General features: G+C 51.2%; 1 protein-coding gene and 1 pseudogene across 1 annotated transcript; one reads left to right on the top strand and one right to left on the bottom strand.

Annotated features, from left to right (window-relative positions):
* Positions 1-19,414: 19,414 nt before the first annotated feature.
* On the top strand, positions 19,415-33,511 carry LOC131562150 (serine/threonine-protein kinase pim-1-like; annotated as a pseudogene).
* A 520-nt stretch (positions 33,512-34,031) lies between these two features.
* Positions 34,032-64,804, bottom strand: LOC131562149 (hydrocephalus-inducing protein-like). The gene is made up of 15 exons (XM_058811718.1): positions 64,775-64,804; positions 62,849-62,983; positions 61,210-61,409; positions 58,436-58,560; positions 56,969-57,173; positions 55,598-55,787; positions 51,738-51,961; positions 49,780-49,847; positions 47,385-47,617; positions 45,378-45,478; positions 44,068-44,131; positions 43,384-43,446; positions 40,293-40,457; positions 35,780-36,061; positions 34,032-34,073 (listed from the first exon to the last, which is right to left on the bottom strand). Exons 1-15 carry the CDS (start codon positions 64,802-64,804, stop codon positions 34,032-34,034), a joined length of 2,127 nt encoding a protein of 708 aa, XP_058667701.1.
* Between the last annotated feature and the right edge of the window lie 5,608 nt (positions 64,805-70,412).

Below are 70,412 nucleotides of genomic sequence, written 5' to 3'. Positions count from 1 at the left end.
GCTTTTGTGGGCAGAGGGGCAATTGCAATTGCAGCTGTGAGCAGTGTTTGGTATTTCACAGCTCTAACCACAGAGGCCCTGGGAAAACCACGTCTCCTCATGATGCCATTAACTTGGGAAATGAGGAGGGTCCTTGCTGGGGCGTGGAGCACATGGGGGACAATCTGCTGGGTGTGGCACAGCCTGCACAGCAGGTGCAGCTCCTGCCAAAGGAGTCTTGTATGACTGTCCTGGCTTAGAGCTCTACTTTCTATGCAAACTGATGTTTCATGTTAGCCTTGAGAAGATGAATCACTTTACAGGCACCTCCACAGGCTGACAGCCATGGGACAGTTGGAGCAAATGCTGCCTTAAATGTTGGTGCTGGGCCTGATAGTTCCCAAGAGACACTCTCTAGAGCAGGACAGCCTGGCTAAACTGCCTGCCCCCCTTTCCTCAGCTTTGCAATAGGGTAAAACATTCAGATGGATCCATTGCCAAGCCCCACAGCAGAAACAGGCTGCATTGCTGGATATTCTGCAACTTCACAGCCCACCACGTGTTTTCCCTGCATTTGTTGTTTTCCAAAGGTCTGCAGATTTGGGGATAAATGGGTGGAAAGAGCCTCAGTCCTGCTGTAGCTCTGTGTACTGGGTGTCCTCTGATGGGTCAGCATCAATTGTCCTTAATTTCTAAATTATTCATATGTCATCTATTTCTTTAATCTTACTCCGAGCAAATACTGTGAAAGAAACTGAGTATCAGACAGTGCAGGGAGACTGAATTCCTCCCTCTTCCGTGCAGGCAGGCCTAGTGTGCAATGCTACCTTTGTGTTTAGCTGAGGACAGAGCCTTGTGCAGGTGTCTGAAGGCGCAGGGAGAGCCCGGGCTCCTTCCCCCAGCAAGGGCAGGGAGCAGCTCTGGCCAAGGCCGGCGCTGCCGCTGCTCCTTGTCCCTGTGCCCAGGGTTTGCTCTCTCCTCCCCAGCAGCCGCCCCGCCCCGGTGCGCGAGTGTGCGGCCCAACTCCTCCTGTCCCTGGTGGAGAGAATTGGAGTCACCCAGCTCGCAGGCACCCCCAGGGCTGAGAGGCTGCCACACGTGGCAGGGAAGCTTGCTCAGGACTGCCACAAGGACACAAGTAATGATCTTCATTTCACCTCCCAAAACAGGAAAACCGCTTTGTGTCTGGCTGTGAAGGTGAAACCACACAAGAGTGGAAACTAAAGGGAATATGAAGTTACCTCACGGTGTGAATAAGGGTCACAGAACCATGGAATATGCTGAGTTGGAAGGGCCCATCAGGGTCATCGAGCCCATCTCCTGGCCATGTGCAGTGACCCCAAGAGTCACTCCATGTGCTTGAGAGCATTGTCCAAACTCTTCTTGAGCTCTGTCAGCCTTGGCACTGTGACCACTGCTCTGGGCTGCCTGGGCAAATGGCTGTGCTGGGACACCTGAGGTTGGCCAGCAAAAAGGAGCATTGCCACCTTTTTCCTGTGGCTTGAAGGATTCTTTACTGAGATCAAAGGAGCTCAGATCAGCCAGTCCAACACTTTTGTTTGGCCTTAGGTGCACAACACAAAGCCAAAGTGTTTGCTAATGTCCATCACTGAAGGATCCCAAACATCCATTTCCCATTAACTTCAGACTTTGCTAGAAATATTTCAGGGGTCTTTAGCCAACATATTCAGTCTTTCTAAACCTGTTCTGCAGATTTCTAGAATGCTGTTATCTGTGGCTTAGTGAGGTCCACATTTCTTCTTGAAGAAAACTGTGGTTTCCTACTGGCAAAATCAACCCAAACCACCAAAATCCCCTTCCTTTGGTGATGAAATTCCCATGAATAGCTGCCAAGAACACCAGAGCAACTAGCTGTCCCTGTGCATACACATAGTATAGAATAATCAAGAGGATGCATGAGGTGTTTATTCCTGGCTTCCCTGCCAGTTAAAGAAAGGCAAATTATTTTGCAATGGCAGCAAGACACTGCTAACAGGCTCTGACAACAAAGCAGATGTGTTTTGCTTGGTCTCTGGGATGCTTTGATGCCACAGAAGCACACCCCCAGTTTCAGAGTGAAATGGTATTTTTCTGTTGCCCCACATTCTCCTCTTGCCTCTTGTGTTCAGCTGACAGCACTGTGCAGTGTCAAGTGAGGTAAATCTCCCTCTTTGCTAAGTAGGCAATGCCTTCTTATGCAGGGATTGCACCTGATGAGTTTAAGGTATCAGCCTTTTCTTTTAACACTCTTCCTGTGTTTGTTCACTTTTCTTTCACTTCCTTCCTTCCTTCCTTCCTTCCTTCCTTCCTTCCTTCCTTCCTTCCTTCCTTCCTTCCTTCCTTCCTTCCTTCCTTCCTTCCTTCCTTCGGCATTATGGACAGGAGATGGTGAAGATGTTGCTCAATCATCAACAATTTACAACACTTTTGGAACAATCTCTTTCCCCCCGTGACCTGGAAGATATTCTGACAAGAATTAAGAAGAAAGTAAGTGCTGGGCAGGAGAAATGTCTCCTTTGTGCAAGTATTGCCTCTGCTAATATGAGATCAAACATACCCAATCTGTCTTTAGCTCATTCCTCTTCTGCTGAATCATTTTGCTCCTGGGAATGAGCTGTTAATCCTCAGCCTGTTCATCTGCAGACCACAAAGGAACTGATATTTTTAGGGAAAAGTGGGGTTTTGAATATTTTAAATATTGGTCACAAAGAGGAAAGGGAAAGAGGAGAAAATGGGTTTACATTTAAGAGTAACCCCCACCATGCTCTCCCTACTCTGCCCCCTGTAAAGCAATTAAGTGAGAATTGTGCTTCTGAAGATAACAGAGTCTTTGCAAAGGACACTGGAAGTAGTAGTGCCAAGAAAATTCCCAAATTTACAAAAGATGTCCAGGTCAATCCTAGTTACTACAATGACTGTCTGTCTTTTGGGAATACTGCCCTGCTGTCCAGCCATGTGGGGCTGGAAGAAGCTTGGTGAATTCAGCAGCATCCAGGGGAAAATCCTTTGTTTGTTTGGGGGGGAGGGATTTTATTTTTTCTATCGACATTATAGAAGGGAGCCTGCCTTTGTGCAGGCACAGGGAGAGTGAGTGTTGAACCAAAGCAACTTCCAACACACTGGGCCAACCCCCAAAGAGTCCAGTTTGTTCTGCTGCTTCCTTCACGAACACTCATTGCCTGCCAGTTTGCATTATTCCCATTTCTGCTCAAGACTAAGGAATTTGGGATTTTAGACTGCTATCAGTCTGGTAGCACCCATGACCTGCCTTGGGCTGTTGAAAACAAAGAGTTGGCATCACTGAATCTCTGGTCTGTTTCATCTGTAAGTTAGGAAATGTTTCCCTAAGCCTTGGTAGCAGTGATCCTGGTTCTAACTTGTGTTTTAAACAGGGAATTTCCTGTTTTATATTCTAAAGATTGATGGGGTTTCTCTGTGTCTTTGTCGGGGATGGAAAACCAGAAGGCTGAAGGCCCATCTGTCAAGGAGCCGGTGAAGGAGAGGAACGATGGCTCAGAGGAGCCCCAGGCCACATTGTCTGCTGGCAAACGGTACTGAGCACTTTTGTCAGATGTGACAAAGCACATGACAAGCTTTACATGCCTCTTCCTCAGGAAAAACTGTCTGGCAGAGATGACCAATGCCACAGATTGTTTCCTTTCCCTACAAATGCTCTAGGATAAAAAATGTCTACTTGTGCATTGTGCTGAACACAACTTCTCTGGAGGGGTTTCCACAAAAATGGAGAGACAAACAGACACCCATTGGTGGCAGCTCAGACGATCCAGTGCAGTGGCAAGGGCAGTGTTGTGGAGGCTGGGAGAGAGCCAAGTTTCTGCTGCATGACTTGGGACAAGTAAATTCAAAAGGGGCTTTTCTTTCATCTGAGTGGAATCTTTTTCAGATGGGTGTTTTGATGAGAAATCTCAGTTTGGAAGCAAGATGCCATTCCACAAAGATGCAGTTCTCATCCATGTGCTTTGGTCTGGCTGAATCAGGGTTTTCTTACCCTCAAACAGTGCCAAGTTTGAGTAGTAAGGAGCAAAGCAATTCCTGAACAACTTCAGTCAACAGGTATCTGAATGTGGACTTTTTGTCTTGATATTCCTGTCCTTCATGTAATCTGCTTGATGGACAGCATGTTTGGTTTATTTCCCCCTGTGCTGCAATCAGCATTTAAGACAGGAATTTGCTCCTTGCTGTCTCTTCATGGCAGCTGCAGAGCTGCTTGTACCTGTTCTGCTCTGATAGCAGAGGGGATTTATTTAGCTCTGTCCTGCTCAGCAGTGGCAGGAAAGTGACCACATGCCTCAGTAGCACAGCTGGCATCTTCCTGTGGTCATGGAAGAGACAGGTTGATCAGGAGAATTGTTCCTGGTGGGGTTGTGAAGCTGTGCATCTGGTCTCTAGGGAAGCAAATGAAATGTGAGTGTAGTTCTGGGATGTCTGGCTTCTGTTTTTATCTCTGTTACTGATTTTCTGAATCGTTCAAATATGGCCCTGTTTATCTGTTCAGAATGCATCTGAGCTACTTTTCCAGATTGTCATACCTGGTTGCAGAGACAATTCTCCAGAGTGATGAGTTCCCTTATTCTAAGACACACACGTCCCATATGAGGAGGCATTTAAACTTGGCAGTAGTGTCTCTCTTTCTCCACAAAGCAAAGTGACCTGTGTGCCCTGGCAGCCATCTGAAGATAGATCAGATGCATCTCATCCTTGGCTTTCCTGAGTGAGCACTGGTGAGAATGTCACTTGCAGATTGTCTCCTGTAATGATTGTCATGAAGTCCATATTGCTCTTCAGACCATCATGAGTTTCCAGCTTGAAATGACATAATTAGGAAAGCTGCTCAAGATGTTCTGCTCACAATTAACTGCAGGTATTGTCTGTGGCTGCAGATCTCTCCACAGAGAGCAGCAGGCATAACTTTGCCAGGCATTTTTCTGGGGAAGGCTGTGAGAAGATCAGAGAAATGAATGAGAAACAATTCTTATCTTCACTTGCTGCACCTGTTGTTGTGAACACGTGGAATGTGTTATGGAGATTTCTTTACCAAAGGGTAATTTCTTAGTTGACCTCTGGTGATGGTGTTTTGGATTCAGTTGCCCAATCTGGTCTGTCTGTATTGATGCCGAATTTTGCCCCAAAAGGCGAGAATAACTGCTTAAGAGACTCAGCCTAAGTCAGATAAGCAGGAGGTATTTTATTACGACGCGTCGGAGAAATCACGAAGTGGATTTCTGAGTTCACATAGCAAAAGCAAGCCTTATATACAATTTTGGGTATAGGATTACATCAGATCAGATACATAATCATGCATATTCATATGGGGCGTGGTGTAGGCGGAGCGTAGGTGGAGACATCTCTTTTGGGGAATTTTCGGGTGGTCGTTCCTGTTGCCTTCATCATAGACGGGGTCTTTCCGATGACTCTTCCTCTTTAAACTTTTGAACCTCTTCCCTAATTTGGTCAATTCCCGGTGTACTTGGCTTGGTCTCTATGGCTTGGCAAAGTTCTTAGGGTCAGTTTGACATTGTTGGCTCTGAACATGCTTAGCCCATCAGTTCCCCCTATCCCTATCTCCTTCCTGTCATTGTGTTTCATGCTTTAGCTGATTAATTGCTCTATGTGTTTCCTAATACTATGCCTTCTTCAAATGCCTCACATTCTATGTTTTAACTCATTATTTCTTGGAGGCTATCTGCTTTGGGGCTTCATTCCCCCCTTTTCTTATAGCTTACGAATTCTTTCGTCAAGTTCTGGTCCCACAGGACGCTGATAGGCTCGTGCCATTGCCCAAATCATTTGGGTCCTCTTCATTATGCCCCTTAGTCTCCACCACAAACAAATGTTTGTAAGAGTTAGTAATAACAAAGCTATAATTACTACTAGCATTGGGTGCACCAGGTAATGGAAGACCTGTGTAGCTGTTGGGGAGTATCCTGTAAAGATGTCCCACCAGTGATGCTGGCCTACTTGTTCTACTTCGGTCAGGACGTTCTTTATCCTTTCTGAATTGTGTTCTATCTGCCATACCATTCGTTTAGTTGTTTGATTCACCTTTTGCACCAATTTCTTTACTTTAGGGTGTGCAAGCATTGCTTTGAGAATTTTGACGTCCATCCCTATTTGTAATTTCGGTATCTCTTGATATAGGTTGAAATTTGCGTTAATTAGCTGTTGGGTAGTTATTGGGACAGTGTAATGAAAATCACAACCTATGATCTTGGTAAAGTTGCATACACAAAAGTTAGTATTGTTAGTCTCTTCTAGGCAATTATCTATAGTGACGTTGTCACAAGCTGTCCTTACGCAAGCACACCCATTTCCTATATAGTAAACTTGTGATTGTGTTCTATCATGCGGAAGCATTTCTAAGGTACATACACTATTTTCAGCATCTAAGCATAAATCTTCGGCTTCTACCACAGCATTTTCGCAAACATAGCCTAATTGTCCTCTAGGGATGCATGCTTCTGTGCTAACCGATTGCCACTTATTTTTGGTGTAATCATAACTGGCCCAGACGTTATGGTTTATTGGCCTGACAATGACATCTTGATGTATTGTCCCTAAAGTGAGGATGGGAAAGATACCTCTTTCCTCTGCCGCACTAATGGTGAGGACATAAGCTTCAACGTGTTCTTGTTGAGGTTCGTAAGTGAAGTTTACTAATTGCCACCAAGCTTGATGGTCCCTTTCAAATCGTGTAGTATGATTGTCCTTTAATATTGTTTCCCTTATTTCTTGAGGTAATATACCTGCCGTTCCTTCTCTCATTATTCCTGCCGCTACTGACTGTACCCATTGTTGCGTCTGAGAGCATTGGATAGCGAGTGCAATGTCTTTGCCAAGCTCCCCTGTGTAGTTAGCGAGCTTCACAAAATCCTCTGCAGTGTGGTTCGCTACCATGGTTAGTAATTTCACCACTAGCGATTGTGTTTCAGCTAATGTAAGCATGGATGTACTGAGAGGCACCTTAAGCTTTCCTAAGCTCGATGTGACGGTACTTAGATCGTTTACTAATACCTCTTGATCTATTGTGTTTACTATGCCAAATCCGGTGCCAATCCACCCACTTAGATCTCTTTTTGTTTTTCTGTGATGAGACCTTGTCGCTAGCCATGCATTCCATCCCTTAAGGCTTTGCTGTATAAATGGTCGGCAATCCTTTTGCAAATAAGTAATATCGGTGTGAATTTGCACCTTTTTTCAGGGAATAAGTGGGGTCTAACAATAATTTTAGTTCGTTAGATTTTCTTATCACCTGAGGCCCTATAAAGGTTAGGTTGTGTACTGCTTTACACTCCACTGGTAGGGTGGTTTCTTGAGGCAAGTCTAGATCTGGATACAATGGGATCACGTCTTCTGGTAATTGTATCCTATAATCGACAGCACGCCCGAGAGCACGCCCGAGGGAGCTAATATCCTGTCCCAGTGTTTTCAACTCCCTTTCACATGTGAACGTCATTGACTGATCCAATCTAAATGCCATCTCACACAGTGCTTTTCCTCCCTCAGGACCACTAGATATTACAATTTCTCCCGGAGAATGGAGAAGGGGGTGAGGGTCATAGGTTATGTTTTGAGGGCGTAGCTCCCCAAGTGAATCTTCTCTATAAATCACCCCCTTTATCGGTTGTTGTGATCCAGGTGGATCCTCCCTGAAGTCGCTCCACTGACATGAAATTGGGCCTTTTTGCTGGATCCAGACTGTGGGCCTGCCCATTTTCACTGGACTAAAGGTAATTAGGTTATGTTTAAAGGCTGGCATCAAGGGTTTAATTGTTAATACTAGCCGCCTTGTTTTCCCTTCCTCTGGGTCAAGTTCTCGACACCCAATTTGGACTTGGTCTCCCTTGTATGCTACCATGGAGGGCTGATCCCACACTTCACTTGCATATGGCTGATTGTTACGTAAGGCATAAACCTCGAAATAGGGCCCTCTCGTTCCCAACTCTGGGTGGATACACTGGTGCGCATGAGACCATGGGTCTATTGGGGAAGAGTCTTGGGGAAGCACTATACTTATCATTAGTCCAATGATCAGGGTTGTGAAGATCTGAGGTGGAGTCAGGATCATGATGTCTGCTCCTCTTTTTTATTCTCCGGAGCTTTCTTGACTCGTGAGTAATGGATCCACGTGGGTCGCTCCTTGATCCGAACCGCAGTGAAGGTAGTCAGCAGTACTTGGAAAGGTCCCTCCCACTTCTCTTGTAGGGGTTTTCCTAAAAGATTCTTAACATACACCCAATCACCGGGATTAAACGGATGCAATTTGCAGTCGGGTTGTTTAGGTTGGTGCCCTATCACCACAGTAGCATTCTTATCAAACTGTTTCCCCACCGTAATTACATAATCATAAATATACTGATTACCGATTTGGTCTATAGCGTCCCCATTTACAACTTGCATAGCATAAGGTCTACCATACAAAATTTCAAATGGGCTTAACTTTTCTTTTGATCTTGGTTTGACTCTCAGCCTAAGCAGAGCAATAGGCAAAGCCTGATACCACTGCAAATTAGTCTCCTGGCATATTTTGGCAATTTGCTGTTTGATGAGATGATTCATCTTTTCCACTTGCCCACTGGCCTGTGGACGATAAGGTGTGTGTAGTTGCCATTTGATTTGTAATGCTTTGCTTATTGCTCTCACCACTTTTGCACAGAAGTGTGTACCTCTATCCGAAGAAATGCTCTTTGGTACCCCAAACCGTGGAATAATTTCATTCAACAGTACTTTAGTCACTTCTCTTTCCTTATTTGTCCTACAAGGGAATGCTTCAGGCCACCCAGAAAATGTATCAGTTAGTACCAACAAATACCGAAACCCCCCTTTTCTTGGGAGTTCAGAAAAATCAATTTGCCATACTTCACCTGGGAATTTACCTCGATTTATGGCTCCTTGATGTACTTTGGTTCCTGTGTTCGGGTTACTTTTCAGACACCGCTCGCACTGGGATGTGACGTGCTTTACAGTAGTAAATAATTTCGGTCCTGCTATCCTGGCTCGCAAATGTTGATAAAGCGGATCTAGACCCCAATGGGCCTTTTCATGCTCCGCCTTCACAATCTGCCACATTATGTTCCCTGGTATTATCAACTGTCCTGTTTCTAATTGTCCCCATCCACTGTCTAACAGTTTACCTTTATTCTTTTGAATCCATCTATGATCTGATTCTTGGTATTCTGGCTGGATATTGGTATCCAGCTCTCCTGGTATTAGGGCCACTATTTCCACTTCTCTTTTCCTTGTGGCAGCCAATTTAGCTTCTGTATCTGCCTTCCTGTTCCCTATTTCTGGAATAGTGTTACCTTTCAGATGTCCTTTACAATGCATTATGGCCACTTGTGCTGGGAGTTGGACCGCCTCTAGCAATCGCAGAATCTCTTCTGCATGTTTGACTGTTTTTCCTTGTGTAGTCAATAGTCCTCTTTCTTTCCAGATGGCCCCATGAGCATGTACAACAGAGAAGGCATATTTAGAGTCTGTCCATATATTAATTTGTATGTTTTCTGCCAATTCCAGGGCTCGGGTCAGAGCTATCAGCTCTGCCTTTTGGGCTGAGGTCCCTGCAGGCAAGGGGTTTGACTCAATTACCCTTTCTGTAGTGGTGACTGCATAGCCAGCCATTCTTACTCCTTGCTTCACGAAGCTGCTGCCATCTGAGAACCAGTTGTCCGCACCTTCGAGCGGCTCTTCTTTGAGATCTGGGCGACTGGAATAGACGGCTTCAATTGTTTCCAGGCAGTCGTGTTCGATGGGTTCTGCTGGGGCTCTCCCTTCTAGAAATGAAGCTGGGTTCACAATGTTAGTTACCTGAATGGTTACGTCATCTGATTCAGCCAAGATGGCCTGGTATTTTAGGAATCTGGAAGGGGACAACCAATGGTTGCCTTTCTGTTCCAGCACAGCCGACACAGTGTGAGATACTAACACAGTCATCTTTTGGCCCAGTGTGAGCTTTCTGGCCTCTTCTATGTTAATTATCACTGCGGCCACTGCCCTCAGACAGCCTGGCCATCCTTTACTTACTTCATCCAATCACTTGGAGAAGTAGGCCACAGCTCTCTTGTGTGTTCCCAACTGCTGTGCCAGGACTCCTAGGGCCATCCCTTGTCGTTCATGGGAGAACAGCCAGAATGGTTTTGATACATCTGGGAGACCTAAAGCCGGTGCTCTCATTAGCTCCAGCTTCAACTTCTTGAAGGCCCCTTCTGCCTCGGGAGTCCAAACTAGAACATCCTTAGTTTCTTTCAACAAATCGTACAGTGGTTTAGCGAGTATCCCGTACTGGTAGATCCATAGCCGACACCAACCTGTCATCCCTAGAAAGGCGCGCAGATCTCTCACTGTCTCTGGTTTAGGCATTTGACAGATGGCCTCTTTCCTAGCTGCTCCCAGGGATCGCTGTCCTCTGGAGACTTCGTATCCCAGGTACACCACTTCTTTTTGCACCAGCTGTGCTTTCTGTTGAGAGACTCGGTATCCACTTAAACCCAGGAAATTTAACAAGGAAATAGTCCATTCAATGCATTCTTCCTCTGTCACTGTTGCTATTAAGAGGTCATCTACGTATTGCAGAAGGGTGCCATCTCCCAGCGGCCTTTCCCACTGTTCTAATTCTTTGGCTAACTGATTCCCAAAAATCGTAGGGGAGTTCGCCCATCCTTGGGGCAATACCGTCCAGGTAAGTTGGGTCTTTCTTCCTTTATCTACAGATTCCCATTCAAAGGCAAAAATCTTTTGACTCTCGGGAGCTAAGGGAAGGCAGAAGAATGCATCTTTCAAGTCTAATACAGTGAACCAGGCCAAATTATCCTTGAGTCTAGTTAAAAGCGTGTATGGATTAGCAACCAAAGGATGTAATATCTTGGTTATTTCGTTTACTGCTCTCAAGTCCTGAACTAGTCTATAAGCTCCATTAGGTTTTTTTTTTTACTGGCAAGATTGGTGTATTAAAATCCGATTCACATTCTACCAATAACCCCAGTTCCAGAAACCTTTTGATTATGGGCTCAATCCCCTTCCTGTCTTCTATTCTCAAAGGGTATTGTTTTCTTACCACCGGTCTTGCCCCGTCTTTAAGTTCAACAACAATCGGTGCTGCTTGTTTTGATTTTCCAGGTATATCAGTAGCCCATACTAATGGGTATGCCTCGCTCAGGACTCGCTCAAAATTGTGATTCTCAGGTTTAGGTTTCACACAACTGATTGTTAGGCTTAGGGCTGTAATCAGTTGTTCTTCTTTTACTTGAAATTCAAATCTGTCCTTTTTGAACTTTATTATGGCTCCCAAGTTCTCTAGTAAGTCTCTCCCTAGTAGAGGTTTTGGCGAATTTGGCAAATACAAATCTGTATTTGATAGGTTTCAAAAAGTAAGCTTTTTCTGGTTGGCCTGTTGCTCCCACAACTTGTACAAATTCATCACTTTTAGGTACCAATTCTTGATTTAAAACCGAAAAAGTTGCTCCCGCATTAACCAAAAGTACTGTTTGAACTGTGCTTTAACCCACTGAGTTAATTGATCTACTATAATTAACAGATATTTCCACCGACCTACTTTAAGCAAGTCTACAGAATTAACCTGGATCTTTTGAAATAGCCGCTAGGCTGTTTTGCATCCTCCAGAGGGAGGGCTTTTAAACACCTTCTTATTTACCTTTTAACAGGTGAGACACCCCTGGGTAATTTGCCTTTTAATTTCAAATATCCCCATACACCAAAAAATTTTAAAAGGTGATCACAAAAGGCTCTTGTTATCCCAGTATGTCCGTCTATACAAGTTATCTAAGATCTAATGTGCCACTGGTTTTGGCATCATAATTCTATCATCAAGAAAAACTCACTTTTCCTCCTTAAATGTTGCTCCTAATTTCCTTATAGCTACCAATTTTACTAGCAGGAGGGAAAGAGTCTCCTGCTGGATTTCTATTTTTATTTTTGTAAGGTCATGATTTTAGTATCTCCTTTTCTTGAGGTCGCTCTTCTGCTTTTTTTTTTTTTATCAGCCAAATTATTTTTCTGACTCTATTATCCTTAAGTCCCCTTTCCTTCCAAACTTCTTTAAAAGTATGTACTACACTAAAAGCATATTTGGAGTCTGTATAAATAGTCCCTTCTTGCCTTTTTAAAATCCACAGGCTTGCCCCGACCAGGAGGGACTAAAGGGACCAGACTCCTTCACTCTAAACCTTTTTCTACCTCACCTGGATGCCAACCCATGTCATTAATTTCTAGATTGTCTTCTTCAGGTAAAGAATGAATTTCAAGTTTTCCTTCACAGGGTTTTATCTGTAAATTTAGGGCTATTATTAGATCTCTGCCTAACATATCTTCCTCGGCCTCTGGTATCAACAATAAATCATTTACTCCAAATTTGTCATTCGTTTCAACTTTTACTCCTTTTATTACAGGAACAGGGAAAGCTTCTCCTGTAACTCCGATTACTGAGATTTGTTCACAACTGATCTCACATCCCTGGGGTAATTTCATCACTGTTGACCGAGAAACTCCTGTATTTACTAAAAATACAAATTCTTCACTCTGAGGACCTACTCTTAGTTTTATTATCAAGGGCTCTTCTAGGTGTAATTCGATCCTCTTCGTTAAACAAAACTCTTGCCCTTTCTGATTCTCCTGAGAAGTTTTCTCATCTTGCTGTTTCTTCTGTTTCTTTCTGCAATTTTTTTTTGCAGGTGCCCCTTTTTATGACAATAAAAACAGGTAGGTCCCGCACCCTTCAAAGTGGGGCAAGAATTTTTAAAGTTTTTTTTTTTTTTTTTTTTTTTTTTTTTTTTTTTTTTTTTTTTTGCTGCGGGAAAAATGCACAGGTCTTGTGTTCCTAAGAATAGATCCTGGCATCCACTGTTTGTCTTTCCCTGCAAATTTTCTGTATTCAAAACTGTCTGCAATTCTTGAACTGCTGCCACCAAAATTCTGGCATCTGCTTTCTGCTTTTTCTCATTTCTACTACATGCATCACAGCAACGTTCTTTAGGCTTCGAACCTTTCTTATCCTTTTCCAGGGCGAGTACCAGGGGGTCCTGAGGTGCTACGTTTACCCCGCACTCTCTTTGCCACTCCTGTTTATTTCTTAGGGTAAAGAACATGTCAGCATACATCACTTCGTACTCTGTTGACCTCTCATAGTTATTCCCTGTGTTGGTTTAACACTTCACACACAATTTTCAGTCGCTTTGTCCTGGCTTCTCGCGTCGCAGCGATGCTGCGTCTCATTCACTCTCAGCCATACCCACACACCTTTATAAAATAGTTCCTACCTTATGGTCTATATCAGAACAGACTGTTTTACCAGGTTTGGTCACAAGAGGTCGCTTACAGACCATGAGACACCGGTTTGCCAGATTCATACAATCGCAGCCGTAGACAATATAACAATTGCAGGGGGTCACAATTTTCTTCCGGATGTCTATCAACTGATTCTCTTCTAAAAGATTACAAAGAGAGTGACAAGGCGTTTCCTGTAAAATTTTGCAACAGACACATAGAACAGACACAAGAAGATCACCGGCCGACAAACCTCTCAGATAGCAGTCTCAGTTCTTAACCCTTAATTCGCAGTATTATAACATCAAACACAATGTTGAGACAGTTTCCCATACAGTATAAACGAACCAAAGATACCAAGATAAACAAATACTCCTTTCAGCAGGACTTTAACCTGCGTTCTCCCTCTTCTTTGTTTTTTTTTTTTGTTTTTTTTTTTTTTTTTTTTTTTTTTTTTTTTGTTTTTTGTTTTTTGTTTTTTTTTTTTTTTTTTTTTGTTGTTGTTTTTTTTTTTTTACCCCTGTGTTTCTATTACCGGGACTCTAACCCAGTGTGGCAGGACTTTAACCTGCGTTTCTATTACCGGGACTCTCACCCAGTAGCAGGACTTTATCCTTTTCTCTACAAAAACAATGCCGGGAATCTAACCCTGGCAACCCAATGCTAGCAACCCAATGCTAGCAACCCAATGCTAGCAGCCCAATGCTAGCAACCCAATGCTGGGGTTTTAACCCAGCTGGGATTCGTTACCGGGGCGTCCCCCAGCTTTCCCTTCGGGCGGTCACGTCTGACCCCCGTTTCCCTACCAATAAGACCAATAAACAATTAAAATACCTCTTAATTGAAGCAGGAGATGCAGGGAACCCTCCGTCCACCAAGGCGCCGGTCCAGGGGGGTCTCTTCTGACAAAAAATTCGTCAGGGGCGCCCAGAGAATCCCGACCCCGGACCCGGCCCGGGAGGACCTCAGGGCCCGGATCTCCTGTCTGGTCCCATCTGGGTCGCCAGAAAATGATGCCGAATTTTGCCCCAAAAGGCGAGAATAACTGCTTAAGAGACTCAGCCTAAGTCAGATAAGCAGGAGGTATTTTATTACGACGCGTCGGAGAAATCACGAAGTGGATTTCTGAGTTCACATAGCAAAAGCAAGCCTTATATACAATTTTGGGTATAGGATTACATCAGATCAGATACATAATCATGCATATTCATATGGGGCGTGGTGTAGGCGGAGCGTAGGTGGAGACATCTCTTTTGGGGAATTTTCAGGTGGTCGTTCCTGTTGCCTTCATCATAGATGGGGTCTTTCCGATGAGTCTTCCTCTTTAAACTTTTGAACCTCTTCCCTAATTTGGTTAATTCCCGGTGTACTTGGCTTGGTCTCTATAGCTTGGCAGAGTTCTTAGGGTCAGTTTGACATTGTTGGCTCTGAACATGCTTAGCCCATCAGTTCCCCCTATTCCTATCTCCTTCCTGTCCTTGTGTTCCATGCTTTAGCTGATTAATTGCTCTATGTGTTTCCTAATACTATGCCTTCTTCAAATGCCTCACATTCTATGTTTTAACTCATTATTTCTTGGAGGCTATCTGCTTTGGGGCTTCAGTCTTTTGATTCTGTCTTTAAGTTTTTATGAGGTTTTTTTTTTTAATTCTAGCTATTTTATTTTGATGATGAAAAATAGTAAATAAATAAACACAATTGAAAAAACCAAAAGGAGAAAGTGAGACCAGGACCTGCTAGCCTAGAGATTATGGGAGTGCAGCTCACTCAATGTGCCAGTGTCTCACCACATCCTTTCCTCATTGGGCCTCTCCTATTCCTCTTTGGCCATGTTTTCTTTGTGTCATCTGTGCTGCTCTTTGTTACTTGGCATTACAACGGGGCCACACATTGACACGTTTGGGGGACAATGGATCCAAAAGATCCTGTCTAGTCAAAGGTTTTCTACCTAGGTGTGTTCTGTGCTCACCAAAGGCCTGAGCAAAGAAACCAAGAGAAGTGTGCCCAAATCCCAAAGCTTTGCTCCTTTGCAATCTCCCACTGATCTGGCTCACAGGTGTCTTCAATCACAATTCCATAGCTAAGAAAAGGTCATGTATTTCACTGGGAAATGATGCACTGCTTTGGCAAAGTTCACCTGTATGTATATTTACCCGGGACAGCAGTGCAGCTGTGTTGTTTGCACCTTGTTTGCAGAAGATCATTTGGGATCTCCTTTTTGTGTCTCATGCAGAAAGGGAGCTCTTAATTATACCACGCTACCTAAACCACATTGGGATGTAGCTCTGTAGTGGTTCACAATGAAGCAGACGGCCTGCTGTGTCACTGCCAGCCCTGCTGAGCCTGCGAGGGACTGTAGTGTATCCCATGCCTGTTTTGCCTCCAAGCAGAGCTTGGTTTTCCTTATTAGTGTGGAGTAAATACAAGAGTAATAAAATGGGCAATTAAACTGGCCCCTTTGGAGGATACGCTCATGCTTTGGCATGTCAGTCCTGTACCTCATGCACCCAAGGCTTGTTACTCATCATGAAATATTTTAACAAAAAACCTCCGCTCTCATGTTACATCTGAATAAAACTGCATCAGATCATCAAGAATTCTGCTGTCAGGAACAAGACAAGAGCCTTCCGACACTCACTTGCAGCTGTCCCGGATTGCTGCAGCCCTTTGTGCAAAGCTGCTGCAGACAGAGTGTACGGAGTTGGTTTGGGCCTGTATGAAAGATCTGTGGAGCAGTGTGCAGGGCTCTCCTGGCAGGAAACTGTTTGTCCAAGCCCAGGGACACGGTGCTGGCAGGAGCGGAGCGGCCCCGCTCCCAGCCCGAGAGTCTGTGGGCTGAGCCACGCCGGGGAGACAAGGCAGCGAGGGGCTCCAGCCCAGCTGCTTCACTGCCCTGCCCGCTCCATGGAGCTCTGCCGTGGGAGAAAGCCGACACCGGATGAGTCCCCGAGCTTCCATCAGCTGCTGGAACTGCTCCGTGACAGCTCCTGTTCTTCCGAGAGAGACCCCGGCGCCTTCTTGGAACGCGTGTCATGGGGGATTCTGTTTGATAATAAACTGTTGGGGGTTTTCCACTTTCATCTATCAGTAATAATTTCCTATTGCTGGAAAGGGATTGTTGGCACACTTTAGAGGAGACGACTTCTTGCACAATATCCTGTTTGAAGTTGTCTGAAACTGTGTGAGACAGATGGCTTCACACAGGAGCATCCCCAAGGCTGCTGAGGGGAAGGCACAGAGGAAGACAAACCCAGTATTTCTAAGGGAACTCCTTGACACCAAACCAACCTGAGTTGTCAAACAGCAGACCTGATGTTTCGAGACATGGGCCACAGGGGAAACCTTTCAGTGTGTTTGGTCCAGGCTGGGCTATGCTTGAGGAAAAGGTGTGTCAGTGTGTTGGATAATACTCTTTTCTTGACCTAGAGATGGGGCAACTGAGAGGTGTTTTAAAAACTTTTATTCCATTTTCAGTGTCATGAGAAGGGTGAGACAATACAGATGTTATAATTCACGCCATCACAATCAGAAGCCAACTACTTCCTAAATATTTTACATTATAAGTGTTTCTTGGTCTTTCAGCCTTTTGCCATGCCATGTTGTAGATGCGTTAAAGCCAATTATTTAAAAATACCCCTTGTGGGTCCCACTACAATGCATCTTTCATAGCTCTGTTTTTCCAAAGTCTTATTTGCAAGGCCATCTTTAGAAATATTTTTCTAGCTCCATTACTCTATCAACAATATCTGTCCTATTCCATGGAAAATTTTAAGTTAGCATTCCTTGTCTCAAGATTTATATACAGATTCATATTTTGTGGGCCTTCTATTAGGCTCTAAAAACTTTCTACAAACCCATTTCCCACATCAGTGGACTTGGCTCCTTCTCTCCTCATTGTGCCTGGCAAGCACAGGAGCCCAGAGCTCCTGCAGAACCCATCACAGCACTCAGTGGGAGCAAACTTGTGTCCAGTCCTCACCCGGAGCTGCAGTGCCCAGCATTCCACCACTCTGGAATGAGGAACTGTTCCTGCTCTTTCAGAAGGAGCTAAGGAGCTTTGGCCTTCAGATCAATTGTCTGCAGGCTCCTGCAGTGCCTGGTGCTGTTCCCTTGCCAGAGGCACCCCAGGCCAGGGGGGCACATCTGGGCTGCTGTGTCTGGCTCTGGGGCTCCCTGCTCTGGGCAGTGAGGAGGAGCTGCAGAGGCTCTGCAGGACTGACAGGATGGGCTTTGGGGCTGGCAGGAGAAGCTGAGGGACCTGGGCTGCTGGAGCTTCTGAACAGGAGGCCCAGGGCTCCTCCTGCAACTGCTCCAAGGGTGGTTTCAGAGAATCTCAGAATCAGCAAGGGTGGAACAGGCCATGGAGATCATCAAGTCCAACCTGTGCCCTGACACTGCCTTGTCTCCTCTGGGCCTCCTCTCCTCCAGGATAAACAACCCCAGCAGCTCCCTCAGCCGCTCCTCACAGCTCTTGTGCTCCAGATCCCCCCCCCACCCCCCCGCCTTGTTGCCCTTCTCTGGACACGCTCCAGCCCCTCCATGTCCTTCCAAAATTGGGGGGTCCAGAAATGCAAACAGCACTCGAGGTGCTGCCCAAGCAGTGCTGAGCACAGGGGAAGAATCCCAGCCCTGCTCCTGCTGGCCACACCATTCCTGATCCAGGCCAGGAGCCATTGGCCTTCTTGGCCACCTGGGCACACTGCTGGCTCATGTCCAGCCTGCTGTCCATCAGTGCCCCCAGGTCCCTTTCTGCCTGGCTGCTCTCCAGCCCTTCTGGCGCCTTGTTGAGGGAGGGAGGCAGGGAGGGAACGGATCCAGATCCAATCCTTCCTGAAATGTGGTGTTTGCTGGCACTGCCAGTTCCCAGATTTTGATATTTCTCTATTCTGACAGAGCCCAAGTCCAGCAATTTGCTGGCAAAGAAAGTCAAAACCAAGCAAAGACCTGGTACCTACAGCAACCCGATCTTGGGTTTGCTGACACCCCCAGTACCCAGATCGGGAATGTTTCAGATGCCTGCACAGCACAATTCCAGCAGTTTGCTGGCACAGAAAATTAGCATCTGGGAATTTCTCAGTGCCAGCAAAACCTAAATGCAGCAATTTTCTGGCAAAGAAAGCCAGAACCCAGCAGCTTCCCAGTGCTGCCACCAGCACCACCCAGGTCTGGTGTTTGCTGTGCAAGTGCCCAGATCTGGAAATTTCCCTGTCCTGGCACAGCCCAAGTCCAGCAATTTGCTGGCACAGAAAGCCAAAATCCGGCAATCTCCTGATGCCAATACAGGCACCCAGACCTGGTGTTTGCTGCCACTGCCAGTGCTCAGATCTGGATATTTCCCTGTTCTGGCAGAGCCAAGTCCAGCAATTTTCTGGTAAAGAAAGCCACAATCTGGCAATTCCCTGCTACCGTCATTGGCAATGCCAAGATCTGGTGGTTGCTGGCACCACCAGTGCCCAGATGCGGGAATTTCCCAGTGCCAACACAGCCCAAGTCTTGTAATTTTCTGGCAAAGAAAGCCAAAACCAAGCAAATACCTGGTACCTACAGCAACTCAATCTTGTGTTTGCTGACACCACAAGTGCCCAGATCCAGAATTTTTCAGGTTCCTGCACAGCATAATTCCAGCAATATGCTGGCACTGAAAGTTCACATTTCACAATTTCCTGGTGCTGGCACATTCCCCACCCAGATCTGGTGTGTGCTGGCACTGCCAGTGCCCACATCTGGCAATTTCCCGGTGCTGGCACTACCCATGTCCAGAATTCGCTGGCAAAGAAAGCTAAAACCTGTCAATTTCCCCTTGCCAGCACTGCCCAATCTGGAGTTTGCTGGCCGCAGGATCCCAGGAAAGAAGGAAGGAAAGAAAAGAGGAAGGCATCCAGATCCAGTCCTTCCTGGAGCCTGGAGCCTGAAATGGGCTGTTTGCTGGCACTGCCAGTGCCCAGATCTGGAAATTTCCCAATTCTGGCACAGCCCAAGTGCAGCAATTTGCTGGCACAGAAATCCAAAACCTGTGGCAGCTTCCTCTTACTGGCTCTGGCACCGCCCCCACATCTTGTGTGTCATGTAACCAGAACGCAGATTTGGAAATTTCCCGGTGCCAGCAGAGCCCAAATCTGGCAGATTTCTGTTGCTGGCAATGACGCCACCCACATCTGGTGTTGGCTGGCAGCGCCAGCGCCCAGATCTGAAAACTTCCTGGTGCTGGCACAGCCCAAGTCCATGGATTAGCTGGCACAGAAGGCCAAAATTTGTAACTCTGCAGGTTCTGGCTCCAGCACCATCCAGCTCTGGTGTTTGCTGGGACCGCCAGTGCCCAGATTTGGAAATTTCCTGATACCTTCACAGCCCAGGTCTAGCTAGCAATTTGGTTTTAGCTAGCTTAGGAAGAGAAGTTCCTCTTTCTGTGGAGGAACTGTGACTTTCCTTTTTCTTGGAACTGTTTACACCTGCTCTGGACTGAAAACCCAGACAAACACCGGCAGCAGCAGCTCACACCTGTGGCCCCCCGAGCTCTGGGACGCTGCATTCCAGCACCAGAGGGACTTAGAAGAGACCAAGGCAGCCAACTACAACCCACAAAAAGGACTTCCTGAATTTGCCATCTCTTCACTACTGTGAGAAGTTTGATTTAATATTATTCATTTTTCATGCTTGTGAATACTTCACTTGTGAAATAAACTTGGGTTTTTTCACTTTTCTCAAGGGAAGTCTTTTCCTGAACTATTAGGAGTAGGGGCTGCTCGAACTTGCTTTCTAGACAGACCCATTTTGGAGCTTTCCTCCCAAAATTTGCCCCAAACCAGCACAAACAGTCACAATGAAAATTTCACCAGTGGCATCATTTCCTGGTGGCAAATCTTGTGACAGAAGCTTGACCTTGTTCTCCATGAGAGATTCTTGGGAAGAGCAGACAGGAGAAGATTCCTGGAAAACAGAAACAGCTTTCCAGAAGTGAAATGAAAATGAAAGAAACAATCCAAGGTGTTTTCCTCTATTTATTTCTATGCTCCCCTTTTCCATGTTGCACTGCTTCTCCATCCCAGTAATTCCAGATGCACCTCACCTCTAAGATTGGTGACTTAGTGATTTTTAGACACTCTAAAATACCATGAGCCACACAGAGTTTTCCTTCCCCTGTTTTTACTGGAAAGCAACACTAGATATGTAAGTGCAGTGCTGGGCTCAGGTAGGAATCCTACCCCAAGGGAAGTGTCCCGACAGTGTTTGATCCTCAGCAAGGACAATGCCCAGCAGCGAGCGAGGGGATCACTGTGCCAGCGTGCAGGAGTCAGGGCTCTGCATTTGGGCTCAAGGCTGCAAAGTTCCCGTGTTTGGGCAGACGGAGGGGCTGTCCCCGGGGCGCGCGGGGCTCGAACGTGGGGCTCGTGGGGCGAGCGGGGAACGGACACGGGGACGAACGGCCCCGGTGCTTCAGTTGCAGCGGCGGCAGCGGCGGCAGCGGCGGCAGCAGCAGCGGCAGCAGCAGCGGCGAGAGCACCAAAACAGATACTTCTGAACAGTCTTTCTCCTTTACTTTCTCTTTGTCTCTTTATTTCTCTTTCTCTCCCTTTCCCGCTGTCGGGCACCCTTCTCTCAGTGTCCGTTTCCCAGCGTCCCTCTCCTCTCCCCGCCTCCCTCTCCCCTGCAGGGCAGGGCCATGCCCCCGGCCCGCCCCCGGCCCCGGGCGGGGCTGCCCCGTGCCCGGCCCCGGCCGTCCCGCCGCGGTCTCGCCTCCGCCCGGCTCTGGCCCTACTGGCGGTGGCGCTGCTGGGCGGGCATCAGTGCCTGGTGCGGGGGCGGCATCGCCGCCCTTCGGCTCCGCCTGGCCCGAGCCCGGACCCGGACCCAACGCAGGGTCCGGTCCCGACCCCGGTCCCGGCCCCGGCTTCTCCCGGGGCCCGCGGAGCACACACGCGGCGCGGCCGCTCCCTCCGCCTCCGCTGCGGCTTCCCCGGCCCGAGCTCCGCCGCTCGGCAGCGCGGCCGCCGGCCCCAAGCCACCAGGGCCTGGGGCGGGTGGGGATGCCGGGCCCGGGGCGGGTGAGGGGCGCTCGGGGGCCGTTGCTGGACCCGGGCCGAGCTCTGAAAGCCGCGTCCCGCCCGCAGGGACGGCGCAGGAGGCCCTGCAGGAGCGGTACCGGCTGGGATCGCTGCTGGGGCGCGGCGGCTTCGGCAGCGTCTTTGCGGCCACGCGGCTCTCGGACGGCGCCCCGGTGAGCGGCTGGGCCGGCGGCGGACGCAGGCAGAGGGGAGGGAGGAGGAGGAGGAGGATGCGTCTGGGCATGACGGGCGGCGAGCTCAGCCCGCTGCTCTCCCTCGCTCGCAGGTGGCCATCAAACGCGTGCCGAGGGATCGCATCCGGCACTGGGGCGAGCTGGTGAGTGAGCGGAGCCAGCGGCAGCAGCCGGGCCGTGCCGGGCGAGGAGGAGCCGGGGCCCGGCGCGGTGGGAGCCGCCGTGAGCCCTGCGGGGAGAGCGGGCGTGGGTTGAGCGGGGCATGCAGAGCATCCCGGGCTGGCTGAGGGCTCCCAGAGCCCCGGCACGGCCTCGGCCCCACTGACGGCGTCGTGCTCCTCCCGCAGCCCGACGGCACCAGCGCACCCCTGGAGATCGTGCTGCTGGCCAAGGTGTCCGGTCGCTGTGGCGGTGTCATTCAGCTCCTGGAGTGGCTTGAGCTCCCCGACAGCTTCCTGCTGGTGCTGGAGCGTCCGGAGCGGTGCCAGGAGCTCTCGGGTTTCCTGGCGGAGCGGGGGTTCCTGCCGGAGGAGGAGGCGCGGGAGCTGTTCCGCCAGGTGCTGGAGGCCGTGCGGCACTGCACCACCTGCGGGGTCCTGCACCAGGACATCAAGCCCGAGAATGTCCTGCTCGACCTGGCCAGCGGGCAGCTGAAACTGATCGACTTTGGCTGTGGCGCCTTCCTCCAAGACACAGCCTACACGCAGTTTGCAGGTGAGCCCTCGCAGGGTGTGCTCCTGGGCATCTCGTGGCCCAGCCTGGGTGCAGCACTGGGATGGGATTGATGCTAAGGCCGAGTTGTTCTGGGTGGGAGGGAGAGTGGGTTTTCTCCACTACTGGGTGGGTTTTTCCTTTGTGTGTCATGGTTGGGCCTTCCTTGTGTTTCTTCTGCCCTCTTCCAAGACCAGTGGCTTCTTTTCCATCCCCAAGTTTGTGCACAAGTCCCAAGTGCTGGTGAGAGGGCAGCGCTCACCCCGTGTGCCTCTGGGGCGGCCCCCACAGGCCCAGGGATGCTGGGGCCGGGCTCTGGGAGCAGCAGCAGCCCCCTGCTGAGCTGTGTCTGTGTTCCACAGGAACCCTGTCCTACAGAGTGGATCTGGTGTCCCCCACCAGAGTGGATCCAGCACCAACGCTACCATGGCGAGGCAGCCACGATCTGGTCCCTGGGCCTCCTGCTGTGCCACCTGGTCATGGGGAAGCACCCATTCAGGAGGGGCCAGGAGATCATCCGGGGGCGAATCTTGTTCCCACGATGGCTCTCTCAAGGTGGATCCTCATCTCTGGGCACGGGGGGAATACCAGTGCTGGGAGACAGCAGCGGGCTCATGGGCAAACCACTCTGGCAGCTGCTGAGGAGGTTGCACATGTCCTGCTCTCCTGCTGTCCTCCAAACAGAGCATCCACGGGGAAGTTTAGGCCCAGCTCTGGGCACACCCAGCATGACCTGGGCATGGGAACAGGAGGGCAACTTCTCCAACTGACTGGTGATTTCTGGTTTCTCTCCCCAGCGTGCCAAGATGTCATTAAGAGGTGTTTGTCCATGCAACCCTCGGACAGGCCATCCTTAGAAGATCTTTTCTGTCATCCTTGGGTGAAGGGTGTTCCTCTGCCCTAGAAGACTGAAGAAATCCACGTGCACAGTTGGATCCAGGGGCCTGGCAGGTACCAGCTCCACACATCTCTTGGCAATCAGTGGCAAAGCAAACCAGGCTGGTTTTGTCCTGCCTGTAGCTCTGAGCAGGGGTCAGCAGAAGGGAACATGCAGCTCTTGGGCTGGAGCTGAGCTGGAGACCCGGTGTGACAAGCACTGGTGGCCACCATCCCCCTGGTTTTGTTTGTATGGTTCATGGATGGCTGGGGCCCTGGGCAGAGCCCTGACAGCCTGGTCTGACCCCAGGGAAGGAGAAGGAGCCCCTGGAGAAGCTGTTCCAAATGGGGCTGGTGCTGGAGACACCAAGGACAACCTCAAAGATGACAATCTCTTCCTTGGCCTGGCCAGCTGAAGATGATGGACTTGGATTCTGGCACCTTCTTCAAAGCCAGGCTCCAGGTCCAATTTGCAGGTGAGTCTATAGGCAGGGGGTTGCTCCCGGATCTGGGCATGGCACAGCTGGGCACCAAAGGTTCCCCCTTTGCTGGGGCAGATACAATGAATTCTTCAGTCAGCTGCCCAGCTGCTTTTTGGCTCTGGGCAGCTGCTGAGGGCTGGATGTGCCGTGGCTGGCTGCAGGCTGGGCACATGTGCTGCCCTCCTGCTCTGCTGCCAAAGGCAGCAGGGATGGGCAGCTCTGGGCACTGCCAGCATGGCCTGGGCACCGCAGGCCTTGGCACAAGGGCACAGGAGCCCTCAGCTGACGGGCGGTTTCTGCTTTCTCTCCTTGCAGCCGGGCTCTGCGGCTGCTGAGGCTGCTCTGGGCTCTGCCAGGGCTCAGCTGGGCTCAGCCCTGGGCCCAGCTGGGCTGGCTCTGCCCTCACATTGCTCTGACAGCTCTGCATCAGACGAGCCCGTTGCGAGCACAGCGCCTGAGCTTTCTGCTTTGGCAGGTGAGTGAGACTCTGCTGCAGGCCCAGAGATTGCAGCTGGGGACACACATCCAACTGGCAAGGACCCAAACTCTCCACAGTAGCAGCTGAACACCTGGATCTGCACAGGGTGTTTTGTCTGTCCCATTCTTCCTTCTTTATTGGCTGGAATTGTGCAATTGCACTTTCTTCCTCCTCTGGCAGTGCCACGAGTGGGCCAAAGCTGGCGAGTGGGCCGTGCTCCAGAGGCAGTGCAGTCTGGAGCTGGTGGATGGAGAATTGCCCTTCTGCACTTCCACACCAGAGCAAAAAGCTGTCAGAGGGACTTTGTGACTCTAAGAAATCCCTGAAAGTTTCAATGGGAATGTTCCGCTCATTCCCAGGCTGAGAAGGAAGGTCGTCTTGTAAAGGATTTGGGCTTTGAAAGAGTTTCCATTCCCAGTCCTGCTTGGAGCTGGAAGGGCACAAAGCAACTTCCTCTTGCCTCGACCACAATTTAAAATAACAATATTGGAAACAATCCCCAAAAACTTTTTAAAAAGACTGCTGAGGTCAGTAAGATGGATCCATGCCATCAGCACATTTACAAAGTAAATAACTTTTCTTTTCAAAAGATAAGTTGCCTCTTAATTCAAAGTTAGAGATGACTTTTCACTGCACACTTGGGGTTTTTTCACACTTTCACATTTTATATAGTTTTTGATTACTTTTTCCTTTTTTTTTCCTTTCAATAGAAAACATGTCCTATAAAAGGAATGTCCTTTGCTCCTGGTTCCCATGTGGAGCAGCTCCCTTCCTGCTGGCTGAGCTGCTCAGGCAGAGCCCGGCAGCTCCTGGCCCTGCAGGGCTGAGGCTTTTCCCCGTTGCTGGGCACAGACTGATGGAGCAGCACTGCTGAACACGGGCACACAGAGGCACCAGCAGCAGCTGCCTTTGGCCACCTGGGGCTCCAAGGCCCAAACTCTGAGCAGCCAGGGCTGGAAGAGACTGGCAGGATCTGATCCCTGACTCTGGGCAGACAGGGCTGCACAAATGACCCCACAGCAGCAGCAGCAGATGGAGCTGACTTTGAGCACAGCCCCTGCCCCTCTTCCCTCCCGTGTGCAGCGGTGTCACAGCAGCCTGAGGCACCTGGGAGCCCCCAGGGCCAGCAGGGACTGGAGATGGCAGCCCTGGGCTCCTGGAGGCTGTGCAAGGAACGGAGCTGGGCACTCCCTGTGCATGGGGAGCTTCCAGATGGAAAAGGCTGCTGTGCCCAGGCAGCTGCAAGGGCACAGAAAGGAGGCTCTGGAGCACTGGATCTGTGCCAGTGCCACAGTCCTGGGCAGCAGCCAGCGAGCCCTGGGGGAACAGAGGGCACAGCAAGAGGGACAGAACCAGGCAAGGGCAGAGACTGGAGAGAGCCAGGCCTGGGAGCAGGAACAGCTGCTCCATTGCACTCTTGGAGAAAGCTCTTGGCTGGTTCAAAGCGCTGAAAAGTGTGAAGGGCAGAGGAGGAGGCCACAGCAAACAAGCTCCTGTTTGCACAGCCTCCCCTCTCCGTGTCCCAGAAGGAATTGCATGGACTGTGTTCTTCTCTCCGAGCCGTCTTGTTCAGCATGAGCAGCTCAGCACCAGGAGCTGAAGGAGCTGAAGCCTCAGGCCACAGGAGCTGGGCAAAAGGGAACTTTTGGAGCAAAGGAATGCTGCTAAAATAGCCCCAGCTGAATGCAGCGGATATAATCATGGAATCACAGAATCCTTTCTGTTGGAAAAGCCCTCTGAGCTCACCCAGTACAGCCGGTCACCCAGCAGTGCCAAGCCCAGCACTAAACCACGTCTCTGAAGTGCCAAGGCCTGGACACCAGCCCTGAGTGAGGCCTGGACAGCAGGCCCTGAGCCAAAGGTGGCCTCTGGATGAACCTTCCAAGCAAAGGTTATCTTTGTATCTGCTCCCTGATGAAATATGCATGGTCATTAACACTGTGATAGATGTAGCCACTCCTTAGTGAAACATGTATTGACCTTTGTGTATTTAGAAGCCAGACAAGGCCATGAAATCTGACATCTGGCCTTGTTTGGGGCTGTATGGTCAAAGTCAGCTCCCTTGGTTCCTCCTTGAGCCCTGGCCAGGCTTTGGGAGGGACCCAAGAGGAGGATGAAAGCAGATGTTGCCACACTAGCAGTGCTGTCAGTTTGTTCATTCAGCACTGTCAGAGCTGGGCCCTCTCCCAGCGGGGTTGGAGCCTCACCTGGGGCTGGAGGCACCTGCAGGAATTCCCAGTGCCCAGGAGTGGCTCTGCAGCCCTTGGCTGTGACAGCTTCCCCAGCTGCTGTGTGGGTCTGGGGGATGGTAAAGGCTGAGGGTAAATGCTGCTGGATCTTTGTTAATCACTGCAGGCAATCTTTGGTGGGGATGGTTGGGTGCATTGCTGAGCTGCTCCTTTTGTGATTCTTTGCTGCTCTGAGCTGCAGGAAATGACACTGATTCCTTCAGCTGGAGTCTGTATCTCTGGTGCTGACCCTGCCCACTGGTAAAACAAAACTGGCACAGTCTGGCCAGATGCCAACAAAATGTCATTTGTTCAATGTAAATGTGAGGAATCAGTCCCATCAGAAATTGCCAGCTGGGAAGCCCTTCCCTGGAGTTCCCTGGCTCTGGAGTGGGCTGAGGTCGGAGCCCCTTGTGAGCAGTGGGGCAGTCGGGTAAAAGAAGCTGCACCCCTGGATGGCTTCAAGTGCATCCAAAAATTGCAAATGGAAAAGGAAAACACCTTGTGGGTTTGGGCAGACAAAGATGAATTTGTTGAGAGTACATAGGAAACAGCACTTTCAGAAGGAACAATGATTATTGGAATGCTCCCACATGGAGCAACAGAAGGTTTTAATCTTGAGCTAATATGCATTTGTACAAGTGAAATATTGATATAATAAATATCTATATACATATTTATAGTATATAAAGACATATATATATATATATTAATATATTCACATATATATGTGGGTATATATGTGTATACACATATGTGTAAAAAATATGTATATATTTTTTATATTGTTTAACACATCCTGCCAGACCAGATCTCCCTGTTTGCTCTAAGGGCCCCTGTGGAAAATGCTCTGATCCACGGGGCTCCGTGCGAAGGCTGCTGTGACACTGAGGGACTTGCACAGCAATTCCATCCAGGAGCCTGGGTGCCCCTCAGGGACTGGGACCCGGCCCCTTCCAGCCAGAGGGGAAAGGGCCCCCCAAGCCTTGTTAGCCACAGACAGCATGGTAAAGCTGAACAGCAAAGGGCCTGGGGGCATTATTCTGGAATTAAAAAGGTGCCAGCTCCATGGACAACAGAATTCTTGTTCCTAACTCGAATGAGATTGAGAAAAAATAATGAAGAACGGTGTCACTAAAGTACTACTGATGTCTGTAAGGTGTACCTTGATAGTCAGCCAGAATCTTTGTCTGCCACAAATACCTCTGGTGTTTCACCAAGGGATTGGTCATCAAAATATAATGATGGGTTATGATGGATTGCTGAGCTTCTTTTGTAATTCTTTGCTAATGATGATGTGCTTTGCTGAGCTTATCCTTTTGTAAATCTCTGCAGCTGTGCATGATATAAATGACACAATTCCTTAACTTGGTGTCTGTGTCTTTGGTAGTGACCCTGCCCACTGGTGAAACAGGGCCCCCTTTTGCCTAAGTGTTACCTGGGAAGGCAAAAGCCCTCCCTCCAAAATTCCCCCCTTCCTCCCTGTTCCCCCCTTCATACCCTGAGCATGATGTGCTCTGGTCTGGGGTATGCCCGGGCTCAGTTTGGGTCCCCTGTCCTGGCTGTGTCCCCTGCCCAGCTCCCCCGCAGCCCCAGCCCCTCCCCAGCGTGGCTGGACGAGGGGCAGGACAGGCCTTGGCTGTGCTACAGCTCAGCAAGAACAAAACCATCTCTGCGTGCTCAGCGCTGTGCTCAGCACCCGGCCCAGCAGTGTCTCAGTGCCAGGGGCTGTGCCCTCAGTCCCTGCCGGGGGTTTCCATGGCAACTGCCAGGCCAGGTGACCCAGGTGTCCCCCCAGTGCCGGTTGCCATGGAAACAGTGCCCAGCCCTGCCCCTTTCTGTCTGGCTGACCTGGCCTTTGGCCCTGGCAGTGCCGGTGGCTGCTGGTTCCTGGTGCCAGAGCGGCCAGCGCGGCACAGGGCAGGTGGCCATGGCACAGCCCCCAGCAAGGGATCCCCTCTGGCTCTGGGCACTGACACCAGCCCTGAGCAAGGGCCCAGGGCAGCTTTCCATGGCCACCAACCATCACAACGGCTCCGGGCATTGGTTGCCATTGCACCAAACCAAGGAACGGGTCCCCGTGGCCGTTGCCATGGCACCTGGTGGCACCAACGAGTGTCACTGCAATTGTACCTGGAACAGCCCTGGCACCGCTTTGTCCCAGGGTTGCCATGGCAGCCAAGGGCAGCAACAGCTCTGCAGGCAAGTGGCCATGGAACCTGGCTGCAGAAATGGCTCCTTGGGCTGGTTTCCAAGGAAACCTGAACTGATGGGGGTTGCCATGGCACCCAAACCCAGCAGTGGGGTCCTTGCAGTGTCCATGGCAACAGTCCCTTGCAATGGCACCACTGCATGTTGGGATGATGATGCACCCTCACAGCTGGCCCAGGGCAGGTCTGGAGTGCTTCTGGTGGCAGCTTGGGCTTGGCACACAGTTGAGGAGGATGTCTGTTTGCAATGGGGAAACTCAGGAGTTTTAGATTGCTTCAAAAACAAATGAAGGAAAATCCCTCTTTGGCTGTGTGCAGCCACTTCTCCAAGCAAAGCAGGTTCCAGGTGAGTGAGGAGAGAGACCATGGGCTTGGGCAATATGAAGCAAGGTTGTCCACACTGGCTCAGAGCTCAAGGCACCACTTCTCTGAGCAGGCCAGGGCTCCTTAGGAGAGTCCCTGGATCAATATCAGCCACTGAATGCTGCAATCACCTCTTGTGTAATAAGAACAGCAATAAAAAGACACCCTTTAAAATAGGACTACATATTTCCTGGAAGCTCTTTGAACTATTTCTCCATAACTGTCAAAGGAAAACCTCCTAATGAACTACACTGGAGCAGAGGGAAATCAAGGCAGAGCCAGGGTTTGTCAGGACTTGCTTGATCCTCATGAGCCTCACTGTGCATTTGGAGTGAGCCCTTGAACCTCAGGGCCTGGGAGGAGATTGCACAAACCTTGCCAGGAGTCAAAGGCAGAGGAAACACCCCAAGTGTCTCCAGGCATTCATGGCTCCCTCTGAGGTCCCTCTCCAACACAGGCTCCTCATGGACTCCTTGGAGGAGAGAATTTGTGGCCAGGATGGCACAAAAACCTCTCAGACAGTGTGGAAAAGAAAATCTAAAGTACCTTCAACACCTTGAGTGTCTCAAAGCATTAATGAGCCCCATTTCGTGTCAGTACAAAGCTCTCCAGGGACTAATTAACGCAGATAATTGGGGCCATGATTGGACAAATATCTCCCAGAGTCTATCCCAAGGGAAACACCAAATACCTTAAAAGAACTGAAGTACCTTGAAGCATTTATGAGCCCCACTGAGTGGTGTTACTGACAAAGCCTCTCTAAGGACTAATTGCAACACATAATTAGAGGCCATGATTGCACAAAGCTCTCAGAGACTCCAAGGCAAAAGCAAAACCCAAAGTCCTTTGAAAAACCTGCAGTCCCTGGAAGCATGAAGGAGCCCCCAGGACCATTCCTGAGCAAGGCTCCCCAGGGACTCCTTCCAGCAGATCCTTGAGGCCATGGGATGTGGGCTAGGGGAGGATGCTGAGGGCAGGACAAGGGGCTGACAGTGCCCAGCCTGGCTGGGGCTGTGCCAGGAGGCCCCCGTGCCTCAGGACAAGGTGTCTCCTCACAGCCCTTGGTGGCACAGACCCTGCTGTGCCCCAGGGCACCAAGACTTGGCTTCTCTTTGTCCCCACCTGTCATCACTGCCTCCAGTTCTCTGCTCTGCCTGGGGCCTGGGGACACTTTCCCTGTGGTGTCCCTGACAGGGATCTCTTCAAAGTACAAGAAACTTCAGTGTTTCAATAGAACTGAGTTCTTAAGGGTTCTTGAGGGTTGTGTGACATCACAAAGCTGGCTTTGACATCACAGAGCTTGCTGTGACATCACAGAGCAGGGTGTGAGGCTATAGAGCAGTGTCTGCTCTCATAGAGGGTGGCTCTGAGGCATCAGAGAGTAGGTTGTGACCTCACCTGGTGGCTGTGTAACATCATAGAGGAGGCTGTGACATCACAGACCAGATTGTGACATCACAGGGTGACTTTGTGACATCAGTCTTCTGCGATGTCACAGCACTGCTGTATGAAATCACAGGGTGACATAGAGTTGGCTCTGTGATATCACAGGGTCAGTGTGATATCACAGGGTCAGTGTGACATCACAGGGGCTGTGTGACATCATGGGGGCAGCATGACATCACAGGGGCTATGTGACATCACAGGGGCTGTGTGACATCACAGGGGCAGTGTGACATCACAGGGGCAGTGTGACATCACAGGTGCTGTGTGAGGTCACTGGGGAGGTCACTCTGCCCCGGCCCCCCTCACTGTTCCCCCCAGAGCAGTCCAACCCTGCTCGTGCACAGCGGGGTCCCCTGTCCCCCCGGGTCCCCCAGCCCCGCAGCCTCCCCCAGAGGATGTTCCACGGGATCGACCCCAGAGCCTGACACGGGGACGGGGGGACGGGGCCCTGGGCGTGGGACAGGGGGACAGGGACCCCCCGGCAGCGTCCCCGTGTCCCCCAGGGCCAGAGCCTGGGCCAGGGCTCCTTCACCCTGTTACAAACGAGGCCTTGAGAGCGCTGAAAAACCCCCGGCAAGGGATCAGCCAAAACCAGATTTAATATTAAGGGACAGCAGCACAAAGTTCCTTGGCAAGAGTCACTGTGCTCCTGACTGGACACTTCAGGCACACCAAGGAAACAAAGCAACTACAAAACCAAACAGAATCCAGGCAATAAAACCAGAAATTAACCTGGAACTGTCCCTGTGTGTGCATGTGTGAGTGACACAAGGACAGCAAGGGCAAGGATAAAAGGAACATGGCCTGAAAGCTTAACAGAGCTCAAACTTAACAGGACTTTACTTATACATTAACCTTAACTGATACTTTCAACCTCACAGTTTAGCAAAAGAGCAGAGTATAACAGCATGTAACCTAACTTAAACCTATGACTTCGCAATTTAACAGAGGAATAACACTTAACAATATTGAACTTAACATAAAACTTATACTAAAGGTAACTGCTTAGCAAAAGAAAACCTCTCAGCAGCATTTAACTTCACTTAGGCCTTGTGATTTAACCTTCCCTACAGGCCTGACTGACTCAGCTATCCAAGGCACTCAAGCCCCTCAGAGTGCAGCATTTCTGCCACATTTCTCCAGCACAGGCACTCCTGTGTGCACACAGACACAAAGAGTCAGTGCAAGGCACCTGTGAGCAATTCCCCTGAGGGCAGGAAATGCTCACTGTGGGTCCTTTGGCATCTCCCCAGCGGGTGAAGGGTTGAGCCTGGAGGAGTGGGGGGATCGGCCCAGGCTCCGTCGTTGTTCAGGATCCCCGAGTGCAGCAAACGGGAGAGTTCCCGGCTGGGAGAGGCCCCACTCAGAGGGAGTGGCTGACCCAGGAGAGCTCCAAGGGCTCCTTTTGGAGCGCTGTTTGCAGAGCCCCAAGAGAGGGGCTTCAGTCCCAGCAATGGTTCATCCTGGCCGCACTTGGCACCAACAGCTTCCTTTGGCAGTGTGAGAACAGGGATGTTGTGCCGCTCAGGGAACACAAACAGGTCCCAGGACTGCTCCTATAGGAACCAGGAGCTGGTTGGGCAGCAGCAGTGCCTGGAGCAGACAGTGTTTGTGATGAGCTGCAGAGGAGCTGAGCCTGGGGCTGTTGGCCAAGGCTGAGGCCCAGGGAGCATTTCTCAGCTGGCAGGGCGGCCTGAGAAGGGGAGGGGGGAATGCAGCAGCACAGGCCCATGGAACCAAGGGACCATTGTGACCCTGTGGGGCCCTGTGAGACCAAGAGACCATTGTGACACTGTGGGGCCCTGTGAGACCAAGAGACCATTGTGACACTGTGGGACCCTGTGACAACAAGGGACCATTGTGACACTGTGGGGCCTCATGGAATCATGGAGAGCACTGTGACGTTGCTGGGCCTCATGGATCCATGGGGACTGTACTGACGCTGTGTGGCTCCATGGAATGTAGGGATCATTGTGACACTGAGAGGCCTCATCAAAACAAGGGGCCATTGTGACAGCGTGGGTCTGCATGGAACCATGGAGACCATTCGGACACTTTGGGGTGTTATGGAACCAAGGGGCCATGGTGACACTGAGGGGCACCATGGAAACACAGAGACCATTGTGACACTCAAGGGACTCATGGAAACGCAGAGACCATTGTGACGCTGTGAGGCCTCATGGAATCAGTGAGACCATTGTGATCCTGGGAGGACCATTGTGATATTGTGGGGCCTCGTGAAACCAAGAGGCCTTTGTGACACTGCAGGTCTTCTTGTAATCAAGGGGCCATTGTGACACTGCTGGAACCCATGGAATCAAGTCACCATTCTGACACTGCGGGGCCCCATGGATCCAAGGAACCATTGTGACAATATGGAGCCCCACAAAACCAAGGGAACACAAAACAAGTCTGGCTGCTTTGGCCTCCCATAGACTGCCTGACTGGTCCAACTGACCTTTGCATGTTGAGTGTCACTTCTCATCTGCTGCTGAAGCACTGAGGCTCTGTGCTTTCCTTCCCAATGGAAAAGAACTGTCCTCCTGCTCTAGGCACCCATGGCCAGAATTGGGATTTCACCTCCAAAGGTCCTTATATCCAGGGATTCTTCCAATAGGAATATTGCCAGGACAAGTCTGTCTGGCAGTGGTTTCACAAGGGTCACCTCTCATCCGTCCCCAAAACATTGGGAAAGGCTCCATGCTCTCCTTCCTAAGGAAAGAACTGTCTGCTTCTCCAGGTGCCCATGGCTGAGATTGGGTTTCCACCTCCAAAATTCCCTAAATCCAAACTCTGCAATTACTGACAATCTAGCTGGCCGTGGCCTGCTGAGGCTCTCACTTGCCTTCCAAACCTTGAGGCTCTGTGCTTTCCTTCCCATGGAAAAGAACTGTCCTTCTCAGCCAGGTGCCCATGGCCACAATTGGGATTTCACCTCCAACACTGCCTGTTTTGACAGACTGGAGGAGATTGTTGGCTCTAAACATTTTGTGTGTGGGGGAGGAAGGGGCAGGTCCAGCCTTGCCCTGCCCTGTAAGCCCAGCCCTGCCCTGCCCTGTGACCCCAATCCCCTCAGGGGCCTTCAGTGGGTTTACGGTTTCTACCTGAAGGGCGGCACCCTGAACCCCCAGCACCGCCGTTCCACCCTGGGCACTGGGGCCCTCTTGGCTCTACTCAGTGCTGCCGCTGTACTCGGGGCACCCTAAACGCCGCTAGGGACCCGTGTCCTCCTACTGCAGGGATTGTGCGCGACTCACACTGCCCCGATCCTCCACGCACCCGGAGCTCCATTCAGGGCTTGCGTGCCAACTCACCAATTCATCTGCCACCTTTACTCAAATTTGGTGCACAGGAAAAACACCAGCCAGATATTTGTAAGAGGTCAAAATGACACAAAATTCTACTGGCAAAGTGCAAAAAATCAAGAACTTTGGAATAGGATTTAACGCAACATCAAATTACACATAAAACACTAATCATAGCAGTAACTTCATTAACTTAGCCCATTTATCCTGGAAACATTAAAACACGTAAGCTGTTAGGGTATCCAAAAATGTTCCATATAAAGAGCATTAGAACAAGAAGAAAGAGAGAGAGACAGAAAGACAGAAGCTCTATAGAAAGACACATATATGACTAACAGCTCCTAGGGTTCCAGTGTGGGTGAGACACAAACCCCAGGAGAGGGCAGAGTCCATACCAGGGGCTCACCTTGTGCTCTATATTTTAAGCCCCCGGGCCCTTGTGAGCCTCCCCCAGGTGGGATTTCTGATCACACAGGCAATCAGGGCTGGGTTAGCACTGTACCCACTGTGTGACTGATTGACAGCTCATCCCACAGTGTCTCAGGACATTGATCTCATCCAGCTTCTGACAGTGACCATGGTGACACAGGGGAACCTCATGGAACCGTGGGTCAGTTGTGACAATGTGGGTCCAAGGACACACCGGGGGATGTCATAGGTAGAATAATGATAGAAGAAAAGTATTACCGCGCCTGAGTGGGCGCTGCTGGTGATAGAGAGACGGTGAATCTTGTTTCTTGAATCAGAAGGCTTGATTTATTAAGATATTATATATAATACATTATGACTATACTAATAAGAATATAGAGAGAGGTTTGCAGAGCAGCTAGGCTAGATAGGAAGAGATAGAAAAGAATCCCAACAAAGCTGTGGCCAAGGACTCAGTCCTCTGGCTTATACTTTGTGATTGGCCCTTAATTATAAACATGGGAACATGAACCAATCACCAATCAAAATAGGTGCCCCTGTTGCATTCACCAGCAGCTGATAATAATTGTTTATGTTCTCCTCTGAGGCTTCAGCCTTCAAGAAGACACAGAAATCTGAAATAAAGGATTTCTGTGAAAAAATGTCTGCGACATCTCACCTTTCTAAATTGTATAAAATAAAAAAAAATGCTGATGTGGAATGAACAGGAAATTTCTTTACCTGTAGAATATACAATAACTAACAAATCACTAGAACAATGCTACAATATAAGAAAAATGCAAAATACAATGCAAAGAGAATTTGAGTCCATGCAGCTGAGTTTCAGGAACAGTCCAAGAGCCAAAGTTGTTTCCCTTGGAATATCTGAGAGTCCTTTTTGGTCCTGAAAACAACTTGCTGCAAAAGGAATCCCATCAATAGTTATCAAAAAACCATTGACAGTCATAACACAATTTTTAAACAGTTTGTGGAATGTCCTTTCTGGCCCTTCAATGCTTCAGAGCTGCTGCCCGCTGTTTTCAATCTTTTTTATTTAATTTTAATTTTTTTTTTTTTATTGAAAAACAAAAGAGCAGCACCCGAGCAGAGCAGTGCCAGACAAGGAAAGGCCCTGGGGGCTCTGTCCCATACTGGACCAGGAACCCCAAAACTGGCTCACAAAGGGGGACCAGGACCGGTAGGAGAAACCAGAGTCCCCAAAAACATAAGGAGGCCACGCAGTGGGACCAGCCCAGGAATTTTTTGAGCCCAACGGCCCAGGCCAAACCCATGAGGAAGGCTCTGCATTCCTGCAGGCCTGAACCCTGCTGCCAGTACAATGGCAGCACGGGTAGTGAGACGCTTCCTTTCCCCTAAACCACTGAGGCATGCCAGCAGCAGGGAAATAGAAGCTGCCCCGAGAATCTTCATCTTGGGTCTGGGAATGTTTGTTTCCCACAGCAACATGTCACCACCCCCACCGGGCTGGGGACCAGAGGCAGAAATTTCGGGAGCCCCCTCCCCCTCGCCGCTAGGGCACAAGATGGGCGGCAGAGATGGCAGCCTCTATGGGACAGCAACCGAAACACCACCCCCCAAACCGCCGAGCTTGAAAGCCGGCAGCTGGACTGCCGCAAGAGTCAGCTGGCGGGCAGCCCCCGCTCCACTGAAGGAGAGACCAGACTCCGGGGCCGCTTCCTGGAGCGGGCCCGGGGCTGGCGGGCCGGCCATGGGGGGCGCTGGGCCAGGGTGGGGGCCCACGGGGCTGTGGATGACGCTGGGGCTGGCCTGGAACGCGGCAGTGACTCTGGCCACGGAGGAGCCGGCCGAGGAGGGAATCACGCTGATCGTGGGATCAGCCGCGGGCTGCTCCGAGAGTCCCGCAGGTTCAGCGCCGTTTTCTGCCGCTGACTCTGGGACTGTCTCGGCTTGAAGCGGCGGGGATGCGCGAGAACCCACCTCCGCCGCGTCCCCCAGCCCTGAAAGCAGCGGCAGGCACGACACGGGGCCGGCGCCGTGCCCCGCCGCTGACTCCGGGGTCTGCTGCAGAGGCGCAGTCGCAGTCTCCTTCGGAGCGCAAACAGGCAGCAGCGGAGCCGGGAGAAGCGGCGGGGCATCGCTGTTGCTTAGCAACAGGTCAATCGCCGAAAGTGCTGTTCTCTTCTGCCTTCTCCGACACAGGCTCTGGCGGGGGCGGGGAGGCCGGTGAAACCGCGGGCGGGACCTCCTGGAGTGACGGCTCTAGCAGGGGCGTGGAGGAAGCCTCGGAGACCGGTGCCGCTCCGATGTGTGAAGGAGGCGGAGTCTGAGAGGCCGGCGCTGGCTTGAGCGGCCACTCCCATCCCCCCGGAAAGAGAGAAGGGGGGGGAGGACAACACTCCATCTGAGCATGCTCCGGAGCAAGAGTAAAAAAAACTTCTTCGCGCCGCGAAGTTTCAGCCCCCCGCGCCGCGAAGCAGGGGGGGGCGAAAAGCCCAAAGTCATCACCCATGGGGTCTTCTGCCAAGGGCGGTGGAAACGGAGCTTGTCCATAACAGTTAGAGATCCATTGAAAACAAGCTGCTCTGCGCTTCAGGACTGGGAAAAGCTTTATAAATGCTGGGTAGATAGAAGGCAACACGCGTCCCTGACTGTAGACGCACTGGATAATTGAGTCCATGCACTCCCAGACGAAAACATCTAAAGCGTACAGGACATCAGTAAAAAACCCAAAAAGCTTTGCCCATCGAAAGAACCCATAGATATCTGTTTCTGACAAAAAGCAACCATCTTCTCTGCACCAATATTTCCAGAGGGCAATAAGCTTTTCCTCTGAAGCGGAGAACTGAATGTCTTCTGGCAAGGCATGTGTCTGCCAAACAAACAGCCACAAGCTATGAAGGGCTGGTTCATCAGGGATAGAAAAGCCCACAGTACCTTCTAAAAGAGTCCAGCTTGCTCTGGCCAGCTCCACAGGTCTGCTGCCCTTTTCCATCATCTTTCCTGATGGTTTTCCAGAAGAAGGTTCTGTTGTGGTCAGCCTTGGCTGTGAACTCTGTCCAAATCAGGATCTTCAGTTCTTCAGCTCCTGGCTTGAATCCACTTTCTTTGGTCACTTCAAAGCAACCATCAAATGCCACACATACAGGATTTTACCCAGTGCAGCAATTTTGCTCCTCTGGTCTTATTAAATTAATTTTTGCTCTGACACGTCGGGTCACCAGATATTACCGCGCCTGAGTGGGCGCTGCTGGTGATAGAGAGACGGTGAATCTTGTTTCTTGAATCAGAAAGCTGAATTTATTAATATAAGATATAATACATTATAGTTATACTAGAAAGAATAAGGAGAGAGGTTTGCAGAGCAGCTAGGCTAGCTAGGAAGAGATAGAAAAGAATCCCAACAAAGCTGTGGCCAAGGACTCAGTCCCCTGGCTTACACTTTGTGATTGGCCCTTAATTATAAACATGGGAACATGAACCAATCACCAATCAAAATAGGTGCCCCTGTTGCATTCCCCAGAAGCTGATAATAATTGTTTATGTTCTCCTCTGAGGCCTCAGCCTTCCAGAAGACACAGAAAACTGAAAGAAAGGATTTCTGTGAAAAAATGTCTGCGACAGAAAAGCCTTTTGAAATGAAGCCTTGTTCAGCCACATCAATAGCTGGCCTATCATCTCTTCTGTGTGCAACTAAGCAGTTACAAGTTCCCATGTGAAGCTATTTTGAGAATGAGACTTTGTGACCATTCTATTCTGAGGGTGAAAAACAAATGCACCTGCAATAACAAGTAATTTGTCCCATGAGAATCAGTGAAGAGGTAAACAATAGAGAGATTTGATGCACAAGTAAAATCTATTTTATTAACCAATAATCGACTAACTGATAAGAAACCTTTGAATGAACTAAAGGTGCACACAAGGTCTGTTAAACTGTGTAAAATGAGTTGTATGAATAAAGAATAAAGAGTTCTTCTCCATCTTAGCTTAGTCCTATGGGATTTCAGTTCCCCCCTTCTTGATGGCTTTGGGTTCTCCCTTCTTTGGAGCTTTGGGTTCCGCCTTCTTTGGGTCTTTGTCTTCCTTCTTCTCTGGGATCTTGGTTTCCTTCCTCTCTGATGCTTTGGTGTCCTTCTTCTCTGATGCTTTGATTTTCTTCCCTTCTGATGCTTTGCTTTCCTTCCTCTCTGGGATTTTGGTTTCTTTTTTTGGAATTTTGGTTTCCTTATTCTCTCGGGTCTTGGTTTTCCCCTTTGCTGGTATTGGAGGTTGCTTGCCAACAGAGACACTCTTCTTTCCCTTCTTCTGCCTCTCTTCCTCCTTCCTCCTCTCTTCCTCCTCTAAGGCTTTTGCCTCCTCCTCGACCTTTTGAGCTGGCTCCTTCAGCTCCCTTCTGCAGACAAAACAGAAAATATGGCTGAGAGTCCCACCAGAACCTTGGGCTCCCTCGTCCTGGCTGGCCCTGCACTTCATTCCTTGACCCTGAGGCCATTTCCGTGAATTCTCCTCAACCCACAGAGGTTGGGAACATCCCAAGTGAGGGCATGGGTGGAAGGGGACCTCCAGGACCGGCCAAACCTGAGCTTTGCCATCATAAGGTCTTGACTGTGCAAGCTCCCTCTGAAGGCACAGCCAGACCCCTCCAGCCCCTGCCAAAGGCTGATCCAGCAGCTCTCTGCACTGGTGCCTGGAAACGCCCTTTGTCTCTTGGCTTCCCAGTTTAAAGCAGAGCACAGATTGCTGACATCTGCTTAGCTCTCCTACAGTTCTTACTCAGCTCATTCAGCCCCCTTCTCCCTGGGCATAGCTGAAGCATGATTTTAAAGAGTTCAGATTTCAGCTGAGGGTTAGAAGCAATTCCCACTGATCAGGATGTAGGTTAGATAGGCAGACCATAGGTTAATGATTATGAGATGCTTAAGCTGGAGCAGATTGTTCTATTGTTTACCATTAGGAGAGGGAAGTGGAGGAAGTGAACTGTTATAAGAACATCTTGAAACCAGTAGAACAATGGTTAGCACCTGGGCTTGATGTCAATCAATCACTAAGCAGGGGACCTTGGATGGTGCCAGAGGGTCACAGAGACCTGATGAAGACATTCCTGACTTCATCCCCTAAGACCACTGACCCAATTCGAGACACCAACCCAATTCAAGGGAAGAATTGCACAGGAGTGAAGGACCAATGACCTCATTTGAATACAGAGCAGGGATGGGAGGTGCTGGGGTTGTGCAGATGTATTGTGTGTAAGATCTTGGGAAATAAAGAGAGGGCAAAGAACCTTGGACAGCGCGGTCACGCCTTTTAGGGACGGCTCTGGTGCCGCCCGCCAGTGTTAATAAACATCCCACTGTCTAACTTTAATTAGTTAGAGAGTCTCTGCCCGTGATCTTCGGTTTTAACGACTCCTAGCCTGCTCCTTCATGAGAACAATCCTATCAGTCAGAAAGCAAAGGCTGCAGGAACTCCTCTCCTGCAAGACAGGCTCTTGTCGGGCAGATTTCCTGCTGGAACCCAGCTGGGACCAAGCAAACCAGTGCTGGCTGCCATGGAAACCACTGGAAGCAGCCTCGTCCGTCTCCTCCCCATGAAACCAACTTCAGCCTGGCCTGAAGAAGTCCTGATGCACAGGCTTGCTTTAAGCACCTCCACTCCCAGCTCCACACTTGGCCTGTGTGTCCTGAGCTGGGCTGCCTTGCTGGAGCTGAGCTTCTCCTGTGCTTGCCTACGGCTGCAGCTGCAGGGGAGCCTAAAGCACAGGAGTTTTTCTGGCTGCTATGCCACCATAAGGAGAACCCTGGCAGATCAGCAGTGCAAGGACTTCATCTGTGGCAGGAGCAGGACCCAAAGCAAGGTTTGCTCTGTGCCCCACGCCTGCCCATACCACAATCCCACTGTTCTGGTGAAGAAGGCAGATGATGAAGAAGATGCCACTCAACACCATGGACTTCAAGACACCTCTAAATGCGGTGCCAAGGCAGGCCCAGAGCCCAGCTCCCCGCAGAGAGCAGCTAAGCCAGGAGGGCTCAGCACTCAAATAGAGAAGATGATGTTCTGTCTCAACAGAAGAAGGTCCTTCCTCTCTTGGCAGCCAGGGAGCTCAGAGTGGCCATCCCTATGTTGCTGCTGGCCTTTGCTCTGCAGCTCCTCTGAGCTCAGAGGCCTTGGAGCAGGGAAGCCCTGCAGGGACAATAACCCGTGGCAGAGCAGGAACCCATGGAAGGCTGACTCACCTGTCCCTGAGAGAGGCCTGAGAGCCACAGTTGATCTCCTGGGGGCTCAGGGAGGAGCTGACACGTGAGGCCGCCCTGGGCACCAGCACCTCAGAGGTGGAGCCTCCCTCCATGTGGCACAGCTCCGGGACATTGCAGGTGGTGTTGAGGTGGCCAGAGAAGGTGGAGGTGACCTGCTGGCTCTCTCCTGGCTGCAGCACACCTGGCAGTGGCAGGATATTGAAAGACTGGATGGAAGACAAGTGAGATTGAGGTGTTGAGCATGGAAATGGATGCAGAAGAGCATCTTGGAGCTGTAGCCAGAGGGGCCTATTCCCCAAACACTGCCAGAATCACCCTCACCTCATCCTGCATCCATGCCATTGACCAGTGCAGGGACCATGGGGAAAATCTTCTCCCATACTCACAGCACAATGCATTAATTAGTACATTACATGAAAGTGAACTAGGATGTCTCCTGGCAGTAGAAATTCTCTCTGATGCACAATTTGCCATTACAAAGTTTCAAAACCTCCTGCTTTTAGAAAAGGAGGAGACTCAGAGTGAGAGCTCTTGGAGCTGAGGGAAGGAGTCCAGTCCAGCTCATCTGACTCCTGAGGCTCTTCCCCTCTCTCTCTGATTTAAATGCTTCTTTCTCAAGGTGCTACAGCAAAAGCTCCTGCAACAATTTCCTGTGGAGCACTTGAGGAGTTCCAGGGGGAGCAGTGCCCTCCACAGGTGCTGCACAGCATCCTTGGGCAGCCCTGCAACGTGTCCTGCACGGCCTCTCCAACAAGCAGCTGCTCCAGCAGCACTTTGCGATGGCCTGCAGGGATGGGAGGCCCCTCTGTGGCCAATGCTGAGGGCCCCCAGTGGCACTGGCAGCTCCAGCCCTGCTTGCCACACTGACAATGGGCAAGGGAGTCAGATTCCCTCTTGCCTTCTCTGCTCCCAGGGCAGTGTGCGCCACGTCCAGGGAGCACCTGAATCCCTCCAAGCCTCGAGGCAGGTGAGGGTGCTCAGGACTTGGTGCTGGCACCCAAAAAACAAGCCATTTTCTGTGCTGGGAGGAAGAGACAGCCCCTCTGCAAAGTCTGCCTTTGTCAGACAGCTCCAGGGCCAGCAGTGCAATAGCAGCTCTGGGTGAAAGCAGAGCCCTGCAAACAGGGAGTCTGGCTGCCTTGGGAAGAGGGTCCATGGAGATCAGCATAATCCCAGCTTGCTCTGGCAGGGAAGCTGGAGGTGTTACCATGATGATGCAGAGAAAAGCCTCATCTTACACTGGGAAGGAAACAAGGCAAAAAAATCCCACACTCAGCACAGGCCTGTAGGATCTGAGCCAGCTTCTCCAAGGAAAACTCTCCTATTTCTCCCTCCCCCTCAGCCCATGTCCAGCCACGTGCCCTGCTGCCCAGCCCACTGTCAGGGCACAGCACAGCAGGGCAGCAAAAAGGGAGCTCAGCATGAGCAGGACTTGGTGCTGGCAGGCTGGGGAGGCAAAGCAAGCAGTCGGTGTACAAGAAAATCTACCTCTGCTCCTGAAGAGTGGGTAAAATCCTGCACTTCTTTCAGGGCTCTGGCTGCCTCCTCCTGTCCAGTCCTGAAGTGCCTCCATCGAGTTGCCGCACAATCCAGACTGGTTCTCCTCTCCTTCGGTGGCTGGGGTTTGAATTTAGGTGGGTGGAGCTCATCTCTGGAAAATAAATAACTATGAACAGGGACCTGCAGTGGGAGAGAGGGAGGGAGGGACACCTGCACGAGCAGCTCCTGGCCAGGATGCAGCCCCTGGCTGGGTGCTGGCTCGTTGGACTGAGAAATGGTTTGATCCAGCCCTTCCCAATCCAGGCTGGGGCAGGTCTGTTCTAAAGGCAGCCCAGGGATGGCACTGAGGTGCTGCAGCAGCTGCAACTGCTCGCATTGAGCAATTACAGAGGACAGGCATTTACACCTGGTGGGGATGCAAAAAGCACAGTGGGAGAGGAAAAGACAGAGAAGGCAGCAAAAAGGTGAGATTTGAGACACCGAGGGGCAGACCCAGCCAGTGCCCAGCCAGCACAGCCCACCCAGTGCCCAAGGTCAGAAACTCTGCAGCTCCACCAGGGATTTATCAGGAATGTTCCCCTGACACCGCTGGGGGGTTGGTTGACATTTTACAACACTCCCAGGTGACTCAGGTCGCATTCCCCATCCATCCTTCCTTCCATCCATACATACACAGGCTGTGGTGCTGGGATCCTGCCAAGCTCTGCCAGCCTTGGGCTTGGGGAGATTTCTGCCAGCCGTCCTGAGCTCCGTAATTGTGCTCTCTGTTCCAGGAAGCAAGCAAGAAAGATTTTAAAAAACCCAAAACAAACCACAACAGAGAAACCTAAAAAACCTTCAACAGCTCAACCCTGCTCAAGTTATTTCTTTAGGGACAGCTACCACTCTCCAGCTGAAATGCTGGGCTTTTGGGGAAAAAGAAAATTACATGTTCACCTCCAAATTGAAAAGGATTAAGCTAAGAGAACCTTTCAAACTAAAAGTTACTGTCCGAAAGGTTTTATCTTTGCAAGAAATCTCTAGGTAAGACCAGCCTGACGGTTAAACAACTGGTTCTTCTGGTGGGGAGAAACCCTCCTCTTTAAGGGAAGCAGCCTGATAGTTAAAAGCAACTGTTTGCTCAAACTTCAGGCTCCCTGGCACAGCCTGCATTGCCTTTCCTTCCTGTTCACTGATTTACAGGCAGTGCCACGACGGCCCGGGTTCAGATGTTTGGTGCCATCCGGGGAATTTGGCATTGCCATTTCCATATGTTTTAATCGAAGTTTCAGTCCTTGCAACCACTCTTCAAATGCCAGCTTTCCTTTCTTTTACAGAAAGCTCAAGGTTCCCAGAAGACTTCTGACATCCTCTCTTGCGCTCAGAGAGATGACATTTTCAAACAGATGTTTCCAAAGTTACCAGCATTTGAAAGAATAATGACCTCAAATGCCCCCTGGATTCCAGCTGAGCCCAACTCCATTCTGTGTCAGACACTGAGATTCCCACCTCTAAGGCAGGAGCTGTTTGTGCCCCCGTCCCTCCTGTCCTTCTCCCCAGCAGCCTGTGCCTGTTTTCCCCGGCAGAATCCCTGTCCCTGTGCACCCTGCCAGGAGCAGCTGCACACAGGCTCACATCTCCCCTTGCCCTCACCAGGGGGTTTCTCTCATCCCCGAACACGCCGATGAGAACGTTGGTGCGATGAGTGCCCAGGGCCTGCACTGCCACCACAACTGGGATCTCTGCTGTGCTCTGGGGCTGCACAATCCCACAGGGCTTGGGGCTGGAGTAGAGCACAGCAGAGTCCTCCTTGCGCTTCTGGAAGGGACACAATGAAACGCAGATTCAGAGGGACCTCTCAAGAAACTGTAGGCTCCTTAACATCCACCACAACAGCAACTTACACACACCTTTAAAGCTCCCCAGGACAAAGGTCAAAGGCACAAACAAGATGCAAGAATTGTAGGGTTAGCACTCCCAGGGGATCCTGCAAGGAGGCTGCCAGCACAGGCACTGGTGTCTGTGGGTGCAGCAGCTTTTCACAACCCTCTAAGATCTCCCACAGGAAAACACCCTGAGGACTAGAGCATCAACTGTTTTTTCAGGAGCTTAAACTGCCTCCTAAAGTTTACAGTTTGGTAGGATCCTGCTCTCAGCAGATCTTTAAGACTGAATAGAAAGCAGCAAGGTCTTATCCAAACCCTTTGTTCCCCTAATAATCTCCTCAGGAATATTTGACAGGAGGAGGTGGATGTGATGCCAAACCTGGGGAATAAGCCCGTAGCAGCCAGGAAGGTGGCTGGGATTCCTAATGAGGATCTTTCTCTCGTAGGGCACCTTCAGGTGGCACTCATCACACAGCACCACTGGGGAGGACACTTGGAGCTCAGGAACGAGACATCTGGGCAAAGAGATGACCCCAGGACAATCAGAGATACTGAGAGAATGGAGAATGCCTACCCCCAAAGACTGTGAAATGGAGCAGAACCCATTGGTCACTGTCAAATGCACATTGAAGAGCCCTACAGGGATAAATTGCCTTCTACCTCTTCCCACTCCCACATGTCTTGTCAAGGAGGGGCAAACCCTGAGAGGCAGCACCCAGAGGCTGCCAAGCGCCCCAGGCAGAGCACTTTGCCCCACAGCTGCCTCAGCCCCTCCTTTACCCAAGAAGGCTTGCAAGGACTCCTGCAACAGTGCCAGTGACCCACGAGCGCTGGGGGAGCCTTCCCAACAAGGATCAGTGCTCCCTAAGGCTCAAGGAACACACAGCTCCAGGGTCTCAGTAAAACTGACTCCCTTCTCTGCCATTGTGCTGTTGCCCTGCCTGAGAACTCAGCTCTTTGCCCCAGCCCTGGAGGGCACGAGACAGCAGCTGCCCCACAGAGGGGCTGATCAGCCCCTGCCAGGCCCTGCAGCTCCCTGGCTCCTTCACTGCACAGCTCCAGGCACTGCCTGGCCCCAGCTCCACCTGCTGTACACAGTGGCAGCCCAGGCACTGCCTGGATGGCTCTGCCTGGCACAGGGAACAGCACCAGGGAGCTGCATCCCTCTGGGCATCACACTGACACCCACAGCAGCACAGCAGCATGGAATTCTGCTGCAGCAACAACGACTTTTGCTCTCAACTCTGACAACATTAAAGCTCAAAACGGGAAGCAGAGGGAAGGACAAAAACTGGAGCTGACCTGCCACATCAAGGGCTGCTTTCCCCTTGTCACACCTTGCCCTCCCCACTCTTGCTGGGAGCCACTTCTCCCCTGCCATGTGCCCTCATGGACAGAGGCAGAGCCTGACTCTCAGCAGCTGCTTGGTGTGGCCCAAACCAGTGCACCATGCTCACAGCCAGCACAACTCCACCTCTTGCAGCCTGAAGGAGAGGAGGCCCTCAGGAAATTTGTTCCACCTCAAGCACCAAAAACAAGGCCAATCAATGATATAATTCCTGGTGCCTTTAGAAGAGGGCCCAGGACCGTGCTGGGCTGTGAGCAAACGTGCTTTTCACCACGGGCTGCTGCCCAAGCACTGCTGTTCTCGTGTCCAGCTGGCACAACATGAGGACATTCAGCAGCACTTCTCCTTGGCAGCTGCAGCCAGCACAGCCTGGGCAAGGCAGTGCCTGGGGGAGGCCAGGCAAGGGCTGGTACCTGGCTGTGATGATCAGGGATGCCACTCCCTTGCCAATACCCTCCAGGTCCACCAGCAATCTCCGGTAGAACTCCATCACCGTGTTGGAGCACAGGGTCACCTGGTGGAAGAGAAGAACAGTTAATGCTTCCTTACAAAAGCTCATTACCCACGGGTGATAACCTCCAGTTCCTGAGGGAGGATTTGCCCTTCATTCTTCTGCTGCTCCATGTGTAGAGCACAGTCTCAGAGTAACAAAAGCCTTCTGGCAATACCACATTTGTTAAACACACCTTGCTATAAGGGCACAGGTCAGTGTTGGGAAATTTAGGAGACTAGAGAATGTAAAAGTACAAGACTGTGGCTAATTCCAAGTCCTGCACCTGTGAGATAGCGTGTCCTTGGGCCTAGCTGTAGTAGGATAACAAATAGTGAGAGAGACATGAGAAAAGAGAGATGTAACCCCTAAGGAATGAGGAAGAGTTAATGGTATAGTTTAACCAATAGATTGCTTGGCTTACAGAATATTCATAAGCTTATTATTTGCTGTATAAGTGTTTGAAGCTTTCTTCAATAAACTGGACCTGTGATGAACCACCTGGTGTCCTGGTCCCCTTCCTATGTCAGGTCAGCTACGTTAAAACATTAGACTACAGCTCCATGCAACACTGCATTCAAATTAAGGGGCCAATTTCTCATCTGACTACAAAGACATCCATGCCGAGGAAATCTGACTCGACCACAACGAGTTCAGCTTTACAGCAGGAGGCTGAGGGCAAAGTGTGGCCCAGCAGGTGCTGGGCAGTTCATGGCTGCCCTTGGACCCTGACCCCAGGCTGGCTCTGAGAACTCCGGCCCCACGCCAGGAGTGGGGAACTGCCCCGGGCTGGGCAATGACCAGAGGCAGAACCCTCAGAACTGCCCCAGGGTGAGCACTGACCAGAGGCAGAACCCTCAGAACTGCCCCAGGGAGGGCATTTACCACAGGCAGAACCCTCAGAACTGCCCCAGGGTGGGCATTTACCACAGGCAGAACCCTCAGAGCCTCTTGCTCTACGCCGCAAGAGACAAGCCACCAACGGGACCAGGCAGAGGAGAAAGGAGGAGGATCTCTGTCTTGAAGTTCCACAAGGAAGGGTTTATTCCAAGCAAAAGGGTCAAAGCCAAAAGAGCCCTGGACACTCCCGTGCAAGGGCTTTTGTACAGATACAAATCAGAGGGTGAATACAAACAGCAAGCCAAAAGGGAATCCTCAGGGGAGCACTGAGGGGATTACATCAAGTGTCTGGGGCCACTTTGGGTAGGAGGGTGGGGAGGATGGCTCACTTGGGCCAATGGGGCCTCCAGGAATAGGGGAATTCCAAAGGGGCATTGCAGACAGGGATTGGCTCCAGGTTAAATTGGCAAAGAAGGTTGGGGAACAAAAGGGGCTGGGTTTGACAGGCAGGGAAAGAGCTGGAACAAGGGGCAGGGAATGGCATGAGGGACAGCTTTGAGGGAGGCTAAAACCCAGGGGTAAACCAACTCAGGGAGAACACGGGGTACCACAGAACAAACCACTTAACAAGGAATCAATACAATAAATTTGAACCGCTACACATGGCTGCAGAGTTTTTTGTCTCCACTGGAGCTTCCTGCAGTGAACACAAATCATTCTGCTGCCCAGGAGGGGGGAAATGACACCACAAAGAAAAGCTCACTGCTTGATACAATGACATCTCTCTAACAGCCACCTTCTGCCCTCATCCTTGCTCTGCCCCATTGCAATCAAATCAATCGCTCTCAAAAACACAAGAATGGCTTCAGGCCTTGACCATAAGGTCTGTGAACTCAGGCATATGATTTTGGAAAGCAAACAGTGCTCTTTGAGGAACATCCCGAGTAAGCCAGCCAGCAGAGGCGTCCCAGCAGTGCAGATCTCTCCGTGCCAGCATGCTCCAAGCTGGCACCAGAGCTAAAGCCCTCCCACCCTGCAGTGCAGCTCCAGCCCTGGTGCTGCAGCGGCTGTGGCTGGGCTCTTGCCGTACCTCGATGTCCCGGTGTCCCTGGGGGAGGATGGTGCCTCCGCTGGGATTGATGGTGAACTCCCTGGGCTCCACATGGAAATGGATTCCCTTGCTCCAGGCCGGGTCGGTGTCCCTGCGGATCTGATCCACGCTGTCCACAGCCGGCTGCGTGCCATCGTCCGACATGCGGAGCTGGAACGTCAGGGGCACCGCGGAGCTGTTGGTGAGGCGGCAGCGCTGCGTGTAGGGAAAGCCTGGGCAAGGACACAAATATCCATTCAGGCACCCAGCAGGCCATGATCCTGGGGGCAAGATCCTGGCAGGATCAAAGTGGCATTGGAGTGGAGCTCTCTATGATCTGAACTACAGCTCACCCAGAAGCTGCGTGAGGAATTAATCGTCACTTAGCTCCCTTTGACACAGATTCCAGACTGCAGCCTTGAAAATGTCCACTCCTAGCCCTGCTGAACACTGCAAGCTTCTCTCTTTGTGATGGGGCCAAGCTCCCTCACCTGCCCCAAACCAGCACCAGTTCTCTCTCAGTGATGAGTGTGCACCCAGACCCAGCATTTACTCTGAGAATTCAAGCTGTCCAATTCCCTGCTCAGCCTGCCAACACTCCCACCTTTTTCAAGACATATAAAGAGTGAGTTGTCAGTGAGAAGAAGCTACAGCAAAAGAAAGTGAGGATGGAATCCGCAACTAGAACGTGAGGCAAAGAACCCTAATGCAGCTTCTCTCTGAAGGATCCTTAAGGCATCTCTTGCTTTGGGCCAAACAGACTGAGCACGTGACAGCTCAGAGCCCGCTCAGCTGGGGGCACAGCCGAGCCTTGCTTTGAGATTAGCAATCAGGAACCAGGTCCCACCTCAGCCCACAAACAGGGACATCACAGCCGTGCTGCTCACTGAGAGTGCTGCCTGCAAGGGTTTACCCCACTTTGGCTCTGAGATTTGCTTTCCATCCTGCAAAGCCAGAGATACAGCCACTCATGGTGGGGATGTCCTGCAGAGCGCGCAGAGCAGCCACAGCCTGCTCTGCACTGCACATCTGGCTGGGCTGGCCAGCTCTGTGGGGAGGAGACTTCTCCCCAGGCCTGCTCACCAAGAGTCAATGGGACACAGATGGGGAGGAAAAACAACTGCAGCTGCAGCCCAGAGCTTCTCTGTGCCCATCCAAGTGACCACTGCCAGCTCCAGCAGGGACTCCAGCAGGGAGGCAAGAGAGGCACAAAAAGGACAAACCCAGATGTCAAAACCTCCAAGGAGACTGAGGCCAGCACATGCAGACAACAGTCAAGAGTTACAAAGAAGCAAAAATACAACAGCTGCCTTCAGCCGAAGAGCCCTTAGGAATGAAAATGGATTCAGCAGGATCAATCTCCTGCTTCAGAACCATATTTCCATCTCTTTCCTTTCGTGTTTCATTCCTTCCAAAGTCAACTTGACAAGTGCCTCTGTGGTGATGCAGGCTGGGGAAGAAGCAGCTCAAGAAAGGCAATGAGTTTCCTTCAGAAGTTCATGAACTTCATTGTTCTGGCTTTAGGCTTGGCAGTGAACGTTGCCCTGGGTCTGGGAAGGGGGACAGGGGTTCTGGGGGGTTTTGGGGGGTTTTGGCCCTGGGCTGGGCTTTTCCCTGGGGGGTTCTTGGGAGTTGTGGCGTGATGCCGTGGGCGGCTGTGCAGTGGGAGCTGAGGCTGGGCAGGGAGCGGAGCTTCCCTTCCTCCCGCTCGGGGGTCGCAGCTCGGCCGCTGCTGCTGCGGGAGGTTTGTGCTTGGCCCGGGGCTGCCCTGGCTGCAGCTCAGCGCTGGCACCGACCCTGCCTGCCTGCCCCGCTGCTGCTGCTGCTGCTGCTGCTGGGCACTGCCCGCATCCCCCTGCCCTCTGGGGCTTTGCAAAAGGAGCATTTCCTCCTTCCCTTCCCTTCCCGCACCGGCTGGGGGGGATCCCTGGCCTGCCAGAGCCCACAGCTCCTCCTGCTGTCACCAGAACTCCACCAAAGGGGAAAAACAGGACTGGGAAATGTCTGTTCTTGCCTTCTTGTCTGTGCTCTCCTGAGACAGTCTAGCAAAGAACTGTTATTCCTTTTCCCACACTTTTGCCTGGGAGCCCTGTCATTTCAAAGGGATAATCATTTGGAGGGAGGGGCTCATCTTTCCATTGCAGCAAGATTCCCACCTTCCTTGGCAGACATCTGTCTTTTAAAGCAGCACAGAGACACCAGAAAATTCTGCCTTTCTATTCCTTGCTTCCACTGGATCTCACAATGGCAAAATGCCCCCTGAGGCAGCAGCAGCAGCAGCAGCTCTGCAGTTCACAGCCTGAAGAGGCTGCTGGGGCAGAGCAGGAGTGAGGGATGCTTTTCTGTTGGAAGGCACACATCCCTGAGGCTGTGTCCCAGCCCAGGGAACACTCACCAAAGGAGATGTCCCCGAAGTCGAGCTCAGCGAGGTCGAAGTGTAAACTCGGTGCAGTGACGCTGCCCCTGCAGGCCGAGGACAGAGCAGGCAATGGCTCGGTTAAAGGCATTGCAAAGCTCCGGCTGTCGTGGCTCGGGGGCACAAAACCCGGGCTCAGGGCACCCGGGGTTTCCAACCAACACAGCCCCGTGTGCTCAGCACAGGGCCCTGGGCACAGGAGGCAGCTCCAGCCAAGGGGCAGCAGCCAACAGCCCCTGATGGGCTCTGGGCACAGGGCAGGCAGGAGAAGCCCCCGGGTTGCTGGGGGTCCCATGAAGGACCCTGAACACACACCCAGACATGGCTCCGTGCCTCAGTTTCCCCATCTGCAATGGCATGGACATCAAGGTGTCCCCACTAACTTCTGTAAGCAGCCCTTCCAGCCACAGCTTCCCTGCTTTGCTCCTTCTGAGCTGCAACTGCTGTTCCCATGGAGGAGCTTTCTCAAGAGAGTTTGACCCACACAATCATTACAGACACTTTCTGAGATATAAATCCAGGGCATTCCCAAACATCCTCTGAAAAGAGCAGCAACAGTTCTACCCAGGGCACAGATGAATCCTAGAGGAAAGGACCAGCTTGTCAGCAGTGCACCAGCTGGCACAGCCAAGAGCAAGAGCTTCAACAACCAAACTTGGCTGTCCTGAATCTAGCACAGAACCTCACCTTCCCTTGAACTCAGCAGGCACACTCCAAAAGCCACCAACATCCACTGAAATCAGCACTTGAAGCTGCACAACATTCACCAGTTGATTTCATGGTTGATGCCAATCAGTGCCCACTCTGCCTTTTGGTTCAAAATCAAGAACCAGTCAGCTGTGTCCTCTATTGTACTCACAGGACTGCCCCTGGCTCTGCTCTGCACATCTCAACAAGAGACACCTGCCCCTGCTCAAGGAGAAAGCTGCTTATGCACAAACACCCCATGGCCATTTTGGGGGAGGGACAGAGGAGAATCAATTATTTGATGGTGAAAGGTTCCCTCTTGATTTCCAAATGAAAAAAGCAGCACTTTTCCTCCAAAAACAAAGGCAGCAGATTTGTTTCTGCACTATGGGCAGACCTGCTCACCACTTTTCTCTTGCTAAGGAATAACTTCCTTGTTCTTCTTTACCCATCTCCCTTATCTCATTGGTACCATCAGGTGCAGATTGCTTTCATTTCTTCACTGCCTTGAGCCAGTGCTCCCCAAGAGCAGCAGCCCAGCTCCAAAGCTGCAGAGCAGCCAGCATCAGCTCTCCTGCTTCCACTCCATTATCCTGCAGCACATGGCTCAGGCTGGCAGGGACAAGGCCTCACGCTGCTGTGGTGCTGAGCACTGAGCTCTGCCTCCCCTATGATCCGCCCTTCTCCCTGTGGCTGGGCCAGGATTGTCTCTTGCCATGGCACCAGCCCACAGTTCCTGACTCCCACATCAGCGCTTTGCTGGCTGTGCAAAGGAGGCACCAGAGCCCTCTGGGCACAGGAGCTGGGGGCACAGCTTGTGCCCCACAGCATGGCCATGAGAGGTGAGCTGAGGCTGCTGCTGCCCATCTGGCATGGATTATTCACACAAGGTTTTACAAACACTGCTGCTGCTGCTGCAGAATCAGCCAGGCTGGCCCATCTGCAAAGCCCTGGGGGCCTTGCTGGGTGTTCAGGTGGGACATCCCAGAGCAGCTGCTGCCCAAAGCTGATCCATCCCACTGCCTGCCATGGCCCAAGGCACAGGGAGATCCCTGCAGGGACGAGTCATTCCAGCTCCCAGCCACCACACAGGGCAGGAGGCAGCCTGACACCAAAGCAATGCCAGCGGCAGAGCAGAGATTCAGACCTCAGGAAACACCTTTCTCCTCTGCTCCACCCCAAAAGGAGGCAGGTGGGGGATGTCCCAGAGACAGCTACAGATGTGCCCACCCAGCTCCCAGGGTCCTTACTTGATGGTCAGGATGGCAGGCGTAGGAGATCCAGCCACACTGAACTGGAACTCCTCCTCAAAGCTCCCCAGCACGGTGGCACTGAAGGAGATCTGCACACTCTGGCTCCCACCTGCTGCAATGATGCCTTCCTCGGGGGCAAACTTGAAACACAAACCCAGGTTGGTGGCTGAAGGGAGACAGGTGAAGGGAGCATCAATAGCTCCTTGGTTCATCAGTTTCACCTGCAGCAGCAAGAGAGCAAAATGGAAATACGTGTGGAATCTCCCCTTCTTGTGAGTTATTGTCTAATGATGCAATGAACACCCAGAAAAGGCAGAAGATGTTTTGTGCTGCTGAATGGCAGAAGTCCAAAGATTCAACAGGACAACTTCTGCCTTTGGGTTTTCATGCAGAGCAGTGGCAACTCCACAGAACTGCAGTCACCCTGGGCTTATCCCATGGACACAGAGCAGTGCCCCTCTGCCCAGCAGCACCAAGCGCATTGAGAGCTGGCGCTGAGAGCAACGTGGGCTGATTGCAGCTGCCTAGGGAATCACCCCAGAGCTGCTGCTGCCCCAGTGAGCACAGCTCCAACAGCACCATCTGCTCATTCACCTTTTCCCAGACCATGAAAACAATACATTGAGAATGAGGCATCAGCGTCAAAACGTACAGAGAGCACCATCGTTTGTAACAAATCTCAGCGTGTCTTTCCCATCCACAGCCAAGATTTTGAAAGTGTCTGCCATGATGCAGTGCCTCATGAAGTTTTTGCAAGCTTGACTCTACTGGGGGGGAGACAAATAGGTAGAAAAACCCTTTGCTTTATTCCCAGGAACACTTTTCTCTTTCTAGAGCCAGAGATGCACCAAGGTTGAAGTGCTGTGAGGGACTGGTCAGCAAGGGAGAGAACTCCCAAGGATTTCCTGTGATTGCAGCAATAAGCAGAAGACACTTGGCTGGCAGCTGTTGGCAGTGGGCTGAAGCTCAAAGGCAGCCACTTTGGTGCAGCTGCTTCTGCAGAGCCCAGTCCAAAGGTGCCTTGTGTCTGGCACTGCCACAAAAGCCTCTGAACATGCAGCTTTTTGACCCAGGCTTGGTTTCATGGGCCAAGGAGTTGTTTTGTAGGAAGCCTCCCAGCTGATCCCTAAGGAAGGCTGCCCAAAGGCAGGGACTGGGGCTTCAGGAACAACTGACACACCTTTGTGTCCCCCCAGATTTGAGCAGTCCATCAAATATTCCCTGCTCACAGCTGCCCAGGTTGGCAGCAAGTCCACAGCTGCACCAGGCTTGCTGCTGCCTCAGGAGCCATCAGGATCCATCCCAAGCCCTGCTGCTCACCTCATAGACATGGGGGGTGTTGACGAAAACGTTCCCAAGGTTCAGAGTATGAGAGCTGAGTTCAACCAAGGGTCCTTGGCCTTCCCCTCTGAGCTGCAGGGGCAGCCTGCTCTCACAGCCTGGGGAGAGATGTCCATTGCAGTACAATCATTCCCTCTGCTACACTGGATTTTCCAGGCTGCCTCAGTGCTAGTCCCCGACTCTGAGCTGGATGCAACCAGCTCCTGATGCTGCAGGAGAAGATATGGACCCTTCTCTTCCCTCAGGACATATCCCCTGAGGCTGACTTGCAATTTCTAACCCATTCCCTGGGCTGCTTTCCAATTTGAGCCACCAGTTTGCTGAGTTTAAAACATCTCTGGTTCCTGTAGTGACAGGCCATGGAGGTATGGGTAGAAATGGAGAGAAAGGAGATTTAGGTGAGATATTCGGGAAGAAATTTTCCCTGTGAGGGTGGTGAGGCACTGGAGCAGGTTCCCCAGGGATGTTGTGGAGGTTCCAGCCCTGCAAGTGTTCCAAGCCAGGCTGGATGGGGCTTGGAGCTCCCTGCTCTATGGGGAGGTGTTCCTGCCCATGGTAGGGGCCTTGGGACTAGATGATCTCTAAGGTCCATTCCATCCTTACCATACTGTGATTCTGTGGTTTCCTTCCCCTGCACCTAGAGGAGCTTTGAAATCCATTCAGTGCAGGCACAAAGCTCCAACAGGGTTTGGCAATTGCCAAACTCCCTGGCCCAGGAGCACAGGACTTTGTTGCCCAGGTGCTCCCCTTGTGACACTCAGCACTGTGTTCTATTGCCACAGACTGAGAGCTGCAAGGTGACAACTGCCACACAGGGAGAGAAGCAGCTGCTGGCCAAGGCTGCTCCCTCTACCAACAGCCCGGGCTCAGTGGGCTCAGCCCCCTCTGCTCTGCTGCTGTCTGGGCACTGGGAGGTGGTCCAGGCTCAGGGAGCCCATTTCTAACTCAGCTCCTGCTCCCTGATGATGGATCCATGGCAAATGGAGCCATCCTGGAGGCCAGGGTCCTGCAGGGGCTGAGTCCTTGTTCACTGAAGCTGTTCTGCTCTGGAGCTCTCTGGCCTTTGAGGGAATGCTGGCAAAGCCACGGCATGAAAACCTCTCCCTGCACTGCCTGGGCTGTTCTGGGATCAGTCAGGCACACACAGCATTCTGAGCCCTGGCCTGGCACGGGAGACTCCCTGGGAGCTGCAGGGCCAGGGGGGATGTGCCAGCACTGCCCTGCTGACCAGGGACCCTTCCCAGCACTTCCATGGGAGCCCAGTGGGCTCAGGCTGGCACCATGGCTTCACTGAGGGGGAGAGAGGCAGGGCAAAGGAGCTGCACCTGAGATGCTGCAGTAAGCCACACTTCCATACTCCAGTGCTTCCAGGGGTTTGAAGGTCACCTTGATTTCAGCTGAACAATTCGGCCTGATTTCTCCCTCCTACACCAGAAAGGGACAGCAAAAGATTGGTCTGCAAACTTCACATTCTTGTTTTCACCACCCTCCTGTAAGCCTTTGTTTAGAGCATCAGTGATGAGTGAACAACACAAGGGGCCAAGGAAACACTCCAAACCCAGCCCAACACAGCTCTCAATGCTCAGCTGGTCAGCTCCCACTCTCCACAATATTCCTGCTGCTCTGACACAAGCTCTTGGGCACATCATGCTGCTGTCAGCTACAGTGGGATGCAACTGCCACTGTGCCCTGCTGGCTCTTGGCCTTAGATGGGCCATAGCTGTAACCAAGAAGAGAACATGATCCCCTTCCTTGGAAATAAAAATATTAGTTTAACCTCTACTGAAAGAAAGCAGAGGTTGGGATTATTCTAGGGTTTACTCCAAGATGAGAAGGGTGTTCCACTGTGCACACACCAGGCATTCATCATCTCTCACAATGCCAGTACTCAGAATCAAGGCTCTGGTTGATGGGAGCATGTGGCAGTTTGCTTGCACCACCAGAAAAGGAAAAGGTTTTCTGTCCCTGTGTGCAGGACAACTCCAAAGGCCCATTTTAACCTTCCACCCTGGTGTCCAGGCTCACAGATGACGCTGGAAGGGACACTCAGAAATAGTGCAAGGCATGGTTACAGGAGGGGATTGGCATTTCTGTCATTAACCTTGGGCTGAATTTGGCCTCCTTTTGCTAGGGAACAATTGCAAGCTTCAGGTCAGTGTGTGAGCTGGCAGTGCTCCAACAGCCTCTGCTGAGCCCCACGTGTCAGGGGAGCCCCTGCCTACAAGAACTGCTCCCTGGGACACTGCAAGGACACGCAGGCAGTGCCTTGAGCTCGAGCCTGGCAGCAGAGCTGGGCTTTGTCAGGCTCCCAGCCCTGCCTGGAGCCTGCAGGGCACAAATGCTTTCAGCAGCGAGCCCTGCAGCCTCACCAGAAACTCCATGTCCTCCCTGCCAGCACATGGAGCCAGCTGAGGATCTGCCCAGTGACCGCAGCAGGGGAAGGGGTGGGTGTAGGGAGTAGGGTGGGTGGGAGGAGGAGGAGGAGGAGGAAGAGAATGTTCTCAGCTATCACTTACCATTGGCTCAAGGAAAAAAATGTCATCAGAGAACAGCATGGGGTCTTCTTGCACCTTTACCATCTTCTCCTTGTCCATGCTGCTCAGGAGGGCACTGTGATCTCCACAAAAGCTCTTCACCTTCTCTGTTTCTTTCTCCTCTGGGAAGTTTTCCTGAGACACCTCTTTGGGCGGCCGCAGCAAGCACTGCCTGCAGCCCCAGGGAGAGACAAGGCCAGCAGATGGTTTCATGAGCCACAGATTTGCAGAGAGAAGTGTGAGCGCCAGAGAGCAAAGCACTTGAGGAGCAGCAGCAGCAGCTCCCCAGCAAAGGCTGAGCCCAAGCCACGAGGGTCCCACAGGGATCAGAGGACAACTTGCTGTTCCCTGGCCCAGCAGGGAGTTTCACTCCATCCTTGCAAGCTCAGCAGAGGTTTGCAAAGCCAGCATCCCTCCAGAGAGCCTCCTGCCTCAAAGCCTCTGCCACAGATGAGGGAGAATCAACCAGCCATTTCAAGTGGCTTTTCCTCCCACTGAGCTGCTCGGGGGGGCACAGAAAGATCACAGAGCACCCACTGCAGCATTTCCCTGGCAAGGGGAGACAAAGCTGGCTTGCAGCTACGTGTTACCAGCATCACTCTTTGTTTCTTCCAGTTTGGACCTGCCCCGTTCCCTACTCTGCCTTTCACAAGAGCATCCCAGAGCACTTCCACAGGAAATTGATGAATTCAGGCACCGAATCCCTTCAGGGACATTCAAGTTTTTATATGCAATATGCATGAAAACAGAGGCTCTGAGAGGGGAAGGAACTTTGTTGTGCGGGAGGGAGACAGCAAACTCCTGGAGAGACCTTTCCATGAGCCAGAGCTTTTTGGATCCCATCCCAGTGCATGGCACTAGAATGTCCTGAGAGGGAAAGGATCCTGCACTATCTTCTCTCACAAAAAATCCTCTCTGCTCTGAGAGCACAAAACCTCTCTGACAGCAGCACAGGGACACACTACCAGCCCGCATGGGCAAGGAGATTTTGAAGGAACTAAAGGGAAAAAAGAGGCTGTATCACCTTTGGAAAGAGGGACTGGCAACTCAGGAAATGCTTAAGGATGTTGCCAGGTCATGTAGAAAGAAGAGAAGAGAGACAAGAGCCCAATTAGAACCTGAGGAAATCCAGTCATCCCAATCAACCTTTCCTTCCCAAAATGCCATCCCTGGTTGGAGTATAAATGACCTGGAATGCTGAGTGCTGAGCTCCTGAAGCCCAGGGACACACACCCCAGTGCCGGGCATGGTTCACTTGGCCTAAACCATTCAAAAGCACCAACATCCCCTGAGGCCACACGTTAGTTTCAGTCTTGGGCCTGTATCTCACTGAAATGCATCTTTCAAACCAACCTCCTCTTCGCTTCATTCTCTTCTTCCTCAGTAGCAAAAGCCTTCCACTGGAAGTGGGCTGTGATGTTACTCCTGTTTTCAATGAACAGGGTTCTGTGGCTTGACATGCTGGTGAAAGTCTTGTCAAGCTCCACGGAATTTGGGCTCAGCCCAATGTTGACATCTACAGCTTCTCCCTGGAGCTTTGTGTGGATTCTTTCTTCACCTGGAACAAAGCAAAGGGGAGTCTTTGCTCAGCTCACTGGCTGATGGAAGCACAAGGGACAGAGCAAAGCACAGGGCACAGAAGAAAGTGTCCCAGTTTTGCGCTGAAGGAGCACTTCTGTGGACCACCCCATTGATCACATCCTTCAGCTCTGTGTGTACAGCGTGAGGATGTCCTGGGCACCTCCTAAAACACCTTATTTCTGAGGGTGTTTGTAGAGATTTGGCCCCAAGGGGACAGGATGGACAGGGAGATTGGTCCATGTGCTCCGGTGACCCACTCAGATCACCAGGATTTCTGCATCCAAGTCCTTCAGGTGACAGGGCTGAGGAGCCCTGCTCAGTCCTGCCTTGCCCAGGCTCTCCCCGGGCATCCCAGGAGACTCCTGATCCCTTGGATCCCTTCTTGCTGACCAGCAAATATGCCTGGGGGCAGGTGGGCAGCAAAAGGAGGCCCAGAGGAACAAGTGAAGTGACAGCCCACAGCAGGAGGGACACAGGTGAGGAAACACAACCAGCCTGGCTCTGCAATGTGACAAACCACTACAGAATGGGCACCGTGAAAATCATCTCCCTGTCCAAACCCACAGCCACATCAGTCTTTAAATATTTTATACTGTTCTGATCTGAAAAACCAAGCTGGAGCATTGCAAATCAAAGAAGAAAGGGACAAAGGAAAGATCAGTGAGTACAGAGCAGTTTCTACATTAAGACTGAATGGGATCCCTCAGTCTAGAAATCAAATGGGAGATAGATGTGAGAGGTTTGCAACAGCTTCAACAGCCTGGGAAATGGGGACAGGGAAAAAATTGTTTTGATTTGTCACAAAAAAGGAACTTAAAGGCCTGAAAATGTTGTTAGACAGAAACTACATCTATGTGTAAGGGCCACACAGAAAAAGGGCCTGTGACAAGCCAATGGAGAAGCAGCATATGGGACAGAGGTGTGCAAGAAATCTATTGCATTGGAGACAGTCTGATGGAGACCTCACCTACAGCACTGCCCAGGAATCAAATAAAACTTCACCCAGGCATAGCCACATGGTAGTGGAGAATCAGAGTTCCTCCTTCCTCCACTCAGCAAGTCCCAGCAAAACAGCAGTCAAAAATCTTTGCCTTTCTCAAGCCCCTAAACACCAAGGAGTTCTCAGTTTGCTTTGGGGTAAGGCTGAACAGGGGAGGCACCTCTGGAGGCAATGCAGGGGATGGACAGCAGGGAGCCATGTGCAGAACTGTCCTGTGCCCTGCAGGGCCCAGCACTCACCTGAGCTGCAGCACACGGCCAGGGAGCCGCAATGGGCACCGCTGGCCAGCGGGTGAAATGCCACTGTCACCTGCACGGTGTCACCAGCGCCCAGAGCTCCTGTGGCCGGCACCACGGAGAAAGGACTGCAACACAGAGAGAGGGGTCAGGCCTGGGGACGCCTGGCCATGAGATTCCTGCTGCACTGCAGCTCCCTGCAGCTCCCTTGGCCAAGCAGGGAGCAAACCAAGCACAGGCAGCACAAGAGACAGAACAGACAGGATCACAAACAGCCACTGAGCCACTGCTGACAAGATCCAGCCCTCACAAGACCCTGGGGGTAAAAGGGCCTCAGCTCCCCATTCTCTGCATCCAGCTCTCTGCAATGAGCCTCAAGGCTCCCACTGCCAGCAATCCCATCAGAGAATGGTTTGTGAAAAGCACAGAGAGGGTTCAGAGCTATTTGCATGCACAACTTGACACTGACTGCCTCAGGAATTTCTCTTTTCCTGCTGCCTACAAATCCCATCTCAAGAGATGCAAATGGTAGGGCACTCCCTGTCCTGGGAGATTACAGCCTAGGAATCAGACAGGGAGAAGGAACTTTTCCCTGAAGACCAAGGAATAGTTCCTGTTGAATTTGCAGTGTGCTTCTTTGGTTTATTTTACCTTGAAATCATCGTGATTTAGCCTAAAAAGGGCAACTTTTCAAGGCATTTCAATGAAAGCTGCTCTAAGAAGAGGAGTAATCAAAACTCTGAAAGAGTGCAAATGCAGACTAGAGCAATACAGTGACATGGAAACCCAAAAGGACGATGCCATTTACAGTCTGAAGGGTCCAATCCCAGCTAAATGAAGCACCATGAGCAGGAGCACATCAAGGAAGCAGAACCGGAGGTTTCTGTGTGTTTACCAGCAATGCAGTCTGGGACTCTGGGCTGTCATGCAGGCTGGTAACTGTTTGCTTGGCCCAGCAGAGAAACTCTGTGCAATGTGTTGGAAATAATGATGCAGATGCGTTGGTGCACTTTGGATTTAACAGGAGCAATCAGGATTTAGTCACCAGGTAAACAGCTCTTGCCTGACAAACACAAGACTCTGTGCTTTGATGCTCAGGGACAGCTCAGGGGAAATGTGCTTCTGCCCAGCAGCTGCTGGGCTTTGTGCCCTTCTACAGCCCCAGTGAGGAAACAAAAGTTCCTGGCCTTGGTGCTTTGTTGCTGGTCAATCTGTCACTTCAAATGTGTTCTGGGGACTTTGCTGATGAATGCATCACACACAAAAGCAAAGAGAACATCTGGCAAGCTGAACTTTGTTCATGTCAGTAGCAACAGCTGATGAACTCGCTTCAGGTTCTGCTCATTCAGGACCTCTTGCTGTAATTATGGGCTGACCTGTTCCCATTGCCACTGGTGAGAACATCACTGCTGGCTGATGGAGAAGCCTTGGGCCAGCAATGTTCATGTGCTGGACGTGAGACTTTGGAGGGAGGGGAGGAAAGACAAGGCCCCAGCAGCCCCAGAGCCAGATCAGTGCTCATGCTCCTGCATCTGCCCCGGGGCTGATGCCAGCACTGCTGCAGCTCTGCTGGGGCTGGGGGGATCAGGGCCTGCTGGGGGCAAGGCACAGCATTCTGTTCTTAGTCTTTGGCCAGAAATTTCACCGCAATAGAGAAGCTGCCAGTTAGGGGAATCCCTGGCCAGGCTTCAGCACTGCCTTCCATTCCATTCCCTTCCCACTCCTGCCCCATCTTACATGCTCCTGCCTTCAGGTGGCAGGATGGGAATAACATTTCAGGGATGACTTCAGGGCTTGCCTGAGAAAGAAGGTGTCTTCTTCTTTTCAAATTATCAGGAGAAGAGGATCCAGCCAAGTTCAGGACTCAGCTGTCAGGACTGAAAAACTGAGTGCAAATCAGCCCCCGCATCGCCTCCATCCCTGGGCTCTACCCACCAGACTCCTCTGTCCCTGCTCTAGCAGTCATCTCTCACACACACCTGGCTCCCCAAGACCCAAAGACACAAGCTCCACAGCTAAACTTAACTCCTCTGAATTTCGGCCAACACCACTAAACTGTTCCCTGAGCCCACAGCTAGAAGAGCTGTGAAGGAGACATCCCTGACACTGTAAGAACCAAATTAAAATCGCTGTCAAGAGATGGGCCTGGAAAGCTAAATTTTGGGCTTTTCTCTGTTAATTGTCAGCTGCTCCTTAAGACACTTCTCATCCTGTTAGATCCATCCTCTCAATGAATCACTACTGCACCTGACAGGCAGAAAAGATAAGGTATGGAGGGGGTTTTAAAAGGTTGTTTTCTTCTGCTTTTATACTAGGTCCATTGACATGTTTGTTTTCTTGTAAGGCATCTTACAAGATGCCTTACAGGTCCATGTCTCCCAATGGCACCTTGCAACCCCCAGACACTGCTCTTGCTTTGAGCAGTGTCTTTGCTCAGATGATTTCCAGAGGTCCCCTCCAGGACCACTGCAAAGCCACGTGCCTGTGGCCTCCCTGAGAATGGCTCTCTTTGGCTGACAGTGCTGAGGAAGCATTTCAGAAGCTGCTTGTGCTCAGCAGGGTGCAAGCCAGCTCCCAACATGTTCCAGCAGCCTCCAGGAAATCTGGGACACAGAAAGCTCCAAGGCCACTGAAAGCAAGAGCAGAATGCCTTCCATCCTGCTCACTTCCAGCCAGGCTGCAGGGCAGCAGATCCGGTGCTTGGTTCCTTCTGTAGCTCTTTCCCAACTCCGCTCTCACCCAAAGGTGTTTGCACAGGGACAGATGAGCTGCCTCACCTCTGCGTGCTCAGCTGGTACCGAGCTGCTCGGGCACCGACATTGCGCACCAGCAGAGTCTGCTGGGTGCTGACCTTGACTGGACACTTGGAGAAGTCCAGCTGGGCAGGGAAGTCCAGCACAGCTCGGGCACCAATGGCCCGAATTGGCACAACGATCCTTTCCCTTGCAGTGAGGCACACCAGCTCGTGGCAATAATCCTGCAGGAAAAGAAACTGGCTCAGCACAGGACATTTAGTGCCATCCCCATGGCAGAAGAAAAACCATTTCCTATACCCCTTCAAGGGCATCCATTTACCTATTGCACCCTCACATGAACACTAAGTTCTACTGCTATGTCACGTTTTAAAGGCACCTGCGCACTTTGCAAAATCCGTCTCAGTGGCATTCAGCTCTTGTGTCACTTGGCTCATACAGATAACAACCCTAGGCCACCATCATTTTTACTCTAAACTTTAATGATGTTAAAGAATTCCTAAGCCCCTTCTAAGCAACATGGAGCTGGGGAACACAGGGCATTGCTCTTTAGGCTTCTATATTCCCACTGTCTGAGAATAGGACAAAGTGTTCAACTAACTCTTAGCAGCAAAAGGAAGAGGAGAAAACAGCTGCACCCAAAGACATCCTGCACCTCTGGCCTGGTGCAGAAACATCAGTTGGCTCACAACTCCCCTCTAACTTTGCCTGTCCAACCAAGTCAGGAGAAGAACGGTGCTAAGAGGTAGCAGGATGCTGTTGAAAAGGGCCTCTCTTTGTTTCCCTGCAAGGCTTCCTCCCTTCCATGCCATGCCCTCAACCCTTCTGTATGAACAAGCCTCCAGATCAGAACATGAACCCTCCAGATCCCTGCACTGAGATCAGACTTGCCAGGGCCTCAGCACTGCTGTTCAAAGCTCCCCACAAAAGCACCTTTGGCACGGAATGGGTGCCAGCTGACAGAGCAAGCACAGGGACAGGCATGAAGACAGAGCCCCAGCAGTGTCACTGCCACGGGCTCTGGGCTCACAGCTCTGCCTGCAGCTTGTACCTGCCCTACACCAGCTCCTTCAGGCAGGTGTCCAAGTGCCCTGCAGCTCAGCAACCTCCTGCTGACCAAGGGCACCCAGGGCCCAGTGTGCCTGTGCCAGGCCGGGCTCACGGGCACAGCACATCCTCTGCCCTGGCCCTGCAGCTGTGCCATGCTCACTTGTGCTCTGGGACAGCACAGCTGACAGGCTGCACAACAGAGGGGGTGAAAAAGCACCGGCTGTGCTCCTGCCCAGGGGCAGGCAGGGAAGCTGTTGGCAGTCCAGGAAGGAGGAAAGCTCTCTGACCTCTTTGTTCCTCTGGTGTTTTCCATCAGAATGAAACCCCTTCCACTGGACCTAGAGATGGCCCAACATCTATCAACAGCCCTCTGTCATTTTCATCCTGTTTCCCGTGCATCTTCCCTTGGCAATGCTCAGCAGTGTGCAGGGAGGGCAAGCAGAGCCTGTCAGGCCTGGCTGCAGTGCCTGCCAGCAGTGCCAAGGTGTGACTGGCTGCAGGCTGCCTGCCCACGCCTGGAGCCCAGCTCACAGCATGCAATGGGCTGGAGCCAGAGTGCAGGGAAAACAATGGCTGTGGAGATCATTGTGTGCTTTGGCTCCTCCAGCCTCACCTTGTTCTTGCTGGGGGTGAAGCGGATGCGCACAGGGGCAGAGGCGCCCGGCGGCACGGCACGGTACGCATCGCTGGAGCTCACCAGCTGGAAGTAAGGTGAGCTCTCCATGGAGACCTTCACCACGTGAAGAAACTGCAGCAAAGACATGAAATTATGATTTTGCCACTTGTGGAAACAGGACGAGGGGAGACCTGTCCATGCCCTGCTAACATCCCTCCCCTGCCCCTTTTCCAAAGCACTTCCAGCTGAGCAGGCACAGGCACATCATTCACAAGGCTGAACTTGAATCCCTTCTCTCTGGCTCCAGCATTTTGGCCAGGGCCAGTAGGGCAGTGCCTGCTGGGAAGGAAGGGCCGAGCAGGTCAGCACCAGCAGGATGGAGACACAGCACCTGAACCAAGTCACCTGCATGTTCAACAAGGCCAAAAAACCTGCTGGCTTCTGCCTGCACACAGCCATGAAGTGGTCCTGTTCCAGAGGGGGAATGTGCTACCTAAAAGCAAACCAGCCCATTTCTGTGGGGGAAGGAAGAAATTCCCTTCCAGCAGATCAGGTTTGGGTAGGGACCTTCTGGGGATACAGTCAGGCAGGCAGAGCAGCAAGACAGGAGACCAAACACTGTGGTCTTACTGGGAATAAAAGCAAACCTGAAAAGCAAAAGAAGGAATGAACACAGCAAGACAATCCCTAAAACAAGGAGATGGCAAAGAGAATTTAAATGGGGAGCAAAGCAGAAAGCAAGAATCATAAAACCATGAGAGCAACCAGCTTGCCAAAAGTGACAGAAACACAGACAGGCGGTGTCTATTGACCGTGGGGCTTCAGAGGCATTTTCTGCCTGGAGAAACAGGACCAGCACTGACTGACAGTGTGGTTCCAGTATGAAAAGCCAATCTTGGCTCTCCAGGGCTTCCTGCTGCCTGTGCAGGCAAGCTGGGCTGCTGGGCATTCCTGCCTGCAGCCAGCAGGCCAGGTTCGGCCCTCTGGGGTACACATGCACAGCACACATGCATTTTCTAGCACAATGATATCATCAACCCCTGAGCACCAAAATGCTCTCCAAAAATCTAAACCAGGTGATTTGGACTCCCTCCTGTCTCCTCCCACCAGCCCACTCTTGGCACAAGCCTCACTTGAGAAAATGTTTCCCTGACTGAAATTCAAATGGTCTCAAGTTTTCCTCTTTACAGTGGAACACAATTGACATTTTTCAACTTTTTCCCTCTCAGCTCTCTTGGGAAACTGCAAAACAATGCCAATTTCTTCAGGTGAAGGTGGAAACCTCCAGGAGCACATGGCTTTGGATGTGCTGTGCTTCTGCAAAGGGAAAGCAGAGCACCGTGTTGCTTTTGGAAAAGCTGAGCAGAGCTGGATGAAGCTGAGCAGGAGCCTCAAGTGGCACCTAAAGGCCTCTCACTGCTTCTGCTCCATCACTCTGATTGCAGGGCTCTTGCAGAACACGGTTCCTGCAGGGCCAATGCCATTAATGAGAAGTGATTCCAGCATAAAGTGCAGAAGGCTCAGCCCCTGAGCTTTGCCTGTGAGCTGCACAAAGGGAGCCAAACTGGCTGAGAGAGGCAGAGATTCCTACCAGGAGCCAAGATTAACCAAGGACACACAGGGTGTGCTATAGACCCAAGGCAAAGCATGAGAGCAGGTAAGAACTGTACAGCCCTCAACATTCCAGTCAATCCAGAGCTTTCAAGAGAAGGAAACTCCTTTGGGATAGATACCATCAACGCCTGGCCAAAATCTGGGGACAATTCCCAGCACAGGAAGATTTCCACCATCTTGCAGAAGAAGGTGCTGAGACATTTTCTTCTGCATGTGCTGCAGCACATAACTTGCTTTGCTGTACACTGAGGGAATGAGAGCACTCTCCTCTTCCAGCACAGCGTTAAAGCTCTGCGTGCCAGCACTTACCTTGTCCTTATTCATGAGAGACAGCACCATTTCCGATACCTGCCGAGCGACGAAGTTCTGAAATACCAGCTCTGGTGGGGAAACCCCAAACCAGCTCTGTTTCGGGGCAGCTGACGGCAGCTGGAGGGGAGAGAGAGCAGGGAGAGCTTCAGCTGCTGTGAGGAAGGTTCATGCAGGAGAATCTTCCACTGATCCCCAGTGAAGTACAGACTCTGAGGGAGCACGTCTGCCCAGCCCACACTGGGCAAACAGTGGCTCCCCCACCTCTGCTCTGAGCTCATCCACAGCTGCTGGGCCACACAGAGCAGGCTCAAGCCAAGCTGCTCTTTTGGCATGGATTTCTCCAGGTTTCTTTCTCCAGAATGCCAGGCAGCACGTTCCTAAAACACAGCCCTGTGCCCATGCGGTCACAGAGCTCTGGGGCACTGACTGAGCACTCATGGAGTAAGTAAAACCCATGAATTTACAGGAGACTCCATGGGAAAGGATTTGGGATGTCTTTTACTCTGAGACAGGGAAACCGAGGCCCACACAACTGCAAATATCTTTTTTGCTCTAGAACTTAGACTTCAGTAAGAAGAGCACAGGACCAGAGCAGGTGTGAGAGATGAGGTGACATTTGGCTGAAGCCAAAAGGTTATTAAGCAAAAGAATGGAATTTGTTGGTTCTGTGTGTTATTTGTGGTTTGGATTTGTTCAGGTTGGTTTGTTGAGTGTCACAGTGAGAGGGGCAGGGTTGAAGACCTGACCAAAAGGAAGGAGGACGAGAAGGGAGCGGACAGAAAAGTTGGTGCTCAGTAGAGAATGGAAGCTCCTGAGTACCCATCCAATGGCAAAGGGCACAGGGACCGCCCCAGCCGGGTACAAAGGGGATACAAAGATTGCCATTTTCTCAGAGGGTGTGTGTGTGCCCTTGGCTCTCAGGGAGGGAGACATCCCCAGCTCAGCTGAATCCTTACTAAGAAACACTTTTCTTTTGCTTTGATCGTTTTGTTCCTTTTCATTGTATTTAAAAGTTAGTGTGTTCCAAAGAGAGGAAAAGGCAAAAATAAAAAGACAAATGAGCTGAAAATAAAAAGACAAGTGAGGTGAATCCTGAATGAGGATAAGTTTCAGTTATTTTCTCAGCAACTTGGGTAAAAGTAGAGTTGGTATCTCCTTTTTCAATGGCCTTTAAATGGGTGCTTTCCTGTCATTACTGCAACCTTATTTCATGCCATTGTAGAGGCACGTCTGGAATGACACAACAACAGCAAATGCTTCTGGAGCAGAGACATTGCTTGGAGAAAACTCTGCCCTGCTTTGTCTGCCTTCTCCAGCCACACTGCTGTCACCGCAGAGACACAAGCAGGTCTCCTCTGTGACTTCACAGCAGATGCATTCCGCTCAAGGGAGTGGCTGCAGCACACTGTCCCTTAGCTGTGCCCTTTCCTGAGGTGTTCCCAAGGCCCCTCTCCAGGACAATCCTTAACCTGGATTGTGTTCCGTGTCTCTTGCTGCCAATTTCCTGCTCAACAGCCCACCTCAGTCACCTACCCGTTTGGACTGTGCTTTATACCGAGCTAGTCCTGCCAGAAAAGCAGCTTTAAACACACCTCTGAGTAGGCACTGATCCAGACAAAGCACATCCACTCCCCTCTGCCCAGGGCCAGTCCCCTGTATATCTGGCAGCCTGCAAAATCTAACACCCCGTCAGGCTCCAACACATTGTTCCAGCCCAAAGCAGTAATGCAATTTGTTGTGTTCCATCTGAAGGAATTCCTGCAGATCCTTGGCCTTCAAAGGCCAACGCTGCCACTCTGCAGGGAATCCTGTGACCCCGAGCATTTGATGGTGACCACACCAAAGCAAGAGGTGGCTCCTTCAGCAGGAGAATGGCAAAGGGCAATTTTGGGCCTCTGTGTCCCCAGCCTTCCTCCCATTGTTTTAGCAATGGCAGCTGCACTCCAGCACACCCCAGCAGCTTCAGCAGAGGGTATTTGTGTTGGCTTAGTGCAGATCAGGACTCCCAGTCCACCACTCCCAGCACCTTGCAATGACAGCAGGACCTGGACACTGAGGTATTTTGCTGGAGGCAAGCCTGTCACAAGCACACACCCTCTTCAAACTTCATGTGAAACAGAAAGGAAAAGAGCAGGAAAAGGCTACCTTTGGGCGAGTCTCACTCCTGTCTAGAAATGGGCCAATTCTGGGCAGAATACTCCCCCCAGTGCTGGCCTCCTTCTTCCTGCTGAGAAACTTCTCCCTCTGGAACTTAGAGGGAAGCAGCTGAAAGGCAAAAGTAAACCAGCTAGAGCCTCAGAGTTGTGCCTGTTCAGAAAGGCTTTTCTCGAACAAGTGGCACTGGTGAATAACTTGTGATCACAGCCACTAGGACATTCCTGGAAGCCCTGGGAGTTTCCAGCTGAAATACTTAGCATCAGTGAATTAATAATACAGAGTGGAACACACATACTCCAGCCATATGGCTCTGTCCCATTGGCTTCTCCATGACTGGATGGGACATGGTTGGGGATTTCTGCTCTTTGGGCATTTGTTTCCTCTTACGTTTCATTGGATTGAGGCAGTGACCTTTCCAGAGAATGGGGAGGAGCTCTCAGAACTGCCTGAACTCCATCCCTGCACAACGCTCAGAACTCACAGCAAGGAGATATCGCTGCTGGATGAGTCCAAGAGATGCAAGAAAGGAACGCTGTACCAAGAGTGAGGTGCACAGCAATGTCTCTAGGTTTTAGTTCTCCCTGTTGATTGTTTTCTCTGCCTGGGCTGACAGAGCCCGCCACAGAAGAAAACAGAGGCATCTCCTTGACAGAGCCTCAGCAGTGGGGCATCTTCAGCCAAGTGAGCTGCAGACAGCAAGGGACCTTTGCAGCCCTGGCTCCAGCGCTGCCTGCAGGCCTGCATCTGTGCCCACACAGGAGCTGGGAGAGAACAGCTGCTTTGGAAGCTCTTCCAGCTGGGACCAGCCGTGGCTCTCAGGGCTTTGGGCAGAGTTTGAGCTTCCCCCCCCGCCCCCGCATGCCCAGGTGCCAAAGGGCAGCATGGTCAGAGCAGCACCCGTGAGTGGTGCCCAGCCTGACAGAAGGAATTCCTGTGGCACAGGGAAAGGGACAGAACACATGCTCAGGCCTTCAGCTGTACATTGGTTTCACTTGGCTCTGCTGGCACATCCAGGCAAGACACAGCTGAAGCAACCCACAGTGTTCCCTATTGCACCAGGACAGCCCCAGCAACAGCAGCACAGCACAAAGGGCTGGGCAGGGGCTCTGCAGCTTCACAGCACTGCTGGACAACAGGGGCAGGGAGAGCAGGGACACCAGGGCAGTGCCAGCCTTAACACAGCCCCAGGGGGTACTCACAGTATTAGGCTTCAGCCCTTCCCTGGACAAAAGACGAGGGGTCGGTGTCTTCTTTGGCAATCCAGACGCCATTTCCAAGGGACGGTGTCGCAGGTGAGCGACAGTGCCTCAACAAAACTGGAAGGAGCAACAATGGAACTCTGAAAATCCACAACCCAATTCATGGCAGATTCAAGGCATATTCTGGTGCTAAAAATGTTACATTACTTGAAAGTAGCTAAGTGCTTGTTTGGTGTAAGCAGCTAGTATAGTTAGGCCTCTAGTTGGACTTTATTTGAACTCTATGGCTACCTTGTGCAATTCAAAGTTAGATCATACTGAAACCTGGAGCTAAAAATCTGAACATTAATAGCAGTTCAAACAGACAAAGCTGTAGCTTAAATATTACTCAAAAATAGCTAGAGTGGGCCTCCTCTTCTTTAGGCTAAAGCACCCTTGCTCTCTCAGCTGCTCCTCACAGCTGAGAGACTAATGAGAGACTGGAATGTTATGGCTAATGGCTTAAATATCATTATAAAGGACTTTCTGCCCATTGTGACAAAACTCTATAAAGAAGCTGCGAACACCCAAGCCCACCCCTCCCTGAAAATGCCTCCTGACTGGAACTTGGCACTGTGAGTTAAGCTGCCTAAGGGAACTTGAGACAAGATCAAGGTGACACTATTGTCCCATTAGCTCAGGTCTGGGGACAAGTAAACAAGGCTGAGGAGTAAAACCTATCCACAACAAAGCCAAACCCAGCAGCTGTCCTGAAAATCAGCTCTCTGGGTTCATGCTGGGGAAGTCAGAGCCACAGACTCTTCTGCTGAGGCCAGGTTTGCACACAAACCTCCCAGCAAAGACCTCCGCAGTGCCTCCAGACCCATTCCTGAGGCCTCGCACCAGACGACTGCAGGGCATGCAAAGTAACACAGCAAATCTGAAAATCCAGAACCCAACTCATGGCAGACTCAAAGGATATATGGGTGCTAAAGATTTTATATTATTTGAAAGTAGCAAGAGACAGAGTCCAACTTGCCCCACTCCTGGGAGGTACCTGGGCAAGGTATCCCCTTGCCCAAATCTGCATTAATCCATTGGAGTCTTACATTTTGCCAGACCTCACCACACAGAAGACCAGAAGAGGATTTAATGGTAGGCCAATGGGATCCATGGAATGGTGATATTTTCTACTAAACCTCTCTCTGTCACTCTCTTTCTCCTCCCCCCTTTCCCAACCTCCATCCCCCTCCCACTTTTTCTTCTCATTCTCTCTCTTTCTCCCTCACATTTACTGTTCCATAAAATCCAGACCATTGACTTTGGCATATGGTCTCCTTTGCACCTCAATACAGAGGCATCTCCCTAAAAATTTTAAAACCCAGATGATAAAAACCCACTGAAACTTGAACAGAACTCATTCACCTTTAAGCAGTTTAAGCACTTACCATAGGAAAAAAATGTATAGACTACTATCTTTAGAAAATGTTGCATTTCTTCAGTAAAAAAAGCACAATCAGTAGTCCATTTATTGTTCATCCTCTCAGGTGTACATGTCACTGAACTACTGCGCCAGAAGACTGGCATGATCACATCCTCTATTTCCCTTTGGCATTCTCTTTCAGAGCACAGATGAAACAAAACCAAAAAGTTCAACTTTAGTCGGTCTTTACCTTCAAGTGAAATTCAGGACTCCCTAGCAGACACCAGTGTTCTGCACGCTGCTGGGCTTTTCGCAGAGGCCAATGCTCTGCACCTTTAGCAATTCTCTACGCCGACAATTCACCCGGCGAATGGCCCGGTGCAGCCGCCTGCAGGAGCCCAGGCTGCGCACACCCAGCCAGGGCCGCGCTCTCAGGCAGCTGAGGCCGCGCCGCTGTCACAGGCGCTGAGGGCCCGGGCGCGGTTACCGGGCAACCGCGGCGCCGAGTGCGGGGCCGGGCCGGGCCGCAGGGCTTTGCCAAGGACATTGGCACTGCAGCGACTGACTGCAGTTTGGGGCTTCCCAAGAGTCTTTCTGTAACCAATGAAAGGTTAAAATGTGGTGACAAAGGCACCTATGCCAGGTCTGTACATTGCTCTTTGCAGCACTAGTATCCGACCCTGGCTGGAACAGCAGGAGGAGCTGAGGCAGCAGGGAAGGGGGCTCAGCCTGGAGAAAACGAGGCTCAGGGGGGACCTTCTGGCTCTGCACAACTCCCTGACAGGAGGGGACAAGCGGCTGCTGCAAGTTCAGGCAGCGCCGGAGCCGCCTGGCTCCCCCTCTCCGCCCCCGCTCCGCCTCTTTCTCCCTCCCTCCT

Source organism: Ammospiza caudacuta, chromosome 10 (genome assembly GCF_027887145.1).
Source record: "Ammospiza caudacuta isolate bAmmCau1 chromosome 10, bAmmCau1.pri, whole genome shotgun sequence".
Classification (NCBI taxonomy): domain Eukaryota; kingdom Metazoa; phylum Chordata; class Aves; order Passeriformes; family Passerellidae; genus Ammospiza; species Ammospiza caudacuta.
The sequence above is the reverse complement of the archived record's forward strand: the minus strand, read 5'-3'. Positions and strand labels throughout refer to the sequence as shown.

Excerpts from the sequence above, each read along its gene's own strand:
- LOC131562149 (XM_058811718.1), bottom strand. The coding sequence starts at position 64,804 with ATGGTGCTGTCTCTCATGAATAAGGACAAG. Across the intron at positions 58,561-61,209 it reads TACCAGCTGAGCACGCAGAG|TCCTTTCTCCGTGGTGCCGG; the intron begins GTGAGGCAGCTC and ends TCTGTGTTGCAG. Across the intron at positions 51,962-55,597 it reads TTTTTTTCCTTGAGCCAATG|GTGAAACTGATGAACCAAGG; the intron begins GTAAGTGATAGC and ends TTGCTGCTGCAG.